The sequence below is a fragment of the Diceros bicornis genome, chromosome 3, assembly GCF_020826845.1.
Source record: "Diceros bicornis minor isolate mBicDic1 chromosome 3, mDicBic1.mat.cur, whole genome shotgun sequence".
NCBI lineage: Eukaryota > Metazoa > Chordata > Mammalia > Perissodactyla > Rhinocerotidae > Diceros > Diceros bicornis.
The window spans coordinates 77290427-77345539 of NC_080742.1; the positions used below are offsets into that span (position 1 = coordinate 77290427).

At 43.5% G+C, this 55113-nt stretch overlaps 1 protein-coding gene across 1 annotated transcript; it reads right to left on the minus strand.

The window, feature by feature from the left end:
* Nucleotides 1-24070: 24070 nt before the first annotated feature.
* RBM28 (RNA binding motif protein 28) lies at nucleotides 24071-51680 on the minus strand. The gene is made up of 19 exons (XM_058529399.1): nucleotides 51457-51680; nucleotides 50050-50208; nucleotides 49644-49738; nucleotides 49131-49206; nucleotides 48590-48682; nucleotides 47764-47835; nucleotides 46749-46956; nucleotides 46438-46580; nucleotides 44730-44802; nucleotides 42334-42443; nucleotides 37232-37305; nucleotides 36262-36397; nucleotides 34932-34996; nucleotides 32993-33151; nucleotides 30995-31144; nucleotides 30594-30668; nucleotides 27932-28188; nucleotides 27206-27305; nucleotides 24071-24628 (listed from the first exon to the last, which is right to left on the minus strand). Exons 1-19 carry the CDS (start codon nucleotides 51572-51574, stop codon nucleotides 24494-24496), a joined length of 2298 nt encoding a protein of 765 aa, XP_058385382.1. The 5' UTR covers nucleotides 51575-51680; the 3' UTR covers nucleotides 24071-24493.
* Between the last annotated feature and the right edge of the window lie 3433 nt (nucleotides 51681-55113).

A 55113-nucleotide genomic window follows, 5' to 3' on the forward strand; every position in this document is an offset into this window, starting at 1 on the left:
CTCTGGCCGACGGCCAGGAGCCCGGTCGCGGTCGCCCCTCCTCCAACCCGGTCCCGGAGGGGCTCGGGCCTCTCCCAGGAGGGTACCCGTCTTCCTCCCGGATTCCCGTCCCGGCCTCAGGAGGCGCGGGTGCGGCCGAGTTTACCACGCGCCCCCGACCTGGGAGCAAAACGCGCTGCCGCCCGGACCCGCTGGTTCCCAGTCGCGCGCTAACTTGCTGGGTCTGCGGAGAGAATTCCACCCGCTCAGCAAATTTCCCTTTATTGTTGGTTTTGTGTGTTGGCTTTTCCCCCCTTTCTCTTTTTCCTTTCTTCCCTTGAGTCAGCAATGCCGAGCCCAGCGAAGCAAATGGGGCGAAGGCGGCGAGACGCGCCCCGGGCGCCTGCAGGTCCCTTTGCCTCGCCCCTCGCCTGCCCTGCGCTACAGAGACCCGCGCTTCTGGCACTCTCTTCTGCCCAGGCAGCTGAATGTCCGCCCCTCGAGAGCCGGTCAAAGGGCACTGGCGGGGGAGGGCAGGCGCCAGTCACCTGTGGTCCCATGGGCACCCCCCTGCCTGCGGCTCCCTTGCCTGCAACGGCTCCTCCTTTCTCCCCAGCTCACTGAACCTCGGTGACTTCAGATCTTATAATAAGTGCTCTACATTCAACTCATTTCATTCTCACCATCACTCTGTGAGTAGGTCCGATTATTATCCCACATTGTTACTATCAGCAGCCAAACCAAGCAATATTAATCGTATAATAATCAGAGTGTAGCAAACTAGTAATTTTTCATCTGAGCATTAAGATTTGAAGGGATATTTGGAAGGTGCCTGACCACAAAAATATTCCCCTACACTCAGGTCTAAAAGTATACCAGTCTATGTACTTAGTATAAGTCTGTCCCATGCAGTTTGGGACATACACTTAAAATCTATCCTTTGTTTATCTGGGACATACTAAAAAATGATCCATTGTTTATCTGAAATACAAATTTAACTGGGCACCCTATATTTTTATTTGCTAAATCTGGCAATCCTAGCCCTGTGAGCCCTGTGCTGAGGCTACAGAGAGGCCTCACCTCCCTAGAAATGCCCTCTGCAGACACTACTACAGAACCCCCAGCTGTGGGGGAGCTCCAGTCACCCGTTTCTTCTCCATTCTACTGATTGCACTCACCAGGCTCTCTTCTTCCTCCTCCCCAGTGCTGCAGACTGTTCCTTAGTTCACAAGCCCCCACCCCACCCTTGCCCAGGTGAGCAACTTGCCCCGCAGGCGGCAATCTAGGATGTGCAAAGAGAGACCCCTTGGTATGGGGGCTGAGTGAGCCAAGCCCTTCAGCTAGGACTGATGCAGCTTGGGCTTCTTCCCAAGGTCCTCTTTCTTGCCCCACCAGGGAGACAAGGGGTCCTGCCTGAAATGTACACCACTGCCCCCATAACCAACATGGGGGGAGCTGGAGAGCAGTGAAAAGGACTTGATTCTGCCCCCAGCTGAACACTGCTCCAGTGTTCTCAGACAGCTCCAAACATTTGGAGCTTCCATTTCCTCATCTGCAAAATAGGGATAGTAATATTCAGCTCAGCCCAGTATAGTGAGAGTTAGAAGAGAGAAAGTAAATGCCTCCAGAATGAATAATGGGCAAAACATACAGATCCTCAACATTCCTGCTCCCTCACCCCCTCCCTCCAAGTCAGGGACTGCTTGGGCAGCATTTATACCTTGGTTAGAAAGATCCCCAGTGATCATTTGAGCCTTAAACGACAATCATCAAGGTCCAAATGGGCCAAACAACTAAACCTTCTGGAAACAAGGCCCCCCGCTTTGCTTTCTGATCCACTGCTGACTCAGAAGGCAGATGCCTCAGCCTGTAGGGGAGCCCTCGGGGTTGACTACATCCCACAAACCTCCCCAAGGTGGAGGCTGCCTTTTTGGCAGAGGACTTGGGGAGTCCTTAGCCCAGCCTCTAGGATTCCATCCTCTCCTCCTTGGGCCCAGCACAGCTCTCTCTTGGGGCACAGCTCCCTCCTAGGCACAGCCAGGCACCCCGTGGTGCCAGCATGTACAGGAAGGACAGAAATTGTGCAGTGTGCCAGGCCCTGGGTAGAACCTCGTCCTGGCACTGCAGAAGCACATTGGGAATCAGGGTGCTCTTAGCTGAAAATCCCAAAGCTGAGGCTTGTCTCCGTCAGTTCATTCACCAGACACACATGGGGCACTTCCTTCTCCCCCAGAACTGCAGATGGGGAGACAAGGACAAATGCAGCCTGGCCAGCACTCAGGAGCTTAGAGCCAGGTCCCTCATGCTTTGCCTCTCTCGAATGCCTCTCCACAAAATCCCCGCCACAGCTCTGGGCTGGCAGCTTCCCCTCCCACTGTCCCAGATTCTCTGAGATACAGGATTTTGTCCAAAGCCCTTCCCTACACACCCCTACTTCATCCTAATGTCAGAGAGGAGAAAGAACAAGAGGATGCACAGCAAGGCTTCGGGGTATCTATGCTGTGGACTCTGCCCAAGAGCCAATCAATCTGGACTTTTTTTTCAGGCAGCGCATGTCTGTTGACGGCCTTTATGTGCCAGGCCCCAGGGACACAGGAGCGAACAGGACAACGGGTCCTTGCCCTGATGGAGCTTACAGTCTAGCAGGAGAACAAATTAGATAAGTAATAACAACCCAATAACAAATTAGATAATAATAACAATATAAGTAATAACACTTAGATAAGTAATAATGTGAGGAGGGCTATGTTCAGAGAAGCGAAGCTGCTGTGGCATGAAACAGGGGTCCCAGCCAAGCCTAGGAGTCAGGAGTCTGGGTCAGAAAAGGGCTCCCCAGAGTCGAGGTGAGCCGAGACCTCAGGGCTGAGCAAGGGTTCTCCAGGGGGAGGGTTGTGGGGTGCTGGGGGATACAGTAACAGTGTTTTTGCAGTTCCCAGGGCAAGAGAGAGGCTCTGGAACCTTGGAAACATTATGCTAAGCGAAAAAAGCCAGACACCAAAGGCCACATATTGTATGATTCCATTTATGTGAAATGTTCAGAATCAGTCAATCCACAGAGGAAGAAAGTAGATTAGCGGTTGCCAGGAGTGGGAGGGGCAAGTGAGGAGTGATGGCTAATGGGTTTGGGTTTATTTTGGGGGTGATAAAAATGTTGCAGATTTAGATAGTGGTGATGGTTGCACAAAGTTGTGAATGTACTAAAAACCACTGAATTTTACACTTTAAAATGGTGACTTGTATGGTATGTGAATTATATCTCAATTTTTAAAAAAGAGAGAGAAGGGGGCCGGCCCGGTGGCGCAAGCGGTTAAGTGCGCGTGCTCCGCTGCGGCCCGGAGTTTACTTGTTCGGATCCCAGGCGCGCACCCACGCACCGATTGGCAAGCCATGCTGTGGTGGCGTCCCATATAAAGTGGAGGAAGATGGGCATGGATGTTAGCCCAGGGCCAGTCTTCTTCAGCAAAAAAAGAGGATTGGCAGATGTTAGCACAGGGCTGATCTTCCTCACACAAAAAAAAAGAGAGAGAGAGAGAGGAGAGCCCTGAGGCCCACTGAGCAACTGAATGAAGCTCCACTCACATGGGATGAAAGGGAAAGTTGGGCCGGGCCAGATCATGCAGGACCACCTTCAGATGGTCTGGATCTGAGGGCTATGGAAACCAGTGGAAGGTTTGAAGCTAGGGAGCCACATGGTCAGATTGGCACTTTTGGCTGCAGTGTGGAGGATGCATTGAATGGAGGACAGAAAGACCAGTTAGGAGGCTGCTGCCATAGTCCAGATGAGGGATGCTGGGGACCTGAACCAGGGCAGCAGGGAAGGAGAAAAGTAGGATTCAAGGGAGAAACAGGAGGCAGAATTGACAGAGCTGGAGATTGCTGGATGTGGAGGGAGGGGTGAGAAGAAGGAGAGGGCAGGGTGATGAGGCAAACGGCACTGAGGGTGCCAGGGCCAAATGAGACTGGGGTCACTTACTGAGATGAGGAAGCCTAGGGAAGGAGTGGAGGAGAGGAGCTGCATTCCACCCACCTGGGGCAGGTTGAGGTCCAGGTGCCTGCAAAATACTCAAGGGGACTTGTGGAGGAGGTGGTTGGCTCCAGGGGACAGCGCTCAGGAGACAGGCAGGGCAGGTGGAAAGATCTAGAAGGTACCAGCACGTTTAGTCACTGCGGCATTGGGAATGAGGGAGCTGCCCCAGAAGCGTGTGGGAGAGGGCCGGGCAGAGCCCCTGGGAACCCCAGTACATGAGGACAGGAAGAGGAACAGGGCCCTCATGGAACCTAAGAAGCAGAAAGCAGGAACCAACTAGAAAAGAGGGGCATGTGGGGACCCAAAGGAGGGGGTGTCTTAAGAAAAATGGCGTGGTTAGCCATGTGGAATACCACTGAGAGTCAAGCAGGTAGGGACACACATGTGTCCACTGGATTCAGGGACAGGTCAGTCACTGGTGACTCTGAGGGGCAGGGTCAGCACTGTGGCTGGACTGAAGGGAGACTGGAGTAGACTGAGGTGGGTGAATGGAGGAGAAAGAAGTGGAAACAAGTTTGTGAAGGGGAGAAGTGATACAGGGGGAGAGCTCGTGGGGTCACGTTGGTAGCTTGAAATTGGCCACAATGGGAGTTCTTATACCAAGACTTAGCAAACACTACAATCAAGGCTTTCCCCACCCCATTCAGAGCCCATTGTTAAGCATCTGCCAGCTCACCACTGGGCTGGCCTGCTTGTCAGAGGCTGAGGGAGTGGAGTAGTCTTTGCAGAGGACAGAAGCAAGAACTGACTAGAGACACAGGGGTAGTAGGACTGCTGGGCACTGTTGCAGGCCCAGTTGACGTTACAGTGACCCAGCCTGACTGGCATTATGGAAAGTCCACGGGCATGGACTGGAGTGGAGGAGAGGCCCTGAGGATAAGGAGCCCAGGATGTGAGAGGCCCAGAGTTGGACAGGTCATTTCCATGGAGGCTGCTGTCTCCTGGGATTGTGACAGGACTTGGAGTAGAGGAAACACTGGGAGAGGGAGACGGGGAAATAGGGGAGGGAGGGAGGGAGAGAGAAAAAAGATCCAAGAGGGAAAAAAAGGGAAGTATTCTTAGCGGAGGCAAGAAAGGAGACTAATGTGTAAAGCTGGAGGGTGTTTGGGAGCATCATTTAATGATGGTTTAATGGTGGTTTAAAATAGATGTTTCTATTTTAATCAAAAAGGCTAAAGGGCTTGACTGAGAATCTACATTACCCCAGGGACCAGGCTAATTCCTGCTTTTGCAATTCTTAAATTGTCATAAGAGTCTGGAATTATCAGATGCTTCAGAGTGCATCCCAAATCACAGGACAAAGGGTAAGCAAGAAAAAGAAGAGTGGCTGGGAACATGCTCTCAGTTCAGGGGACCAGCCCTGCTAGCAGCCGACCACAGCTCCCAGGCGAGCCGCTCCTCACTGGGCTCATATGAGGAGGCGGCTTCAAAGGCAAAGGGGGCACCACCCAGAAGGCAGGAGGCGGGACCAGACTTCAACTAGACAAGTCTGATTCCTCCAAAGACCCCGATGGGGACAAAGGAAAACCCCTGCTCACGCTCTGGGAGTGAAAGGATGGTGGGAAGTTCCCTCAAGTTGCAGAAACCACATCTTGTTACTCAGATATGGATTTGCAGTACCCAGCCCAGTGTCCTGCATATAGTAGGTTAGTAGGTGCTCAGTAAGTGTTTGTAGAATTAACTGGAATTTATTTAAAGAGAGAGAGACAATTTCAACCAATGGGTTAGGGACCTGATATGTTTCCCTTCCAGCCAGATCTTAAATTTAAGAAAGGAGAAGGAAGAAGATATTAGCACAATTAACTCTCCAATAGTGGATTTCCAGCTCTCAGTGGAAGGTTTTCTTCTTGGTGGAACAAAAAAGGTGTGAAGAGCCTTCCCTGTGCTTCTGAAATCGCCCTGAGGCACCGCTGCTCCACCAGTCAGTACAGTCAGCCATGCTTATCATCGTTGCTCTCAGTTAACTCTGTGGCTAGTAAGGGCTGCAGTGAGCTGAGCCCTTTCAAGTGGCTGACCCATCGCAGCCTCACCACAGCCCACGGAGGGAGGGACTGTTACATCCAGTGTATCAATCAGGACCTTCCTGTTCAGAGAGGCCCCTGGGCGACACCAGTGGCCAGGGGGTGGGTCTGGGCCACAAAACCTCCTTCTGCTCTCAGAACCTGACCGCCCCCAGACCCTGGGACTGAAGTCACAGCAAGTAGCCCTCTTCTCACCGGCTCGGAGCTCGCTCCCAGTGATCCCTTTGGACAAACACCTGCCCCGTCTGGTCCCAAAGCTTATGCCAAATCACATTCTTATTCTGTAGGTAGAGGCAGGGGATGGAAAAATCCACAGATTCCACTTTGAAAAGAACTTCAATTTGGGGGCAAGGGAGGAGTGGAAAGAGGAGAGAGGTATAGGAAATGATTCAGAAACAGCTGAACTTTGAAAAACAGCAGAAAAATCTCTCAGGCACTGCAGAGAAGTGCCTTTTTAAATGAAGCTGTGCCAAGGGACTGAAAAATTGCTTATGAGCAGAGGACAGCGGCCCAGGGAGCAGCTGAACTGACAGGGCAGATAGAATAACTGCTGGGAGGGCAGTTTGTTCAGAGCAGCAAAGGAAACTCAGAGCACATTCTTAATCACTGAATTCTAGGAGGTCACCCAATTCTATAGCCACTCGATAGTATGACCACTAAATATGACAGGTACCAACTATGACAGCCACTAAGTACTATGGCCACTAAATACTACAGACACTAACTACTACAAATACTAACTACTACAGTTGCTAATTACTGCAGACACTAAATGTTACAGGCACTAAATACTACAGGCACTAAATACTAAAGATGCTAAATACTACAGGCACTAAATACTACAAATACTAAATACTACAGGCACTAAGTACCATAGATGCTAAATACCAGAGGCACTAAATATTACAGGCACTAAATATTATAGATGCTAAATACTACAGGCACTAAATACTATAGATACTAAATACTATGGGCACTAAATACTATAGATGCTAAATACTATAGGTACTAAATATTACAGATACTAAATACTATGGGCACTAATTCTGTAGCCACTAATACTGCAGTGACTGAATGCTACACCTCAGACAGAAAATACCAGTATTACTCTCCAACAGACTGGGCCTACGGAAGATCAATAATGTTTGTTAAAAGAATCACGGTCTTGGGGCCCCTGAATTCACTCTTTGGCCCCATTGTCTGGGTGGCCAAGGTAGAATGACAATAGCCTGACGGCAGGTTGGGACTGGAGGGAGGGGAAAAGGAGAGAGGTATTAATTCACTTCCACGAAAGGCCAGAAGCCTCCCTCTCCAACCTGGGCAGGCCCAGCAATGCTTCCTCTGAATGTGAGTCCTCCTTCCAGGTGTGGAAGCCAGCTTACTCTCCCCTGTCCCAGGGCTGGAATTGGCCCAAGAGAGGATCTTGCCACAGCCCCCACCCCAACCTAGCTTGAGGGAAATGAAGTTTCTTTCCCATTTGGCTGCTCCTTTGGCTCACAAAACCATTTCTACTTTTACTCATTGATGAGAGTAGGAACCAGGTGACTCTAAAATTGCTCACACATTTTTTTCTGTCAAGGTGGATGTTTACGGCCAAGAGGCGTTTGGTTTTTAACTGTGTTTGGGGATTTGGAAAGGAGGGGGTATGGAGTTCTAATTCATTTAGATTTTATCTCTTGGCCTTTCTCCTGGGCAGCCAGGGGGTCCTGTCACCTATGGTTTTCCCTGCCAGTTCCCGTGGCTATCCAGAGAGACTCCAGGAGGTGGAAGAAGCCTGGATCTTAATGTGGTAGCCACAGGAACTCACCACAGGCAAGGGCCTCGCAGGGAAACAGCCTGCAAGGCCTCCCTGCGGAGTCAGCCTTTCTCTGTCCTCACACCTCCCTCTGCTCTCCTCCAGTCTCCCACAGGAGGACAGGACCAGGCTGTACCTCCTCGCTGTGTCCACAGGTGCTTTCACAGAGGGGACCTGGCAGCTCCAGGCACACGCCTCAGGCTGTGTGGAGAGGAAGGGCAGGGGGGAGGTGCTGCAGAGGGAGCCAAGGCCCCGATCTCATGGGCCTGACCTTTCCCCCACACCGCTCCTTTTTGTCTCACCCAGTGCTCTTGGGGTGGGTCACGGTCAGGGGGGAACTCTATGAGCTGAATTCCAGCCCTGCAGCAGCCTGATTCTCCCGTTTGAGGGGGCTGTTCCACACTGAGGAGGGGGATGTGGTTGCTTGCTCAGCTGAGGGTCTCCGGAAGCTCTGAAGCACCCCCTGAACAGACTCTTCTGGGAAACAAAGAGATTCCAGTACTGTCTAAGCCCTCAGGGTTTGCTTTTGTAAGTCTTTTCCTTATCATAATGATACATACTCATTATAGAAAATATGAAAAGTGCAGAAAAATATAAAGAAGTCGAAAAACAATGACTGATGGTCCATCATCCAGAGGCAACCACTAGTAAACTTTGGCATATTGTCTTCCAGTCTTCTCTGCTGTTTTCTTTTCCTTTACATAGTTGAGATCATACTGTACTCTTAATTTTGTGCTTGCTCCTCTTAACAGTAGATGACAAGCTATTCCCTATGATAGTAAACATTTCATAAATGTTGTTTTAAAGGCTGAATGTGATGGTTAATTTAATTTTATGTATCAACTTGACTGGCCCAGATTAAACATTATTTCTGGGTGTGTCTGTAAGGGTGTTTCTGGATGGGATTAGTATTTGAATCGTGGACTGGTAAAGTAGATTGCCCTCCCCAATATGGGTGGGCATCATCCAATCTGTTGAGGGTCTAAATAGAACGAAAGGCGAGGAAGGAGGAATCCTCCTCTTTTTTCTGCCTCACTGCATGAACTAGGACATCTCATCTCATCTTCTGCCCTCAGACTGGGATTTACACCATTGGCTCCCCTGGTTCTCAGGCCTTTGGACTTGGACTGAATTAAACCACTGGCTTTCCTGGGTCTCCAACTTGCAGACGGCAGATTATAGGACTTCTCAGCCTCCATAATAGCATGAGCCAATTCTTCTTAATAAATCTGGATAGATAGATAGATAGATAGATAGATAGACAGACAGACAGACAGACAGATATCTCCCCTGGAGAACCTTGACTAATACAAAAGTTATATCATATATCTACCCACATATTTTTCAAAATGATGTACTGAGTGCCCGCGGCATAGTGCTAAGTACCCAGACTCTGCAGCAGACTCTGGGCCCAAATCTTGGCTCTGTTACTTATCAACTGAAAGGCCATAGGTAGGTGACTTAACTTCTCTGTGCTTCCATTTCCTCATCTGTAAACCAAACATAGGAGATATTGATATAGTTTACCTCTTAGGGTGAGGATGCAATGAGTTAATGCACATAGAAGGATTTAGAAAGCGCCTGGCCCAGAATAAGCACTTAGAAAGTGTTAGCTGCTATTATTATTATTAATTTTATTATCACTATTATTTTTAAATTAGTACTCTGCTGGAGACAAAAGAGGATTTAGGGTAATACCTGCTCTCCAGGAGGTCACAGTCTAGTTGAGGAAATAGACCACAGATAACACATAATGATATGCGGTAAGTATAATGATAGCAGTGAACCCCAGGAAGGGCGCCCAGTCCAACGTATGTGGTGGCTGTTGGGGGTGGAAAGGAGAAAGGCTTCCGGAAAGAGGTGATTTCTGGGCTGAGAATCAGCTGGGAGGAGGAGGGAGAAAGTGGGCATTCTGGAGGGAAGGTGTGGTAGGAAGAAACAGCATGTGAGTGGCAAAACTACAAGAGTTCTATGTTGCTGAGTCTGAAGTTTAGTTTGAAGAGCAGGAAAATTTGGTCAAGCAACCATGGACCCAATTAGGAAGAGTCCTTAGTATTCAGGCTAAGTTGGTCGTTATCCTGCAGCTGATGGGGAGCTGTCACGAGGATTAAGCATGGGAGAGGGTGACGCGCATGTTAGGGAGATGATCCCAGCCAAGGATGGAGTTTGAGATGACCAGTCTGGAATCCATGGCACGCAGTGGGCTAAGAAATAGGCAGGACTCGGCTGGGTAGTTCTGCTTCACACACTTTCACTTGGGACCATTCCTTTGGCTACATTCAGCCATTGGCTGTGCTAGAAGGTCCATGGTTTCACTCATGTCTGGCACCTTGGTGCTCCTCCACACGACCTCTCTCTCTCCATGTGGCTAGCTTGGGCTTCCTCACAGCACAGTGGTCTTTGGATAGTTGGACTTCTTCATGGTGGCTGGCTTCTAAGGGTGTATTCTAAGAGTCAAAAGCAGGTGTTGTATACCTTCCAAGTCTCCGGCTCAGAAATTACACACTGCCACGTCTGCCACATTCTATTGGCTAAAAGAAGTCACTAAGCCATCTCATATTTAAAGAAGGAGAAACACATTCAACTTTTCAATGGAAGGAGTAGCAAAGAATTTGCAGCCATCAGTAATCCACCACAGCAGGTGTAGTGAAGGCTGTCGTGTGCTGCTGTATTAGTCTGTGTTCTCCAGAGAAACAGAACCAACAGGAGAGCTACAGATACAGATAATATAGATATAGATTTAGATATAGATACAGGTATAGATATCTACCTCTTTTATATTTACCATAAGGAATTGGCTCACACCATTATGGAGGCTGAGAAGTTCATGATCTGCAGTTAGCAAGCTGGAGACCCAGGAGACCCAGTGGGATAGTTCCAGTCTGAGTCCAAAGGCCTGAGAACCAGGAGAGCTGACGGTGTAAGTTCCAGTCCTAGTCTGACTCCGAAGGCAGGAGAAAACCTATGCCCCAGCTCAAAGACAGGCAGAGAGAAAGAAGTCTTTATCACTCAGCCTTTTATTCTATTCACACTTTCAACAGATCGGACGAGGCCCACCCACGCTAGGGAGGGAAATCTGCTTTACTCAGTCTTGAATTGAATCTACAGATTCAAATGTTAATCTCATCCAGAAACCCTCACAGGCACACTCAGAATGATATTTAACCAAATATCTGGGCACCCCGTGGCTGAGTCAAGTTGACACATAAAATGAAGCATCACAGCCATCCAGTTCCCCCTTCCAGGTGGAGGCATTTGCTTCCCTGCTGGGAATGTTGGCTGCTCACAGCTGGGTCTCTCTCCAGGAACTGTCCTCCTCCAAAGTAACACCCCCCTCAAAGCACTGCCCCCACCCAATGACTGGGGCATGTGGGGCATATCAGAGCCCAGCCACCTTACCTCTATTTGAGACAACTCTGAAGGGCCATCCCAGCTTGAGATCTCCCCATGGGATCAGCTTATGACTTTGTTGTAACTATACCACAGTTCGACTTCTCCTGCCCACTCCTCTTCCCTCATCCTTCACAGATGCAGCTCTCAAAGTCCTCCCACTCTGTCTCACAGTTTCCCAGGCGCCTAACCTAGTGAGAGGAAGAAGGGGCTGAGCTCTGACTGGGCCATGTAGCGGTGTAGACAGCCTCTGAAATGTAATCAGAGCCTTCCACAGGCAGCAGGATTTGTGAGGCTGCAGTTTGAGGGAGAGGCTGAGCTGTGATGGATTAGTAGAATGAGAGGATCAGAAGACTGACGTGAAAACAAAGTAAATATCGACCTAACCAATCCGTGAATGTTAATCATTAGGTTGTCTCCAATTTCCATTGTTATAAATAAAAAATATTGCAATACATGTTTTGATCCCTACATTCTTTTGTCCACAGTTCTGATCACTTTTTTTAGGAAAGATTTTGAGCAATGAAATTATGAATTAAAGAATATGAGCATTCTTGAGGCTACCAGAACTTTCCAAGGCCCCTATTCACACTGTATTTACACAGCGTTCTCCTTCAGCCAAACTCCTAAATATATGAGACCTGATTTAGGGAAGGTCATTGATTCAGCTGGAGAGTTAATTATTCACTTGAATTGGTTTGTGCAAAAGGCTCCAGAGAGCCTATAAGAATAAATTGAAAAGCTATTAGAACTAACAGGTGAATTTAATAAAGTGGCTACATGCGAAATTCAATAGCTTCCTCATCAACTAGCAATAACCAATTAGAAAATATAATGAGGGTGGGTGGCTAGGGGAGCAGAAAGCAAAATCACAATAGCAATAACAATAACAAAAACACCCAGAATTGACTTTAGCAACAAATGTGGGAAACGGGAAAACTATATCTCAAAAATTTGTATAGTTCTCTAAAACACATGAAATAATTAATGAGATGGAAAGGCATGCCATGTTCCTAAATGGGAAGACTGAGTTAACTTGTAGATTTAACACAGTCCAATTAAAAGTCCAAGGAGGTTTGTTTTGTTGTTGTTAAACATGCTACAGTTATTCTGAAGTTTACTCAGAAGAAATACATAGGCAAGAACAGCTAAGACAAAAATTTAAAGACGAATGAGGAGGAATTTTGCCCTGCCAGATATTAAAAATACAGTGAAGCTAAAACAATGAAAATCGTGTAACTCTGACGCAAGAATTGCAGATGCATCAGTGGGTCATACTTACAAGCAGAAGTTAGTGTGCAAGAATCTAGCATCCGATGAAGGAGGCATCACAATCCTCTCAGAAGAGGCAGCAATATTTGATAAATGGTATAGAGACAAATTGGTTACCTATTTGGGAAAAAATATTATACCTTCTCTCACACCACACATCCAAATAAATCAATTCCAGGTGATGAAAGAGTTAACTGTTGTTATGGGTCGAACTGTATCCTTTGCAACAAGGAAATGCTGAAGTCCTAATCCCTGGCATCTTATTTGGAAATTGGGTCATTGCATATGTGATTAATTAAGACAAGGTCTTACTAGAGTAGGGTAGGACCCTAATCCATATGACTGACGTCCTTATAAGAAGACGGCATGTGAAGACAGAGGCAGAGATGGGAGCTATATATTGCCACCAACCAAGGAACATCTGGGGCTACCAGAAGCTGGAAGAGGCAAGGAAGGATCCTCCCCTAGAGATTTCAGAGGGAGCATGGCCCTGCTATCACCAGACTTCTAGCCTCCAGAACTGTGAGATCATAAATTTCTGTTGTTCTAAACCACTCAGTCTGTGGTATTTTGTTACAGCAGCCCAAGGAAACTAATACAAATGGATAAATTAGAACCATTTAAAAATTCAAAGAAAATATAGGTGAAAAATGTATGTGCTTTCAAAAGCTGTAAGGACTTTATAAGCATAAAAGCGATGGAAAAAATCCAAAGGGAAAATCAATACTTTTTATATGTAAAAAAACTTAAACTTACATAAAAAAATAGCTTTACCAAAACTAAAAGGTAAATGGCAAACTAGGAGATATAATTGTCACAAAATGACAAGTGGGGGGCCAGCCCAGTGGCATAGCGGTTAAGTGTACACACTCCACTGCAGTGGCCAGGGGTTCAGATCCCGGGTGCGCACAGATGTACCGCTTGTCAAGCCATGCTGTGGCGGTGTCCCATATAAAGTAGAGGAAGATGGGCATGGATGTTAGCCCAGGGCCAGTCTTCTTCAGCTAAAAAAAAAAAAAAGAGGAGGATTGGCAACAGATGTTAGCTCAGGGCTAATCTTCCTCACACACACACACACACACACACAAAAACCACAAAATGACAAGTGGCCATTATTCTTGCTTGGATCTCTCAGGCGTCCTGCTGTGTTGTGTAGGGAATCCTCTGTTGGCTGATGGATGTCCGTTTAGTTGTAACTTAGAGGGGAGAGAAAAAGGGAACAACTCACTCTGCCATGATGCTGACGTCACTCCAAGTGGCCATTATTCTTAATATATAAGGAGAATTCTAAAACTCCAATAGAAAATTGGGTGAAGAACAGGAACAAACAATTCATAGGATGTACATGACTGTAAACATAAAAAAATGCTTAACCTCATTAGTAATCAAATCCATATAAATTAAAAGTTGATAATTTTCACCTTTCAAATTAACAATATTTTATATGATAGTGCTTAATATCAATAAGGGTGCAGTAAAAATTGTATCCCCCCCAATACTGTTGGAAGTATAAATTTCTATATTTTTTAGAATGCAATCTGGTGCTAGGTATAAAAAGACTTAAAAACCCCTAGATTTTGACTGAGTAATTCTCCTCGTAAAAATCTATCTTAAAGAAATAATTAAAATATAGGCAAACATTTATCTACAAAGATGTTCATTACTGTATTATTTATAATAATGACAAATTAGAAACAGACTCAATGTCCAACAATAGGGGAATCATTGCATAGCCATGTAATGTTAAATTATGCAACCCTTAAATGTGGTGATTTCAATCTATTTTAATGACATGGAAAATATTCACAATAAAAATGTAAAACTAAAAAGCTCACTATTGTATGTATATTATAAACTAAATTTTATAAAACACACACCTGCAGGAAAAAAAAAGGTTAAAATCAGCAAAAATATTTATCTTTTCTTCTGGATAGTGTTATTTATGGATGGTTTAAATTTTTTTGTATTGTGGTAAAACACATATAACATAAAATTTACCATTTTTAAGTGTACAATTCAGTGGCATTAAGTACATTCACAATGTTGTATAACCATCACCATTATCTATTTCCAGAACTTTTTCATCATCCCACATTGAAACTCAATACCCATTAAACAGTAACTCTTCATTCTCCCATCCCCCCAGCCCCTGGTAACCTCTATTCTGCTTTCTGTCTCGAGGAATTTGCCTATTCTAGGTAACTTATATAAGTGGAATCATATAATATTTTCCTTTTGTGGCTTATTAGTGCAATAGACTGAATGTTTATGTAACCCCAAAAGTCATAAGCTGAAATCCTAACCCCCAAGGGGATGTTATTAGGACGTGGGGCCTTTGGGAGGTGATTAGGTCATGAAAGTGGAGCCCTCATGAATGAGATTATTGTCCTCATAAAAGAGACCCCAGAGGATCCCTTGCCCCTTCAGCCATGTGAGGTTACAGTGAAAATATGGCCATCAGTGAGGAAGTGGGTCCTCACCAGACACAGAACGTGCCGGTACCTTGATCTTGGCCTTCCAGCCTCCAGAACTGTGAGAAATAAATGTCTGCTGTTTATAAGCCACCCAGTCAATGGCATTCGGTTATTGCAGCCCGAACGGGCTAAGACATTTAGCGCAATGTTTCAAGACTCATCCACATTGCAACGAGTATTCTGGTGCTTTTTGCCCTCCACAACCTGGACTCTCTTGGGAGGAGCCTTGGCCTTTCTCTCGCTCTCCCCTTTTGTCCCTTGCCCGCTGCTCAAATCGTTCACTGCCTCCTTGGGAAAGGACACCAGTCCCTTGTTAAGACTCTAAATTGCTTAAATCTCACCAAGGGGCTCAAAACCCAGAGGCCCTGCAGCAGGTCAGCCGTGTGGGCCCTGCACTGGCCCTGGCTGCAGCCCTCCACACCCGTGAACATTTATACTTCCTGGAGAGACTGGGCGCCCGGCTCACTGCTGGTGCCACCCCTGGATATGGCTCTCACTGCATTCACCCAAGGGCCTGCACTCTACCAAGTATGCCCTGGGGATGGGCAGACAGAAGGAAAAACACTCCACCCCAGCCCCACTCCTGCAGTTCGTACCCCAGCAGAGAAGACAGGCCCAGAAATAGAGACTTTCAGTGGCACCGCTGAGGGATCCATAGGCACTCTGGGTGTGCAGAAGACACTAGCTCAGTTAATTCCATCCAAGTCCCTGATGGAATGCATGTTCTGAGCTCTGAAAATGCATGGGGTGCTTGGGGCAGACGATCAGTTTCCTGTCCCAGAAGGTCTGCAAGCAGAGGAAACAGGGACCTCTTGCCTTCCTACACAGAGATTCCCCTTCTGTGGTCTTCATCTGGGCCTCTGGGTGTGGGGATAGGGATGGGATAAGCATTTTACTTAACAGATAACCCTTAGCACACGCCTGACACAAAGTAAGTGCTCGGCAATTGTTAGCTGCTATTATGAACTATTACTTGAGTTTAGAGTCCCCATCCTCTTGTGGAGAGTTAGAGATGAGAGGCAAACAGTTCTTCCAAGAACCTGTTCCCTTCACCAGCCATACCCACACACAGCTGGCCACAGGGCAGGAGAGCCTGGCTAGCAGCTGTCCCCACAGATGCAGATGGGGAACAAGGGTATGTGATTTCCTGAGTAGCCACTTCAATTCTAATGTCTCTTTCATAGTCCTCTTCAAATTGCCATGGCTCTCCCCAGAGGTTTTCGTTACTATGGAAAATAAATAGTCATTACCTGACCCCCAGGGCAATAAAGATATGTGCAGAATTCTGGGAAAGGCAGTTAGAAAACCGAGGACAGCCAGTCCACCCTTCAGATATCGGCAACCCCAATGCAAAGCCAAGGTATGGAGCCCTGACTACTGCCAAGGAAATCACAAAATAAATGAATTCACCACTCAAACTCTCTTTTTGCCTATTTTTAAATATATGAGTACATTTGGCTTCTGGTAGCACAGGAAAAAGAAAAAACGACAACTAGAAAAATATGTGATGATTGGTTTCTTTTGCTCTGGGGTAGAGGGTAAAGGAACTGGTCAAAGGACTTACTTAAGTTAATAATTTATCATAAAAACTTGACATTATTGTTTACATGAAGGAAGTTTTAAAAGGTTTTGACACCATCCAAAGAATGTGTAAGTACGAAAATGTCCTTTCCTTCCTTTTCTTACCATGTAATATGAAAAAGAGAAACCACTTTTCACCCTAAAAACCTTTGGTGTACCTAGCAAGAAGTGTTTTCAAATACAAGATAGTTCCTCAGACAACAGGCCCCAGAGACAGAGCTCTAGGCCAGGCTGGAGCCCCGCTCTGGTTCTAGATCAGGCAGCCAAGGGATCTTAGGAGAGTGTCGTCCTATTTTCCTCCGCTGAGACTGGGATGAAGGCTCTGAAAAAGCAGGCAGCCCTGCTCAGCCAGTCTTCACGTGGAGGGAGCAGCGCTCAAACCCAGCCCCCATCAAGGGGCATCATGATCACCACTCTGCAAAACTGTCACAGGCAGGCCACGTCTCCGCAGGCAAGCTGCGTCCAGTTCTCAAACAACCAGGCTGCCCTCACCCTGCCTGGGAAAGATCAGGAAGGGAAATGAGAAGGAAGATGTTTTTCTTTGTGCTCTCTTCCCATCCAGAGAAAAGCTTAAAGCCAGGAGAAGGATGGTGAGGCCCACCATCCCTGCTCCCACTCACCTCCTGGGTCTTTCCTGCCCTCTCCAAGCTAGATGGCCCCAGGAAGGCCTGGGGTCACAGGCTGAGGTTGATTGGCAGCCCCCTAGCCCTGCCTTTGCCCACACTCTGATATTGATCCAGAGCCCGTGGCTGTGGCCCTGCCCTTCTCAACAGCCATGGGCTCTTCTGGGCCATATCATCAAGGAGTTGGGGACAGGCAGGGCAAGAGAAGCCCATGCTCCTTTAGGAAACTCTCCTTTGTGCAAATGGAGAAACTGAAGCCCAAAGGGCAGGCAGGCAATGCACAGCAGAGATCAGATGAGGACAGAGCACTGGCCTGGGAGTCAGAAGACCTGGGCTTGTACCCCTGCCCCATCCGTGCTGCCTTCTCTGCCTGGGCCTCAGTTTGCCCTGTCTCTGAAATGGAGATCATAGCTTCCTATCTGTCTCACACATGAAATGGGTCTGGGGTCTGATTTGACAAGGGAGGCTGCTTTCAGACTGGACACCACTGGCTTGGAAGGAGCCAAAGCACTCTGCCTCTAAATTGTTCTTCATCTTATTTCTGGCATTACCCACCTCTGAAGTAACGCAGGCCTGCTTTGCTCCCCAGAACTCTGCTGCAGGGCTTGTGGTGTTGAGGGCTGGGCAGCTTCACATACTCTGGCAACTGATGGTCATTGTGCTACTGGAGGAGGGTTTTCGTTGGGGTGCTGTTAAAAATATATTACCTATAATTCTGACACCAGCTACAATTCTGCACCCAGTTCTGATCTGTGGGTTTTCTCCCCACACCAAGCAATTCTCTAACACCAACTGGGTGGTGTCCTACAGTTCAGCTCAGTTCTGACACTATTCCTGGAGAAGCGTCACATCCCATAGGTTAAGGGCTCAGTCCTACAAGACTGCCCACCGCCTCAGATGCCAATAGCACGTCCAGGTTGTCACCTGTATTCTGACGAACGGGCTACAGGTTGGAGGTTCCAACGTCCCCCTCCTTGGGTTCAATTAATTTGCTAAAGCAACTCACAGTACGCAGAGAAACATGTTCTCTCCAGGAGCACCACTCTCCCAGCACCTCTGTGTGTTCACCAACCCCAAAACTCTCTGGACCCAGTCCTTTTGGGTTTTCATGGAGGCTTCATCACATAGGCAAGATTGATTAAATCATTGGCCATTGGTGACTGAACTCAATCTCCAGCCTCTCTCCACTCCCCGGAGGTTGAGGGGAGGACAGTGTGGGGTGGACTAAAAGTTCCAACCCTCTAATCACAAGGCTGGCTCCACTGGCAACCAGCTGCCATCCTTAGGTGCTTTCCCAGTCTTCTCATTAACAAAAGATGCCTTCATCGCTCTCATAGCAGTAAATTCCAAGGGTTTTAGGAGCTCTGTGTCAGGAATGGGATGAAGATCAAATATATATTTCTCATTATAAATCACAGCATCACACTATCTTATTAGAGGGGTGCACCTGAATCCCATCCTCTTGTTGCAAATAGTATAGGAACAATGTTCCAGACCTCTCCCTCAAACTGAGGTGCCAAATGCCATGGTAGGGTCTTTCCCAGTGTAAGCTAGCATACAAAGATAGCATCTTCTTTGCAGTAGCATCCAAAGGGAAAACCACATCAAAAGCACAGCATTTGAGTATCTTTTGATTGAAAAGGGCATGCAGACAATGGAGAGTGTCAGACCCAGGAGAGAGAAAAAGGAGAAATGGAGACAGGTTGAGAGTGAGAAGAATAGGGGACATGTGAGAATGAGTTTCTTACAACTAGGTTTTTTGCACATACAGCCTTCACTGTTCAGCCCCGTGCATAGGGCTGGGAGTCCCTCAGCAGAGGTGGACAGGAATGGGCTCTGGCCACAAGGCAGATTAGGCAACCTCAGAGGGCAGTTGCTGGTGGACTGAGGCTAGACAATAGTGCAGGGAAGAGGAGGAAAAGGAGAGAGTGAAAGGAACTGACATTTATTGAGCACCTACTATACGGATGAGGCTGAGCAAGAAAGAGGATAAAATACCATAAAATGATAGGTTGGGGAGAGACCACTGCAGATGACAGTCTGCTATATCCCTCATCTTCTTCATCTTCAATAACCACACACAGGACAGCCATGTGCCAGGCCCTGGGGCTGGGATAGCAAGGACTAGTTCTTGCCATCGAGGGGTCAGTCTACTTAGAGAGGCGAGACCCAAAGAAACGACAAGGAAGCCACAATAGCACATGCTCTGTTGAGTGAGTGGATGCCAACTAGTGGATGTCAGGGACCGAGGGAGGGATGGCAATGCCCTGGGTTGGCTGAGGTCCCCAGGGAGAAATTGGGCCTTGATCCCCAACTTGAATACCGGATGGCACTTGAGTGGAGAGGAGGGACAGACAAATCGGTATGGACAAGGCTCAGCAAAAAGAACACAGGTGGTATATTCAAGGGACCGTGATCAGTAGCTTATTCTCCTTCTTCTATCACTTTGTATTTTGGGGCCCCTTCACATACATCACCTCAGAAAATGACTCTGTTGTCCTTCACAAGCCCAGCTAAGCCTGGAACAGATGACCTTCAGTGAGTTCAACAGAATTAGAAGAACTCCTACTATGTGTAAATCATTAAGTATTGCAGAGCATGTGGAAAAGTGTAAAATATAGACCCTGCCCTCAAGGACAGAAAGGATTTTCCTTCTGTCAAATGGCCAGTGAAGGAGATTTGGGGATGACTCTGCAGCAGGGAAGTTCTATGTCTGAAAAAAGGCAGCGGGCTCTGGGCAGCATGGACAAGTCTAAGGAAAACTGGATGTGCCACTTTTCAAGATGCTCCATTTGAGGGTGGTCCAAAAGGTATTCCAGTGACTGCAGTTTTCTTCTCAGAATTGGTTACCAGACTCCGTCAGTCTCATGTCATTCACATTCTTCCCAGTATGTTCCTTCACAAGCACAGAAGCTTGTCTGCAGTCAAATACCAGTTCAGAATCAGAAGCCAAAAGAACCTGCAGATGTACCTATAACTCATCCATTGTCGGGCCACTGAATGACACCCCAATCAATGTGCGGTCTCAGACTCTGCAATTAATCCTGGAAAGCAAGAGGCACCAGGACAAGAACAAAAGAACCAAAATAAGGTAATGCACGTGGGTAACTTCTAAATTGGTCAACCCTGGGCAAAGGGAAGTCTGGAAATCTTTACTTGGCCTGAGAGAAACAAAGCAACCTCATCTTGGCCCCTAAGCGCCAGTCAGGGCTGAGTGGGAGAAAGCATAGCTGAGCATCACTCAAAACAAATTGAAATACAAACTTACCTTGGGCATCCTTAGTCTGATGATGTGGCTGCTGCCATCATGGAGAGCAGTCTATGGAGAAATTCAGGAACCTTCCAAGTTGCATGGCGGAGTTGCTACTTACATGACAAAATTGGCAGATGCCTGTCAGTCACTTCACAGACAGCGAGTTGAAGGAATATTGAAGCAGAGAACTAGCTACCTGGGTCAGCCAGAGGGCATAAGACTGAAGATTCCGGGTAGTCAGCACTGATTGTGGCATATTTGACCTCCTGCCTCCTCAGATGACTGAAGGCCAAATACATGGCGAATAGGAAATCTCTGGAGCCTTGAGATTCTAGGCTCTGAATTTTTAGTTGGAAAATCTCTTTTCAAGGCAAAAACTACCACAGGATGTTCGGAAGTATTTTGAAGAATGAATTCGCATGGCCTAACGCTGTAACAGAGGAAGCTGCAGATCTCCTTTCAAGACAGTTGAAGTAAAATCCCTGCTGCAGACTAACTCTAGAGGAAGGGACCACACATCCTGGATCAGAGCAGTTTCTTCAAAACTACCAAGTAACCCAAAAGAAAGAAAGCAAAGAAACAGCCAGCACACAAACTTGAGACTCTATTTAAAGAAATATCTCTGAGCCCGGCTACTGTGTAACCAAGCAGGAAAATGCTACTGAAACTTGACAGTTTTGACTGATGGCCTTCAGTCTAGGATGTTAACAAAAATGGTTGTCATTGTTTTTGTTTTTCAACCCAGCAGTCTGCACCTCCATCTTCGTGTTTAATTCAGAAAACTCCATTTTATGAAACATCAGGCTCTGAAGCGAAGAAGTAAGCACAACTCTCATTGCATTAATACTCCCAAGGCAAGGGTAGGAGCTGCCCAGGTAAACAGAGAAAAGTGTCCCAAAAAAAGACACTATATAAGGAATCTGGTTGTTGAGAAAATGGATGATTTGTTTTTTAAAGAACCGCAGAATAACCTTCCAACCAGTTGAATGATGTTTTAAACATATGGGTTGCTAAAGCTGTCAGAAGAAATATTTGGATCTAAGAGAATCTGGCAAAGCTATCTGAAGGAACACCAATTTTTATCTATTCTAAATGTTAAGATATATTTTGGAATGTTAATTTATAGATATCTGTATATAAGGGAAAAGGTGTCTGGTGAGCAAACAGTTGGCCAAGGGAAAACAGATCAGCTGACAGGCAGGTTGTAGGTATTCTGTGTATACCCATAATAAAATATCTTACTCCCTCCGCAGCACACAGACCTTCCTAGGACAGATGTGTTGCCAAGTTACTACAAGAACGTTTCAAACTCCCCAAGTCACACTGTCTCAAGGTAACTCTGGAGATACAGCCCTTGTCCTTTAGTTCTTCCCTAAAGAAGGTTTAAATATTTTCAGGGTCTCTCCTTTATCTATTTTTAACCCAGTTAAGGGTATTTTTGAGCATTCACTGGTTTCCCAAGACAGTGCAATGAAATAGCCATATCCCTAGGTCAGCAACGGTTCTGAAGAAAGCATCACTTATTACAGCACCAGACTGGATGAGTGAATCAAGAACTTTGGGCTATATTTCCAACTCTTTCTCTGGCCTAGTGAGTACTGTTTCTTTCTTTGCCTCATTATCTTTTCTTCATTCAAAAAATATTTACTCGGTACCTACTATGTGCCAGACTCAATTCTAGGTGCTGTGTCTACAGGACGAAACAAGAGAGATCAAGTTTCTCTCACAAGCCATACATTCTAACTAGGAGGAAAAAACAAATAACTTCAGATAGAGATGAGTGCTCTATCTGAAAGAAAATAAACAGGGTAATAGAATTCAGTGATGGGGGCAGGATAGAGGGGAAGGGAAGAAAAGCCCTGCTTTAGACAGGGGAGGGCTCCAGGAGGCGGTGACAGCTCAGTGGAGATCTGAATGATAATCCAAAGATCTGAGGGAAAGGCTCTCCAGGCAAAGGGAACAAATACAAGGCTCTGAGGTAGTAAAGAGACAAACGAACTGAAGGAAGGCCTATGTGGCCAAAAATGAAAGAAAGGAAGAGAATGGATAAAGACAGGCAGGAGAGGTGACAGGGGCTGGAGAACCTAGGGCACTGCATGGTATGGGAAAGAGTTGAAATTTCAATTAAAGTGAGATGAGAAACCATTGAGGGTTTTGAGCAGGAGCTAAGCCATCTCGACCATGGGGCAGACTTAATGAGGACCAAATGTATGAAGGATACCACACAGAGAATGTTGATCAGGTTTTCTCTAGAAAGGGGCCTCAGGGACTAGGGTGAGACATGAGGCACATCTTCAGGTCATCTTGAGGCCAAACATTAATGAGCTGACTGATCCTTACCACCTCCTCTAGCCCAATCCCCTAGTACTGGAATCCCCTGCACAGTATCATGGACTTACTACATCTACACTTGCACAGTTCCAGAGATGGAACTCACGCCCCTCTGACAGCTACATTCAAGTTCTTCCTTATACTGAGCCAAAATCTGATTCCCTGTGACTTTTACTCATCTGCCTCCATATGGCCTTCCGGGCTTTACCAACAGCTGTTACACCCCAAGAACTCCCTCTCAGGCAGGTCAGTACCAGCTTTCTTCAGTTACTCATCTAACTTTTTATTACAGAAAATTTCAAAAGTTCACAAAAGCAGAGAGAATAGTATAACAACAAATCTCCATTTACCCATGACTAGCTTCAACAACAATAATCTCATGACCACTTTTGTTTCCATCTGACATTTTGATTTCCTTCACCAACTTGGTCATTACATTTGTCTTATAGGTGTGGTCTGGCCAGCTCAGAGTACTAGCAGCTCACTCATTTGAGACATCCCATTGCTACTAATATAGCCTAACAGTCCTACTACATTTGTGGTAGCCATAATGTTGCTTCATAATTGACTCAAACTCTCCCACCAGAACTTGTGCAACAGGGTTTTTGGATGCAAGTGAGGGAATTTATGCTTCTTCCCAATGATTTTCATTTTATCAGATTCAGCCCATTCCTTCAGGCTATCATGATCTTTTTGGATCTTGATTCTTCAATATTTATTTACCACGCCTCTCAGCTTTTGTGACACCTCTAAAATTTTGAAAAGTAATGAAAGCCATCTCTACCCTGAGTTTAAAAATAGAAAGAATATGGATGGGAATGCATTAGAAAAAGAGTTTAGAGCTAGGAAGGATCAGAGAAAGCCTTTAATTAAACTTCTTAGTCTACAAATGAGGGAACTAAGGCCCAGAGAGTCTGTGTCTGGTTCAAAGCCACCCATTAGGTAAAAGGCAGGTCAGGCTAGCCGAGGCCTCATGCTCACTGCTCTCTCCACCACCTCCTACCTCTCTAAGTCCTTAGGAGGAGGTATTTGATGAGAGAAAATGCAGGTTATCACCAGCCAGCCTAGTGTCTGTGTGCTACTGCAAACTGATTTCTAGTCAACTACTAACAATTACCCACCCATTTGGTAAAGAATTATCAGGTATTGCTCTCTGCCAGGCCCCACTGCCCTCAATTACTTTCCAAGTTTCTCTCACCCTCAGAGATTAGGTTGGAAATAATTTTTCTCTGCTCTTACTTAATCCCTGAAGTATACAGGACTACATAACTGAATTAGAGTTCGGAACGTCAAAAACATTCATAAATAATAAATGATTCACATATATTAGAAATGAGAGATAGTTTGTTATTCAAAAAGCCACAAAATATCTCATTTAGAGGAGACACTTAACAAAATATACATCTTAAAAATTCAGCCCTCAAGAATGCTTTTTACAATTGTTTTTATCTGAGAAACAAAGAACTAAAATGGGTAATAATTACAGACACAACTTCAACAATAATCTGGATAATATGCAAGAAGCATCACAACATTCTTCTGAGATTTCTCTTTGTGGTTAACTAACCACCCACCCAGGGAGGGACCAAAGTTCAGATGTGCACAGCCCAGGGGGCCTCCCAACAAAGTGGCAATGCACTCAAGGGGTTTCTCACCCTCAGTAAATGTCATTAGGTGGTGAGGGGGGAGCCTGGGAGCTTTACCAAGAAGTATACAACCCAGCTTCTTATCCAGTCTGTTGCCATCATCAACTGTCAAACCATTTGCTCCTCTTTGCAAGAGGTGCTCCTTTAGAAGGTCCCAATAATTTCTGCTTATATTGTTCAACAAGCTGGTTGAAGCGGATTTCTGTCTTATTTCCTTTAGCTTTTTTCCTAGGTACCTACAAATGAAATGTAAGGAAATACAAGAGAATCAATTTCAAGCGTTAAATATCACCTTACCCTCAGGCCACCCAAGAGAGAAAATAAGTAGGTACAGAGATCTTGTCCACCACAAGAGGTAGACTTCCAGTGACCCTTAGAGAGAAAAACCCAAAAAGAATCATCCACTGGTAAGAAATCACACCAGAAATGCCTAAAAGAACACTAACACACTGTTCAGGTGTTTCAGAGGCCTCTCCCACTCTAGCTCTCAAATGCTCACGTGAATCTCCTCACAAATGAGTCAGCCCAGAGTTTGGATGTTCTTGCTTGCCCTTTCCTGCACCAAGAATACTTATGGGATTGCAGAGATAGAGCTCCATAAGATAGTATGGTATGCGTCAGACTTCCCAGAGACACAGATTTCTTGAGTAGGATGGGAAACTAATGCTTCTTTTACCCTTTAAAGAAAGGGACTAGGAAAGGGGAAAAGAAAACTTGACCTCAACTGTTCAAGACCATAGGACCACCATTTCCTGCTAAAAAGAAATAGGGCTCCTTGGAAAAATGGCTAATGCCAGGACCAGGGAAAAAACATATAAGATGAGCTGGGACATCTGGTTGTTCTAGAAAGCAAGGACACTACCAAAGACAGGATAATGTCAGAAGGACTCAGGAGCCAACCTGGAGGGGCTTCTGCTGGCCTCAGATGGGATAAGAATAATAACTGCATTTGAATGAAACACATCAAGTATATAAAAACTCAGGAATTCATAATACTAAAAAAATCATACTAGTCACCATAGGAGGTTGGCAGGGTATCAACTCATTACTCTGGAAACTGATAGAAAAAAAATCAAGCATTAACCTGCCTTTCCTATACAAATGGTATTTCATTTCCTATACAAATAGTCGACAAGGGAAGATTCTTTTTTCTAGAATTCAACTAAAAAATGCAAAAGGACTGATAAAATTAGAAAATCACCATTCTGCAACCCATATTGAAATAATGGATCTAGATAGCAATCTTCACTGGGTGCTAAAACCATTACGTGAGAGATTGATGGCGGACTTCACAAATGGAAGATAAGGTAAACAATCCCTAAACCTACTGATCAATCTGAGCATCACTGAAAACGGGGCAACCAGACAGTATGTGCCTTATGATGTGATGCAACAGAAAGCACACAGAACTACCTATGAAATACTCTCGCCAAGAAAACGGAGAGAATCTAATCAAGCCTCTACATCTAACTACCAGTTTACAGGCAATATGGAGTGTTACAGAACAAGTTAAATGACACCACAAGGAAGCAAGCAGCTAAACTCAAAATGCAATACATTCTAAAGGGCAAATGACCTGCTTTCTCCAACAAATTATCAGCATGGAAAAAAGTGAGGTGACGAGGAAGAGTGAATATTACAGGAGAATTAAAGACAAAAGATATAAAAACCAAATGTAATGTGTGGACTTTGTTTGGATCCTGATTTATACTAACCAACTACAAAAACACATTTTTGAGGCAAGGTGGACGTTTTCATAGAGACTGCGTATTAGATGATATTAATGACATCTTATTAATTTCTCAGATATGATAATGGCATAATATATATGTATGTATGTGTAAGTGTATTTAAGGCCTGGTTAAGTGTACTTTTTTTGTGTGTGTGTGGAAGATCAGCCCTGAGCTAACATGCATGCCAATCCTCCTCCTTTTGCTGAGGGAGACTGGCCCTGGGCTAATATCCGTGCCCATCTTCCTCCACTTTACGTGGGACGCTGCCACAGCATGGCCTGACAAGCGGTGTGTCGGTGCGCACCGGGGATCCGAACCTGGGCCGCCAGCAGTGGAGCGCGGGCACTTAGCCGCTGCACCACAGGGCCGGCCCCCAAGGCCTGGTCAATTAGATGCATTCCAAGGTATTTTTCTGAGCAATATACTTCATTTTCATCTGAGGTGTATTTATACGTGAAGCAGAGTTTGCTTTAATGTACGCTGGGGGAGGGCCAGCCCCGTGGCTCAGCGGTTAAGTGCATGTGCTCCACTACTGGCGGCCCGGGTTCACATCCTGGGCGCGCACCGATGCACCGCTTGTCCAGCCATGCTGAGGCGGCGACCCACATACAGCAACTAGAAGGATGTGCAACTATGACATACAACTATCTACTGGGGTTTTGGGGAGGAAAAAGGGAAAAAAAAGGAGGATTAGCAATAGATGTTAGCTCAGGGCTGGTCTTCCTCAGCAAAAAGAGGAGGACTGGCATGGATGTTAGCTCAGGGGCTGATCTTCCTCACAAAAAAAAAAGAAAAAAAGTGAAAAAAAAAAAATGTACTCTGGGCTGGGCCAGGGGGAAGCACGTACAAAGAACAGGTAAAATAATTCTTGAAGCAGAGTAACTGATATATGGGCGTTCATTTTACTATTCTCTCTACTTTAAAGACTGTGTACCTCAACATCCTCTAAAAAGCTGCAGTCCTGCATGTGGCTGCAATCCAGAAGCCCTTTCTTTCTGCTCAACTAATCAAGGCACAAAAGTGGCTGCCAGCCCCGGCAGAGCCATGCCATACTGAAGTGTTATGCTCTATAAAACTTACCTGCTTGGAAGATAATTTCTGCTTCTCTTGTTTCCACTGGTTTATCTGGGGCTTTGGCTTTTTGGCAGGGACAGATTTCACTTTGCCTTTGTCCCGCAACCTGAAATAAGACGGTAAAGTAAGGGTCACCCTGAGTTCTTCCTCTAATTGGCACCCCTGAGGTTCTCTCAGCCTGGAAGATAAAGTTCCTTTTCTTACACTGGCTCTTTCTAAGCCCTTGATAAGTCATTCTATAAAGGGATAGTGCAACAGAATATCCTAAGGCTCAACATTTGTATACTTGTTTTTTTGTTTTGGCTTCAAACCTCAAGAGAATCTCAAAAACCTTCATTTAACAAATATTTTGTAAAGATCAACTTTTGTTTACAGCACTAATTTGCTGCACCAACAGAAACTATAAGGAAACATCAAGTAAATGGGCCTCAGCTGATAGGGACGGCCATCTGGACAGGAGGAAGCTCTTCAGAAGAGGAGAAAAATGGCATGAAAGCCTGCCCTGGAAGGCTCCTCCGAGGTCCCGTCTGCCAGTCCTGTTCTGGCTTCTATTTGGTCCAAGACTGACATCTCTGCTAGTGTGGAGATACTTGTGCATTCCCCTTCATGTAGGACTGGCCCAGTACTAAGCATCCCATTCATCCAAACAAAAGCCACAAAGAAGAAAAGGGCTAAATGAGAACAAACTCTGAGGAGCCACCCACTGTTCAATGCCGCCGCCCTGCATCTCACCTAATTTTGGGGCCTCGGTGTGAGGGGAGCACCAGGACCTTTCTTCTCTTCTTTCCATCAGGCAGCTCCACCTGCTCCACTTCAGCCTTGGTCTGGAACCCTGTCCACGAGATAGAGCCTGCCTTCCCTTTCTGCTCCAGGGGAGCCTTGCTTGGTTCCTGGCTGTGGTTTTGAGCTGCTTTCCATTGCTGGTCTTTTCCAAGCTCTGGTTGGTCCTGCTGGGGCTGACCAGTTGTGGACTTGGACTTCACTTTTTGCTGCATAAAACAAGAGACTGCCATCTGCTTTCTGGATGAGGTCTATTTGCTGAAAAGACTCAGTAGAAGAGGAGCTTTATGTGAGCTTGGTGAAAGAAGGGGAATTCTTCCCCCAAATAGTTAGAGACTATAGGAAAGGGAATACAAGTAATTCACAGGCCCTGACATCATAACAAAAGGATATTGAGTGGGGGACGCAAAACAATCATTTACCTTTCCATATGCAGAAATAGGGTGAAAATACACGTGTGCCCAAGACTCGAAAGCCAGTAGAGAAAAGAAAAAAAAAAGGCCAGTAGCATGGAACAATTACTAAAGGTGTAACAAATGTGTAATGGGAATACCAGGAGAAGAAAGGAAGGAACCAAAGAAATATTTGATAATACGGGCTGAGATTTTTCCAAACTTAATGACAGACACTAAACCACAGATTCAGGAAGCTCAGCCAAATACCAAATAGAATAAACACCAAAAAATCTACACCTTGGCATATCATATCTAACTGCAAAAAATCAAAGATAAAGAGATAATCTTGAAAGAAGCCAGAGGAGAAAAAAAAATATCTTACCTACAGAGGAGCAAAGATAAGATTATATTGGATTTCTCTTTAGAAACCATGTAAGTAAGACGAGAACAGAGTGAAATATTTAAAGTTTTGGGGGAAAAAATCACCAACCTAGAATTCTGTATCCAGTGCAATTATCCTCCAAAATAGAAGGACAAATAAAGACTTTCTCAGACAAACAAAAATTAAAGAAATTGGTCACCAGTAGACCTGCCTTGCAAGAAATGCTAAACGAATTTCTTCAGAGAAGGAAAATGACCTAGGTCAGAAACTTGAATCTATGTAAAGAAAGGAAGAGCATTAGAGAAGGAATAAATGAAATGAAGAAGAGAAGGAAAAGATGCTGTGAGAAGGAAGGCATAAAGTATGTTACAGAGTTATGTTGCATTGAAGTGGAAGATTCATGTGAAATTAAAGTAATAATAATGTGTTATTTTGTCCTTTTCCCCTTAAAAATCTAGATAGGCACATTGATAGAACAAAGATTTATTATATGCCTGTTTTGTGTCAGTCTCTGTTTCTAAGCGGTAAGGGTACAAATGGAAAGAATAAAGTACCTACCTTTCAGGACTCACAGCCTATTGGAGATAAGAGATGCAAACACAAATAAAGCAAAGAAAAAAACTAACAAAGGGCTTAAGGAAGTTCATGAAAGTACAAGTAACGAGGTCTTATCTCTTTTGAGAGAGGTGAGAAAATGCTACTTGAAGAAGTACATTTGATTTGAATATGGAACTACATAGAAGTATCCTTGAGTCAGGGGAAAGGGGCACTTTTACATAGACAGAGCAGTATGTACATAAGTGTAGGCAACAAATAAAGCCATCTGAACTTTTTTTTTTAAGCCTGCAGCTTCAGAATCACCTCTGAAGCAACAGCTTAAGGCAGTAAATAATTCTATACCTAGGATAACAAAGCTGCCTTGAATAACCAGATCCCAGGTTTTCCAATCCAGGACCATTGTATTAACCCCTGAAACTGTTCCTCTATTGGTCATGCTCATGGTACACACCACAAAAGACAGCAAATGTTTGGTATAGATGCAAGTTAAGGTATCATTTGATGAGAGCTGTAAGTTACAGTATCAAGAATAATCTGGTCCTGTATGCCCTGAGGGAAGATGGGTAAGAGAATGAGATTTGACTGTGTGCTGACCACACAGTATGTAAGACAATTTACATGTATTATCTCATTTAATCCTTATCAATCATGTGAGGTAGATGCTGTTAATCCCATTTTACTAACTAGAAACTGAAGCTGAGAGATGTAATAACTTGCAAGGATCTCAAAAAGGGGCAGAACCAGAGTTTGAACATGAGTCTTCCTGTCCCCAAAGTCCCTGTTCTTTCCTGCATACCACACTAGATTAAAAACAGTACTAAAACTACCCGACATCACAATTCTGGAGCCATCTAAGAAGAAAAAAGAATTATGGAAGCGATAGTTGAAATCTATAGGTAATCTAAAACTTTAATCTTGGCCATTAATTTTGACAGGTACCATCACCAAACACTGTATAAGAACTGCTGCTTGGTAATAACATCAGCCTGATTCTCTCTCCTTCCTCTCCCTTCTTGGGAGCTATTACAAGACAGGCCAGCAGAGGAGAAGGTGGCCTGGACAGTTCTAGGGAAAAACAGCAAAGGGTAACAAAGAACTTAATGAGACAGAGACCTATTTTAAGGGAGCAGAACCACAAACTGAACAATACAGGAGTTTAAATATGGCCTTAAAAAATGGTTTTAAGTGTGCTGTATACATAAAAACAGTAAATTTTATGTTATCTGTATTTTACCACAACTAAAAAAACAAAAACAGAAAAACCATTTCGGTTCTGTACCAGGCTGCGCTGGATCCTCAGTTCTTTTATTTTGAGTTTCCTTCGATCTTCCAAAGAGAACTCCACTATTGGTCGCTGCGTCAGGAGACAGAAAGGCATTCATTAGATTTCTTAATCTCTGAGTGCACTGACCTGAGCTGTCCCCCACCACTGTTCTCTTTTTTGCAAGTCAGAGGCTGCTACTCACTTACTCTACTTAAAGGGGCCAGTTCTGCAAGCAGTCTATCCAATTTAGAGTTCCTTTTAATTATCTTATCACCTGAATCACTGCTCATTCCCTCCACTGACTTTCTACTCTTTCCCACCACTCAAATGTCAGAGGACACTGGACATGAAGGAGAGGAATGGTTTTCTGCAAATGGCTCTCAGGGGAATAGCTCTCCCCACAAGATAAGGCTCACCTTCTGAGGCCCAAAGATTTCTGGATTGTTGTTTATGTGGCGTAGGGCCGTCAGGGCGTGCTCGTGCTCCTGGAACTCTGCAAAGGCGTAGCCCAGGGACTGACCCTTAATTTTCCCGTGAACTCCTTTAAGGTCTCGCATCACCCTACACTATGAGTAGAAAAACAAAAAGCAGCAATAATTACAGGATGATGAGAAGCCTCAACAGATTCAATAAGAAATCAGATTATTGGAACAGAACCTGCATCTACATCACCATCACAAAGAGGTGTACTGGAATAACACTTATGAATATATGTCTTATTAGAATACACCGAGAGCACAAAACAAATTAAACAGACATTTTCTTGCTTTCTAAGAGTTTATAGACATCAACACAGACCTACAAATAAACATGTAAATAAAATAAACTTCCCAAGGAAAAATTATAGTAGCTAACTGTTGACAATATATACAACTTGAGAGGTACATGGTATTTATGATAAGTATTTATTATATAATAAGTTATCACCAAGGATGATGTGTTGTCCACAGATCTCATCACTGAAGAAACCACTCAGAAAGGAACTTATTGAAAAAAGGAAGGAAGCAGGCCTTAGATGGCTTTAGATGAGAAAGACATTTCAGGCATGAGGAAGAGCCTGCCCAGCATACAGCCTCAGAAATACAGGAAGAAGCTTTAGCTGTCTTTGCTCGGAGCTTAGATCCTCTTCAGCGTGATTTTTCCCTAAATCCTTAAGCTGGATGTAATAGGCATCCTAGGGCACCAAGGTAGAGTAGGATATTTTGGGAAAATGGATCATTCACATGCTATTACTCCTGGAAGCTGCAGATCTCATGTAATGAAGAAGTCTAGATACTGGGGACACTTGGATGTTGCATTTGGTATATGCCTAGCATCTACTCTGTGCCTAGAACTGTAGAGGAATCAAGAAAAGTATTAAATGAGGTTCCTGTCCTCAAGAAGCTTACTATCTTACTGAGACACTATATTTATGCATATGAAAGAATTAAGAGAAAATTCAATATAATGCAAATATTGTAAAACACACATAACTTGTTCTAAATGACAGGTTTTAAATTTGCAGACCTTAAGTATTGTGCATGCTGATATGAGAAATTACACAACTGACCCCTATGCCAGTAACACTTTGAACAGTTTTACTAAGAGTAGTGTCAGACATATGCTGATATGTTCACATTCTCTCATGTAATTACCCAAATCCTAATATCATACATTTTGAAGAGGCTTTCAGGGATTAGGAAAACCATTTATGGTGATGAAACAAAGCAAAGCAAATTAATAATATGGGCTATGTTATTTTTTCAATAAATACTGATTGAGAGATTACTATGTGCCAGGTACTATGCCAAGGATTCGAAACAATGGGATAACACTTGCCCCCAAAGGGCTCAATCCAGTCAGGAGAAATGACTGACAGACAGTTACATGACAGTGTAACAGTCAGTGCTACGATGGAGGTATGCTGTGGGGGCAGAGGAGAGGTTTCTGTACTCACACCGTGTCTAACCAAGTCTTGGTATGAATCCAGTGTTTGTCTGATACAACTGCCAAAGATACAACTCCCTGTGCTCACTACGGGGCACTGAGGACTCTTACCATAGGGTAAGAGCCTAAATGGTAGTAAAATGCTCTTCTAAAGAGCAAAACACACAGATGATTTTCTCTGGAAGAAAATTAACATTACAGCACCTGGTATAATGCTGAGCACCTAGCAGGCACTCAATAAATGCTTGCTAAAGTAATTCACCAGGGCAGAGACTTCCTCATATTTCTGCTGCAATTTGGTCAGATGTGAAAGGCAGTTCTCAGAAGAGAGAAAAAAAAAAGAGAGAAAAGAAAACTGCAAAACTCAGCCTTGTTTGCTGACAACGTGTCCAAAAGAAAATCTGTTAATCTGCTAGCACCACAACTTGAAATATATGCTCGATCTGACCCAGGTACCAAAGTTCTGAGAGGGCAGGGCCAACTCTCACCTCCTTGATGTGCACCCCTCTCTCCCCTCTAGTGGCATTCAGCAGCAGCTTTCTGAGCTGTTTGTCATCCACAGCCTTTGGGAGATTGTGCAGGCAGAGCCTGGTCTGGGAGACAAAGATATTCTGGTCCTTCAGTTTCTGATGTTTCAGTAGCTCAAACTGAAAGAACAACAAACTGTTAATACAATCCACCCTTTAAAAATGCAGGCTCATAGCTCTCTGAAAGGAAAGAACCATGACCCCCATCTAATAACCACATCTACCGACAAAAGGAGGGAAATCACCCACACTGCAGCCTTACAATGCCCAGCATCATAGGGAAAGGTTCAAGGAGGTAGGATGGTGGATAGACAGTACATACAATCATGGGCTCTGGAGTCAAACCGAATTAGAAATCCATCCCTAACTGGAGAAGTAATGTGAAATTTTTTACATCTCAATTTTTTCACCTACAAAGTGCAACTGTAGATCAAAATACCAATCTCTCAGCACTGATGTGTGGCTGAAATGAGGTAATATACATAAAATCCCAAGCTCAAAACGTGGCCCAGAGCAAATAATAAATGACACTGTGGTTAACATCTATGCCCAGTCCTTATTTACCCACCAACTCAAACTAATTATCTAGTCCTTCCAAAAGGAAGCAGAATTTATCTAAAGAATACTCGAGAGAATGTTGTCTTGTCTCAACTCTGCCACCTGGAGGCAAAAGGACACCCAGGACCACAGAAAGGCATTCTGCTTCGAGAGCTACAGCCTCAACTACGCTGCACAAAACATGAGTCCCAGGACTACCTGTCTCTGAAGTGAAAGGATGACATTCTTCTCCTGATTAGTTTTTTTAAAATTAGGATAGAGAAAAGTTTTAAATTAAAATGTTCTTTACCAAGTCTTCTCATTCCTGCTGCTCTTTGTTGGGTAAAGGTACTAACAACAAAATAAACAGATACTCTGGAAATGAATATTAAAGGGATATTTGAAGAGGCTATCATGTCGAAGTTCAACAGTCTGATTTTTCTGCCAGGAAAAACTGTGCCTGCTGTGAATTATAATGCATATAATCTAGTGAGCTTTTTACTAGAAAAATTCATTCTAAGAGAAAACTAAATGTGTCACTATTGCATTGTGATCAGAAAAGGGCATACAATGCCCCCTGAATACCATGATTTCCAGATGCTCACTACCAAAGACAGTTGAGAACACTAGTCTAGAAACTGTACACAGAAAAGACACACTGCCTCTTGCTGTCATTATATTCTCATCTCTGTCCACCATTTTCTGCACTGTCAGGTTCCATAGCTAATTCTGTTAATGGTTACGCATCTTTACCATTCTAGGCTGGCTTAGCTTTTTGAAAGTAAGCTATATGGGCAAAAGTAAAAATTACTAGGAACTAACATTACCAAGCAGCAAAGGAACTTCACCGTATCAGTTATCAGAGGAAACTCCCATAACATGGAATTTTCCTAAAAGGATTTTATAATCTAGAGGTATCACCCTCCTCCCCAGAACAGATATCTTAACTATCCCTTCCAAGACCCACATCTACCTCTTTGTCTACTAACTCCAGCCCACTCTGATCTTCCTTTATGTTATTCGCATTTATACTGATACCTAATTATACACAGCCCTAGCCTCTAAGTGTCTACTGCATAATCTACAAGCACACTATTCAGCAAACATTTACTGTTGAGCGTTAGGAAAATGAAAAATAAGACCCAGTTCATATAATGGCATATATTGCTGATATAATAGTATGTATAATGTTGGGTTATTTGCTGTTTCACCTGTGTGCTGCTTTTCTCTCTAACAAGAGTGTAAGTAGGGTCTGTGATCTATACTTGGCTCTTTCATGAGTACCTCTAGCATTCATTAATTATTATTTATTGATTTATAATAAGTCATGCAGAACCTGAAGGGTGGTGCCTAATCTACTCACTCGTTCTCTTTTAGCCATATCAGCAGTGCTCACACCCTCTGCAGCCTTCGTCCCAGCACGAATCACTGAGGAAAGAGGGAAAAAGGCCAAGACATCAGCAAGGGAATTTTCACTGAGCAACAAGAAGAATGTGATTTGAATGATGCAAGCTCTTTGTACAGGGCCCAGAGGACTACCCTGGCCAGGACATAGTGGCATTTGGGTAGGTCCAGAAATAGGCTACAGGGCTAAGTTCTCGGCTCAGAGCTGCTCTCAAGGACTAAAACTCTGAACACTTTGTGATTTTTGTTCCTTTTCTCCTTCCTTCCCCTCAAAGAAGCTTCATGTACACGCCCAAAGTCAGATGGAAAGGCCTAGACGAAGTTCTGAAAGTAAGTACATTTTAGGCATTTGGAATGCAAAAATGCTCCACCTGCAACCTGCCCTTGGAATTTCGCTGCTCTTCATGTACTCAGGGGCCACTACTAAGCAATGAGATAAGCCAGCCTAGAAAACAGCCACATTGCCATATAAAGGCCTAGTATCAAAGGCTAATGGCCTTACATTACTAGTCCACACTGTGCAGAAGGTAGGCCAATAAATACTCTATGACCTAGAGGACAAGATTCTTATGACCTAGAGGACAAGATTCTTTCTTTTTTTTAATTAAAGCTAATTTTTGATTGTCTTTCTGATTAAGGGAAAGATACTGAGTGTACATTTTAAATCCGTGAATAATCCAAAAGAGTAATTTTAGTCACAATTTTCAACTCCTTCAGAAACCCTATTAGAAATGATGACAAGGGGCCGGCCCCGTGGCGTAGCAGTTAAGTGCACGCGCTCCACTGCTGGCGGCCTGGGTTCGGATCCCGGGCGCACACCAATGAACCGCCTGTCAGGCCATGTTGTGGTGGCATCCCATATAAAGTGGAGGAAGATGGGCACGGATGATAGCCCAGCGCCAGTCTTCCTCAGCAAAAAGAGGAGGATTGGCATGGATCTTAGCTCAGGGCTGATCTTCCTCACACACAAAAAAAAGAAAAAAGAAATGATGACAAGAAGCAAAGATAATTTGAGTTTTTCCTCCCTCTTGCCCTGCCAAATCTCTGATGAAAAGATCTAAAGGTATGCAGGCAGAAAAGCAAATGGACTGGTTAATCCACAAATTGGGTGGAGGTTTGCTAACAGAAAGCGACATCTGCTAAAGTGGAATCCTAATATAACACTGTTAAAAGAGATATTTGGGTTTTTAATTTGAAACATGCCCCCAAACATACTATTGCTAGGTCACTGTCACGGCACAAGGCCAGCTACTCAGAAGCCTGGTCCATGTCTCCCTTCCACTACTCACAGCCTTCCCGGGCCAGGTAGAGGTTCCGGGTTCCAGTCGGCTTCTTCACTTTCTTTGTCTGGAGCTTTGCAGCCTCATCACGGGTCACTGCCAAGTCAACCTTGAGCTGCCGGCCATCCAGTTTAAGTCCACCACCCTATAAGAGATTGTAACTCTCTCTCTTAAAATACATAATGAGTAGAAACTAAGCACCTGACAAGGAACACCAAGAAAAGGGAAACAGCAAGCCCCAATAATGCTATAGAGTCCAACCCCCAGGATGTTTTAGCCCAGCTGGCTGCAAGTGGATCACCGAGCCTAAGAGTATTTAGTAGAGGTGTGCAAAAGGCCACATGTGTACTTAGGGCAGTCAGCAGTAAATCATTTATTTTATAGGAGTTGGTTAGTCCCAAAGTAGACACAAATTGAGGAAAATGATCTGTAAACAGGCAAATTTTTAGTATTCTAAAGAAAGTTAATGAAATGGTATTGTTAACTCAAGGGAATGAAGAGACAATGGCATCAGGATAGCTTATCTCAAAACAATGTATACTTGGTTATGCAATACACAGAAAAATTCTCCATCACCCACACACTTTCTCTCTCTAACAGTTACTCTACTTCATAGATGGCCTTAATCCATTCTTGTCCCAGTCTTTCATGTCATCAGCCTAGGATAGAGGCTGACATACAGACAGGGATCAATAAATATTAGATACATTATTATACTTGTTTCCTCACCTATAAAATAGAGATAATAATTATACTTACCTTATAAACCCCTATCAGGCTGATGTAAAGATTAAAGTAAGGTAATACATGTGAAGCTCAGTGCCTAACACACAAAGTGCTCAATAAGTGTTAACTTTATTATTATCATATTATTGACAATAATAATAATAACAATAATATAGCTTTGTGTAAACATCAGATGTTGCCACTGGAAGCCACTATCACCTAAGTTTCAGGGTAAAGGAAATGTCTGCCTTACCTCAGTCTCTGCAGAAGCAGCTTCAAGGCATTTCTGAGCTGCTTCTTGAGTCATGAACTGAGCAAATGCACAACCTGCAGGAGAGACAAAATTAAGTGAGATCCCAAACTCCCATGGCCCACCAGAAAGCCAAAGACAACACTACAAATGGTGGCAGCCTGACACAAAGTGGAAGGGGTATTAGCATCCTTATGCTAAGTACCATGAGACAGGCGCTGTGTCAGGCACTGAAGGTTCAAAGACATAAGACAGCACACCTGCTCACAATGAAATTTTATTATTACTTCCTTCATCTTTTCCAATGCTTCTTAGAACTTTAGTCTCACCATCTCGCTCCTTAATAAGAAATATGCACAAGAAATGATAGAGTAATCACTTACTGTGTGCCTATTAGAGGACTAAAAATGGGCAGGAACTACTTAACCCTGAAGTTAATTATAGATCTCATAGGGAGGCATCAGATAAGGGCAGATCTGCCTCTTGGAGTAAAAGTCTCTGGCCTCTATCACATGAATATAGTAGTGAACCAGAAAGCCATGAGCTCAATTCTTGACTCATGCTTTAGAATTTCCACAGGCATACCTTTTACTGGCTAGACATTAAGGCCAATCAACCCATCCCAATTTCTGCTATTGATAAAACACAGCTTTCACAAGCAAATAAAAAAAAGTACACTTTACAGTAAACTCCAAAAAAAAAATACAAAGTTACATAATATTTTGTTAGTATTCCTTTAAACTTTAAATATTCTCTCATATGTGAAAACAATGCCATATTTCCCAGAGCTACTGGAGCATTGATCTTTTGTCACTATTTGCAGATGACATGATTTTATATATAGAAAACCCTAAAGAACGCACCAAAAAACTATTAGAAATAATAAGTGAATACAGTAAAGTTGCAGGATACAAAATCAACAAACAAAAATCAGTTGCATTTCTATACACTAACAATTTACTACCAGAAAGAGAAATTAAGAATACAATCCCATTTACAATCGCAACAAAAAGAATAAAATACCTCGGAATAAATTTAACCAAACAGGTGAAAGACCTGTACACTGAAAACTATAAAACATTGTTGAAAGAAACAGAAGCCACAAAGAAATGGAAAGATATTCCGCGCTCATGGATTGGAAGAACTAACATAGTTAACACGTCCATATTTCCTAAAGCAAGCTACAGATTCAGTGCAATCCCTATCACTTCCCAACAATAAAATCCCCAACAACATTTTTCAAAGAAAGAGAACAAAGAATCTTAAAATGGAACAAATCTTGATATGGAACAACAAAAGACCCTGAATAGCCAGAGGAATCCTGAGAAAAAAGAACAAAGCTAGAGGTATCACACTCCCTGATTTCAAAATATACTACAAAGCTACAGTAATCAAAATAGCACAGTACTGGCACAAAAAGAGATCAATGGAACAGAACTAAGAGCCCAGAAATAAACCCACACATCTATGGACAGCTACTTTTCAACAAGGGAGCCAAGAACATACAATGGAGAAAGGAAAGTCTCTTCAATAAATGGTGTTGGGAAAACTGGACAACCACATGCCAAAGAATGAAAGCAGACCATTATCTTACACCATACACAAAAATTAACTCAAAATGGATTCAAGACTTGAATGTAAGATTTGAAACCATAAAAGTTCTAGAAGAAAATATAGGCAGTACGCTCTCTGACATCCATCTCAGCAGCATATTGTTGAATACCATGTCTACTCAGACAAGGGAAACAAAAGAAAAAATAAACAAATGGGACTACATCAAACTAAAATGCTTCTGCACAGCAAAGGAAACCACCAACAAAATGAAAAGACGACCTAACAGTTGGGAGAAGATAATTCACAAACCATATATCTGGTAAGCAGTTAATATCCAAAATACACAAAGAACTTGTACATCTCAACAATAAAGAAACAAACAACCCAATTAGAAAATGGGCAAAAGATCTGAACATTTTTCCAAAACAGATATACAGATGGCCAAAAGGCACATGAAAAGATGTTCAACATCACTAATTATTACGGAAATGCAAATCAAAACTACAATGAGATATCACTGCATTCCTGTCAGAATGGATAATTAACAAGAAATAACAAGTGTTGGAGAGGATGTGGAGAAATGGGAACTCTCATACACTGCTGGTGGGAATGTAAACTGGTGCAGCTGCTATGGAAAAACAGTATGGAGATTCCTCAAAAAACTAAGTATAGAAAGCCAGCCCCCTGATGGCCTAGTGGTTAAAGTTTGGTGCGCTCTGCATCAGCAGCCAGGATTCAGTTCCCAGGCGCAGAACCACACCATTCGTCCAGCAATAGCTATGCTGTGGCGGCAGCTCACATAGAAGAACTAGAAGGCCTTACAACTATGTACTGGGGCTTTGTGCGGGAAGGAAAAAAAAGAGGAAGACTAGCAACAGATGATAGCTCAAAGCAAATCTTTCCCAGGCCAAAAAAAAAAAGAAAAAATTAAGAATAGAACTACCATATGATCCAGCTATTCCACTTCTGGGTGTTTATCCAAAGAACACAAAAACATGAATGTGCAAAGATATATGCATCCCTATGTTCATTGCAGCACTATTCACAATAGCCAAGACTTGGAAACAACCTAAATGCCCATCAATGGATGAAAGGATAAAGAAGATGTGGTATATATAACACAATGCAATCCTACTCAGCTATAAAAAAAGATGAAGTCTTGCCATTTGCGACAACATGGATGGACCTTGAGGGTATTATGCTAAGCAAAATAAGTCAAATGGAGCAAGTCAAATACTGTGTGATTTCACTCATAAGTAGAAAATAAAAACAACAATAACAAACAAAAACATAGATACAGAGATTAGATTGGTGGTTACCAGAGGAAAGGGGGGAGGGAGGAGGGCGAAAGGGGTGATAGGGCACATGTGTACAGTGATGGATGATAGTCTTTGGGTGTTGAACTTGATGTAGACTACACAGAAATCAAAATATAATGAAATTTATATAAGATTATAAACCAATGTTACCTCAATAAAGAAAAAAAAAGAATGAATGCCAGAGACTAACTGAAAAGACACATGTGGCAGGCCAACAGAAGGGTCACCACCTAGTAGGTCTTCCCTGCTTCCTTCAGGCAGAGCCAAGTACCCCATCCACAGGTGCTCCACTCACATCTCTATTATAGTACTGGTCAGGTGACATGTTCCCAAACAGACTGAATGCCTCAGGAATAAGGGTCATGTTTCTTGGCTATTTCTATATCCCTAGCACCTACCATAATGTCCAGCATTAATAGAAAGAAACAAATAACAAACAAATATGGGGAAAATAATGTTTCTAATAGGCAGATTAGTCTATTCATCCAAAATGAAGAAAGTGGGTAATTCTCTCTGAATAGGTAAGAATTTTATCATTGGAATTTCCAGGATCAGTACTGGGCTCAGTCTTAACACTTCCCAAAAAGTCTTCAGATAACATTTAGCTCTTCCAGGCAGTGAAATGGCATGCTGACAGGGATAAACTGTAGGAGGAGGCCAAAGCTGTTGTGAGTAGGGAGAAACAGTGCCAGAAAAATTTACTATGAGCTAGGGAAAGATAATGTATTAAGAAAAAATAATGAGGGGCTGGCCTCACAGCCTAGTGGTTAAGTTCAGTGTGCTCCACTTTGGCAGCCCAAGTTTGCGGGTTCGGATCCTGGGTGCGGACCTACACCACTCATCAGCCATGCTGTGGCAACAACTCACGTACAAAATAGAGGAAGACTGGCACAGATCTTATCTCAGAGCTAATCTTCCTCAAGCAACAAAAAAAAAAAAAGGAAGATTGGCAACAGATGTTAGCTCAGGGCAAATCGTCCTCAGCTAAAAAAGAAAAAGAAAAAAGAATGAAAACTATGCTTATTAAGATCATTAACTCTCTGCTAACATCAATAAACCAAGAAAGAGATTGAGCAAGTCAACTGTAGACTACCTTCCGAAAATATCAACTCAATATACTACTGCACTCAAAAAGGAACAAAGGATATCATCAAAGTAAAGCAATATCCTACAGTACTTGGAACATTCTATGTAATTTTAGTTGTCCATTTTTAGAAAAACATACTAGAAATGGAGAAGGTCCGAGAAGTATTACTGAATATCAGAGCTGAAGTCACTGTAAGTGATTACTCTAGTTGAAACTACTCATTTTACAGACAAGAAACTGAAGGCCAGGGTGCCTAAATGATTTGCCAAAAATCACCCAGCTGTTCTGTGGCTTAGCTGGGATTAGATCCCTAATCTCCAGGAAGCAGTTTAGTTTTCTTTCCATCATATTGCCTTATTTACATCTTTTTTAGCTAAGTAAAAACCAAAAATGATCAGGTCTCATCCATTTGGAAAATGAGAAGGTTTAGAATGGAGATTATTAATCCATGCCTAGGCTCCAGAGAGCCCACAAACCCTCAGAAGTGGCATTTTTCTGAGACGGTTCACTGTTTTTGCTAGATCTCAAAGGAATCAAGAATCAGAATGAATTAAAAATTCACTGCTTTGGGAGAATGACTGCAGTTGATAAAATCAAAGATTATGAATGGGTTGAAAAGATGCTTCCCTAATAACAGTAAACTAGAATAAGGAGTAGTCAACCCTTGAGGCTCAAAAGAAATAGCTTTAGGAAAAAAAAAAAATCCAAGGCAGCACTCCTGCTACATAGTTTTCCTTCCGACTGTTGCCACTGCAACAAAGCTTCTCTGTCAACTTTCATCTCTAACAAAAGCAACTAAAAAAGATCCCAGTAATTTCAAGCAATGTGGAATGATTAATACCCATGAGCTGTTATCACATTTGAAATTCAAAGGAGAACAGCCAATGGAATTCATTACCCTAAAGTAAACAAGCAAGGGCTTAAAAAGCTTAGACAAAATTATGGCTGGCAGCACCATTAAAGGTGCTGAGTTTGACATCATGGAAAACAACCTCAGAATGTCCTTGGTGCTTCTATAGACCACAGAAACTTGGATGGACTGTGAACCCCCTAGAAAGGCACACATTATGCTCTCAAGTAACCTAGCCAGTGTCCGTGGCAGTGGTCTCAACCCTTTTAGGGCCTGACCAGCTGACAGCAAATACCTTTAGAATGCTCTGTGTCTGGATGCAAGACAATGCGGACATATTTAAGATCTCCAAATTGCTGGAGGAGCTCCCCAAGTTCTTCTTCGTCTGAGTCAAAGGACAGGTTTCTATGGACAACAATCAGGTCACAAGAAAGGTCAATTACAAAAGTGAGATTCTGTGTTTCAGTACAAGGTGAGTGAGTTACACATCAACTGTTCCCTTGTTCATGACCACCCTCCACCCTTCCTTGTTCAAGAATAGCACTGAGAGGGGTGGCTCCCAGTAGCCAGGTCTGTGATGTATGACTCCACCACTCGGCCATAACAGACCGACCTTCCTATGTCAATCAGATTCTCTCTCCCAGGAATTTAAAACTTGAACAGACATATACAAAGACCAGAAGTTGCAGATGCAGATTCACTTCAAAACAGCAGTGCCCCACCTGAGGGAAACTTCTGGGGAGCTGAAAATGTTCTATCTTGATCTGGGTGGTGGTTACATGGATATATACACACACACATACATCCATATATATTTGTGTGTGTGTATATATATATATGCGTATATGTATATATATATGGTTATATATATATGAAAAATATCACTGAGTTGTAGACTTAGATTAATGCACTTTACAGAATACATGTTACACCTTAAGAAGGCAAAGAAGAGGAGGGAATCCTCAGAGAAAAGACCTACAGCCTGCTAGGGTCTCAGAACTGCCCAGATTTTCATCCCCTTCTTGAGGTTTGCTCTTTGACAACTTCGGATTCTGTGAGCCACCCTAATCTTCATCCAACAAACCTGCTTTTTCACGTAAATTGGCCAAAATTAGTTTCCCTTACTACAACCAAAAGACTCACAGCAGGCTAATGAGAAAAGTCAAATGTCTCTCTCTCTCTTTCCATTAGCCGTTTTCTCGTCTGTGCTGCTATGAAATCAGGTTTCAGTTAAAATTTTATGGAAGTCATAAAATCCTTCAAAATAATAACTCAGAAGCAAACATGGTAAAGTTTACTAGCTAAGGGCAAAAAAAGGAAACTACTTATTTCTCTCAATGGGATTAAAAAATGTTGGAAGGAGATTTTGTTCTACTAAATTTCAACAGAGTGTAAAGATTCCTCATTTCCCCAGCTATGCACAGCCTTCCAGGGCTAAGAAAAACAGTCCCAAATAAATATCTACTATTTTATTTCTCTTATACTCAGTTAACAACCCCATAAATGATTCTACCTAATGGAGTAAGCAAGACAAAAAAGATGTTCTGCAATAAGACATATACTAGCTACATTATTTCTTATTTGCCTCATCATGTACATAGTTTTTTCTCTTCTATCCCATTACTTTCCTAAGTTCTTTATTAACTAAAAGACGTGTAAGGAGTGGTACCCTTAGTATTGAGGTCACAGGCTTCTAAATGTGACATTTCTTCCTTCCTTTTAGACAGAATGCTCTGCAAACACAAAATCATTTATATAGCAATTCTAAATAACACAGTAAAAAAAATTATGGAGAGATGTTATAGAGGAAGAAAATGGGCTACAGCACAGCATATATAGGCTAAACTCATCCTTGTGAATATTTACGATATGGGCATGTGTGTGGGTGTTCTCTGAGTAGTGATTAAGGTTAATTATCTTGGTGGGTTTTTTTGCTCATTTATTTCCTAAATTTCCCACAATAAACATAAATTAATTGTATAACAAAAATAATCTTACGAGATTGTACAAGAGGATAAAATATACATTTCCAAAATAAGACCCAATGGCCCTAGCACACTGGTACTTAAGCAAGGATGAGAAGGCACACTTGAGGCGTACCGAAGATATCCCGACCTTCTGAAAACGCCAATCTACTGCAGCCAATAGGACTAAAACAGCAATGGAAACAAAAAATAAAACCTATCTCCACCCCAACTCCCTCCCTCAGTTTTCCTGGAAACAGACAAGATGCTTTACTTTATTCTGGACACTACTTTAGAATGTAAGTTAGGCATGAAGAGAGAAATCATTTGGGAGTAGTGGTGTTACCGCCTTCCCAGCCCTCCCCCTAAAACAAAGGCCAGAAGCAAGATGTTTCTAATAGTTGAAGAACTGATTTGTTCCAAATGATGCCACCCCAATTACAAAGAATGAAATCTAAATGAGGACAAGATAGAAAGACCCCTGCTGTTTATCTTCTGTGTATACTTCTGATTTTCCTACATTTCTCATTGTTTGGTATGTTCCAAGGGCCAGATGTGCCAATGGTCTTAGAGGAGTCTAACTCCCCAGCCTAGCTAACAGAACTAGTGCCAAAAAAAAACAAAAAAGAAGAAGAAGAAGAAGAAGGGAGGGAACAAGGGAGGAGAAGAGAAAAGAGAAAACTCTGAAGGCAACACAATCAGCAGTTGTCAAGGTAGAAAGGCATACCTGATAAAAACAGTTTTCCCTTCATTCACGTCAGAGGGTAGTTTCCTCTTCTTTTTCTTTGAGACTTTTACATCTAAAGTAAAAAAAAAAAAAAAAAAAAAAAACCTGAAAAAAGAGTAGTGCAAGCCATACAACCAAGGGGTAACTTCTTAAATATATAAAGATCTTGTGTAAATCAATAAGAAAAAAAACCCAATTAAAAATGAACAAAGTATATGCAACTAAATATATGAAAAGACGCTCAAACTCACTCATAATTAAATAAAAACACAGCACAAGAAACAAGACAACTATCTTTCACCAACAGATTAGCAAAAACCAAAAGATAGATGAAATCCACTGTGGTAAGAGTGTGGGAAAAAAGAGAGTCCCATATACTGTTGTGACAGTGTAAACTTTTTGGAAATATAAAACATGTAGAACATTTGAGGAGAAAAAAAATACACACACATTCACACAAACAACATACACTACATTGTATATGTGTGCGTATACGTGATATAGATACACAAGAAACTTAGTTGTCTCTGGGGAGGGGCCCTAAGTGGTTGAGGATCGGGGTATAAGGGAGACTCACTGTTTTTAAAAATAGACATATAATGCTTATACATACATAGAACATTTCTGGAAGGATACAAAAGAAACAACAGTAGTTACTTTGGGGGACTGTTGGGGCAACTGGTGAGGAAATTTTACTTTTTATATTATACTCATCGGCACTGTGTTTTTTCATTAATTTTCTCTCATTATTATCTATTAGTCTTATAATTTTTTCAAGTGAAAGAATGGTAAGAGACAGCTGAATCTGGCTATAGAATGCAAGGTTTCATAGGCCCTTTGGTATAAAAGCTTCTTTGATTTTAAGCTGTCTACCATTCTCTCCTCACGGAAAACGCTGATTTCCTCAGATTTCTTATATGGTCAAACCAGCATGTCAGACTTACAGAAAAGGAAACAGAAGGGAGTGACCCGATAAGTGAATAAAAACCTCCATCCAGACAAAGTAAAGGACCAGTTATTGGCCACTCCTCGTTTTGTAATGACCTGCCTCCCTCAATAAACGAGTTAGGCTTACCCCCAACATTCTTAATAAAGGTAGCAACAGGATTTGGTTACAGTTTTACAAAATGCCCCAAGAGGTCCTTTATCCCCATCTCAACTCAAAAGACTTGTTTAAAATCCACCTTGGTGTTAGGATGCAATATCCTGTTTATCCAGTTATTCATTCAACTTGGATATCAAGAGAGAGATGTAGTACCTTAGCATTAAGCTAGGTTTTAAATTCCCTAACAAAGAATCTTAACCCTCAAACACCACTTCAAATTCATTTAAAAAACAAAACATAGGGGCCGGCCCCATGGCCTAGTGGTTAAGTTCAGCACGCTCCACTTCAGTGGCTCAGGTTCAGTTCCCAGGCCAGGACCTACACCACTTGGTGGCCATGCTGTAGTGGCGGCTCACATACCAAATAGAGGAAGACTGGCACAGATGTTAGCTCAGGGCCAATCTTCCTCAGCAACAAAGAAAAAAAAAACACCTTTTTAGAACACCTTTTAGAAGACAGAAATATAAAGCTTTCATTTTTAGCATCTAAACATAAATTTGACAGAACACCTTAGGGTCCTATTTAAAAAGAGGCCTGAGCTGAACTGATGCACATTTCTCAGTAACTTAAATTTAAAGGCATCTACAAAGATCCCAGGCAAACCTTCATCCTCTTGCTCTTCAGTGTTGGTATCACTCTGTGCCAGTTCCTCTCCACCATCAATACTATCTGTTTCCTCCAGGTCGCTGTCATCATAGGAATGCTCCTCTTCACTGCTTTCTGCAGGTGCTGCCCTCTTGACTGCTCTGCAATGGCACAGTTCAGAACTAAGGATCTGGGCTGAGACAGGGGCCTATCCAACTTCATTACACATGTCAATTCTGCAATGATGGGGGCAGGAAAAGACATCATTTCTCCTCTCAGAGACAATCCTAAACTCCCTCTGTTGTCTCAGAATAAGCTGAGCTGCTTACCTCTTCTGAATCTGCACAGTCTTCATCACCTTTGATTCTTTATTCTCTTCCTCCTCTTCTTCATCATCATCGTCATCATCATCCTCTTCCTCTTCCATATCATCATCCTCCTCCCCCTCCTCCTCCTCCTCTTCTCCCATATTCTCTTCTTCCCTGCCATTCTCTTTACCTAATTTCTGATGTTTAGGTTTAGGCCTCTTCCCCTCACCTACACAGGGAAGTAAAGAAAGTTAGGAACTCATTTAGTATCCAAAACAAGGTTATTTTAACAAGAGTAACTAATACCCCAAGTTCCTAGTTCCTTTGGTTTTACGTTATCTCATATATTTTTCTTACTCTACTTAACAGGAGAAAGTATGAGGAAAAAAAGCAAAAAACAAACAAAAACTCCTCATCACCGAGATTCCCTTGGAGTCTGTCTCATCCATCAGAAACCTGAAAGTTAACCTGGCTGGGGATGAGAGACGTAGCAACTGAGCCTCCACAGCCTACCACTGTGCACCATGGCCAGCACAAGGCTTGCTCTGGAGCCCAACTATGATCTTTAATCTCACTGAGTTCTGTTCTCTGAGATCCTGGTGACTTAAAAGCCAATTGTTTTCTAAATAAAACTCAAATTTTAAGTTTCCCTATTCTTAATGTTCTATGACTCCCTATTATGAAAAGCTGTGAAAGGACAGCAAGTAGAGGGGACAATGAGTTCAGGCCCTACCCCTCGCTTGCACCCACATCCAGGAGTGGGCTTAGACCCAAAAGATCCTGTTTTGGGACCAGATCACCAGATGGTACAATATAAATTGACAAAGAGCTCTGGGCTCATTACTTAGCCAGCAGGAATTCAGAGTTTTTCTTACTCCTCAGTCTCATTCTTTTGGTTAATCTTCTGCTTTTGGTATCTCCAGCTCAATATTCTTGCTGACAAGCAGGTTCCCTGATACTTTTATCATACACAGAGTTGTTTCCACACTCACCCCAGGACAGACAACCCCTCCTATGCAACACCACCACATCTTACCTGGGGCAGAGGCAGATTGTGTATTTTTATATTTATCCTTTGCCACGGCCCAATCCACAGCCACTGTCCGCCCTGTGAGACAGAAAAGTAGCATCAGAAAGGCCTTCTTCTTTTTAACAGTCCTATCTGCTGTAAACAACTTCTTATTCATCAAAGACAGTTACAGAACCAAAGGAGACAAAGAAACTGTCAATTCAGACAATGCTGGTCCTAAAATACAACTCCTTAACCTTTCTATCAATGAACAGAAATTTTACCCTTCTACACGCCTGGGATAAGAAAGAGTAAAAAAAAATAAAGAATTAAAATGGTGCTTCCAGTTAGACTTAAGTTTCCAGTTAGACCAGCAAGAGGCAAAACAGGCATTCTGGAATAATCTGTACCCTACTCAGAAGTTAGGAAGTCTCTAAGCCAATCCCTTCTTTAGGCAGAGTACCTGGTAAATCAACATCCGAGTAGCCTCACGGTCAGTTTAATAGCCCACAGATGGTGAATAGTGATCATAACCAAGAAGGAGGAACCTGCAAATCCCACATCCCCTAGACAGCAACCTGCATCCATCAGTGATTATTTTAGGGACATCTTTCATTAGGGATTTAAAAGGACATCCATCACCAAATAAAGAAAAGAGAATAATGACATGGGTTCTTTCAAGTTTAACCCTAAGATCAAGTACTAGGAATATTTCACCAAAACAGCTTCTATATTAGCAGTGAGACTCTCAACAATGCAAACACCTTTTGAAAATGTAGAAAGTGGGTTACTGTGCTAATTCACCCCAACACCAGGAAGATCTGGGTCAATGGTATATGTATAGAAAACTTACCTTTTATCTCTTTCATGTTCATGCTTTTCAGAGCTTTTCCTGCTTCTAGGAGGTTTTTGAACTGAACAAAAGCAAAACCACGCATCTTTCCATCTGTGTGCAAACATACAAAGCAGTCAGAGGCAGCAGGTAGGGAGCCAACAGGCACTAAGAAAGATATTATAGCAAACCAAGCTGGCAAGATGGCCCAAATCCTGCCAACCAGCCAGCCCCTTGCCCAACCAATAGCTTATGTCCTGCTGAGTATACCCTGACTCAGGCTTGGGAAAAGCAATGCATTTTCTCAAACCGTAACTCGTCTTCTAAAACTAGTTCTGATCTAACTAAAAATACCATCAGGAGAATAAGTGCTATTATTTGAGTTTTATTACTTGTCAAGCACTGTGCCTGATACTTTATATATATCATATCATATGGGGCTCACAGAGAGTGACATGAACCTTGTATTTCTATTTCAAATGGTGCTTAGTTCAAGGGTGATATGGAAAAAGACCATTACATAAAATAATCTAATCCACATCAAATGAAGGCCTGCTAGTACCTGGTTTCCTAGGGATGTTTACTTCCAGGACAGCTCCAAACTGAGCAAATACTGTCTTCAAGTCATCTTCTGAACACTGAGGCCAAAAGTGAAGAAAGAAAAAGAGATATTATCACAACCAATAAACACAAAACATCAACCACTAAATTAGCTCATTAGGAAGAGCTTGAATATTTGTACTTCGTTTTTACTTTTGAGACTAGGACATCAAACATTTCAGAAAAGAAGACATCTGGCTTTGTATCTAAAAGGCAAAAAGGACAGACATCAGAAAGCTTTTCTCCCCTCCCCTTCTCAGTAGTAGTTTCCCCAAAAGGAAGGCATCTTCACATTTACTGTCCTTACTAAGTTCTTATTTATACAGGTCCATTTTCTGACTTCAAGAAGGTTAAGATTCATTCCCAGAAGGAATTAAGCCCAATTATACCGTCTTGGTGAGGAGTTCCACCAATGAGCATGCCTTGGCTCCACCAGCCTTCAGAACACACAGTGTTAGTCTTCTCTGTTGCTTACCTTAAAGCTCAGGTTCCGAATAATTAACCTGGCTTTCTTATCTGCCACTTTGGCTTTTTTAGGCTTCAGCTCCTTCTTTAGGGACTCTGAATTTTCTAAAAAGTAAGAGGCAATGCAATAAGTCTGTGCTCCAAAACCACCCACCTCTAGGCCCAGACCACCACAGGAAAGAAGCTACTAGCAACAAATGACATTTACCACAGGGTTAAGTATGGCAACTCCCAAGAACACCAGATGTTCCAGACTTAGAAGTAAACAAAAGACTAGAACGAGTAACAAAATACATTTGATGATTTAGGACATCAAAAGGAAATTCAGGAAGCTTTCAGTCTAGAAGCTACCCCGAGGGCCACTCTGCCTCCTCTTCACTCCGGGGGAAAACTCTCTTCAGTTACTAGAAACTGACCATTTTTCTCCTTGTCCTTGGACTTGTTCCTCAGCTTTTTCTTAGCAACAGTCACATTGATCTTGCAGCCTTCAAAGGTAGTAATCTCCTTGAGGGCCCGCTGAACATCTTCCAGCATAGAAAACGTGACATAGCCAAAGCCTCGACATGCCTTACTCCCTGGAACAGTATTGGGGTGGGAGGGAGAAAATCATAAACCAAGAGCCCTAAATCAGTAAATTCTCAAAGCCTTAAACCAGCAGATATACGGCCAGGACATCCTGTTATCAGTTTGCCAAGATTCTCAGGAGGGAAAGAAAGAAGGTTGTCATCAGTGGCCCCTTCTCCACTTTGCTCAGAAATTGTTAGGCTTTCTCTTCTAATTTGGTGTCTTCGCTGTTAGCTCCCCTTCTTCCTGCTTTCCCGATAATCTCAAGGATATGGAGGATCCATGATATACACTACACCTTCAAAGAAGAACTCAACATCAAATAGAACAGAATATCACCAGAGAAGTTAGAAACAGTAAGTATGACAGCTCCAAAAATTACAATGTAATAATACTGCCCCTCCTCAGAAGAGATCAGCAATGAATGCCTGTGGTCCTGACAAAAGAACCGCAAACCACAAACATTGTTTCTGGAGCCTGCAAATACTATTACCATTATTACCAAGCCTTAGTGATCATTATCAAATTAAACCTTTCCAAAGTGGCTCTAAATCTCTTATCTCACTTTATCTTCAGAACACACCAACGTAGGTAAGGCAAATATTATCATCCCTTTTTTCCAAATGAATACAGTCACAAGCCGCATAACATAGTTTTGGTCAATAACTGACTTTATATAAGATGGTGGTCCCATAAGATTAGTACCATACAGCCTAGGTGTGTAGTAGGCTATACCTTCCAGGTTTGTGGAAATACACTCTATGATGTCCGAACAACACAAAATCGCCTAACGACGTATTTCTCAGAACGTATCCCTGTCGTTAAGCGACCACTTAGAGTAGCCAGGGAAGCCCTGACTAGGTGACATAGCGGCATTCAAGATCATTGAGAAAATTAAATGAGATAACACGTGTGAAACCCAGAATCGGATCTGGCAATCAGTTGACTCTCAATAAGCCTCACTGATGTTTTATTACAAGTTAGCTATTTTCATTATTACTAAATCAGATCTTATCTGTGAGTGCGCATAAAAAACGGAAAGCGCTCTATAGAGTTAAGGGAACGCTCTGACTTTCAAAAACAGACTCCTATGGACTCGTTTAAAGCAGCATCAGTTTAGAAAAGAAACTCAATTCCCAGTCCCTTCTCTGAGGGGCGGGGAAAAAAATTATACGGCTCTCTGAAGCCTGGGAGGGTGTCCTCGCCCCCATCCCGCTCCCAGGAAACCCCAACCCATCCTCGACCGCCCCGCCCCCTACCTTTCTCAGTCACCACGAAGCACTGCTTCACCGGCCCCACCTGACTGAACAGCTCCTCCAGCTGCTCGCTGCGGGCGGAGGGCGGGAGGCGGCCCACAAACAGGGTCAGCCCGGCCATGAGGCCGAGAAACCGATGCGCTTCAGGCCTCGAGCGTACCAAGCGGGCGCACGCGAGTCAAAGAGCTGGCTTTGGCAGTGGAACACGCCGAGTTGCCGGAAGGTTCCGGAAGTGCTCGTTACCCAAAAGAGTCCGGAGGAAAACGTGGTGCGAAGGGGGAAAACCATTCCGGAATGAAAAAATGGTGACGCCTGGGGGCTGAGCTTCTTGAGTGGGGCTCCACCCCTAGTACAAGTACCGCCCCCAGCCTTTGGCTCCGCTAGTTCCTGCTCTGCTTAAAATTGCACCTCAGGGGATGGATCCCAAATTCACCACGGAAGGCAAGAGAAGTGGTTTTTTCTCCGGGCCTAACCCAGGAGCGGACATATAACGGATGTTTAATAAATACTTTCCGAGGTCGCACCACAGACTCCCAGATTACGTGCATAAAACGCAGCCAGAATGCACACAGACACAAGTACGTCACACACATCGTTCGGACATTTCTCACGTTCTCAGAAAATATGAGACATCTGTCACACTATAACATAACTATAACTGTGCCTATAACACTTCGCAAATTACAGCTACTAAAGTACACGTAGACACAGATTGTACACAATTTCATTCTTTCGATAAATGTTTCCTGAGGTCCTACTATGTGCCAGGTACTAGGAATAAAATTGGAGAGCTAAAAAAGACAGGGGTCCTTGCCCTCATGGAGAATATCGTCTAGTGGGAGTAGACAGACATTAACCCAAAAAATCCTACACATATATCACAGCACACACACTGCAAGATACACCCAAAACAAACATAACATCCAGCTTATACACACAGACCTAGAACCCAGGTGCCCCCAGAGACAGGGGAAGATCTTCTCTGGGGTCAGTTTATCAGACAGACCCAAGGCTGAGGGACCTCACTGGCAGGGAGGAGATCTGGGTGCTCCTGGATCCTGGAACACAGGATTGAGCTCTGGCACTCATCTATGTGCAAGACTGCAGCACCCTGCAGAATGTCCAGCTGAAAAAAAATACCCGGTGCATTTTTTAAATAATAACAATAATTTTTTTTTTTTGTGAGGAAGATTGGCCCTGAGCTAACATCCGGGCCCAGCCTCCTCTATATGGGACTCGGCCAGCATGGCTTGATGATCAGTGCCTAGGTCCGCACATGGGATCCAGACCTGCGAACCCTGGGCAGCCAAAGCAGAGTGCATAAACCTAAGCACTATGCCACCAGGCTGGCCCCTTAAATAATTATTTTCAAATGGTGTAACCTGAACATTTGGTAAGTAAAAAACTCAAAAAGTACAAAAGGTACAGTGAAAAGTAAGTTTCCCTTTCTCCTCAAACCCCAGCCACTTTCAGTACATTTTGGATGGATGGATGACTGGTTGATAGTGATGGGGGCAGGGAGGGAGAATGGTAAACATCAGATTTATGAAGCTGTAGCTCCAAGTAAGTAATATATGCTTAAAAGAAAATGCCACAGTTATTTTTAAACACATAACTCAGGAGAGGAAGTATTGAAATACAAAACAGATTTTTTAAGGCTGTGGTGAATCCTATCCAAGATAAAGAGAGATAAATATACAAAGGAAAAGGGATGGGTCATCTGAATAAAGTTCATTTGGGATTCCACATTTCTCTCTCTTTTTTCTCCTTCTCTCCTCCCCCCTCACCATCTTAGAAATCAAAATTAATTCTATCCCCAAAGACTAAATTGCAAGCTTCAGGGCCCTAGCTATGGGAAGGCCTTCCCAGTCCTGGCTGCAGGGTGCACAGGAAAAGGAACCCTGAGAAGGTTATTCCAACATCCCTTTGGGACACCCCCTACAGTGCTAAATTTTAAATACTTCGGACACAAATGTTCTTTAAAGAACAAAATGAAACCGTGTCCTTGTGCCCATCAGGGGGCAGCAGCCACCCACAGTATGGAGGAGTTCTGTGCCCCTAGGGGAGGATAGTAGCTGACTCTTTCTACATTTCCCAAGTTTCAGACCTGGCTCCCCATCTCAGTCTCCCAGCCTCAGTGTCAGCCCCAGCGCCTCCTATCTATTCATGTCAGGGAAGTCACGTGGTTCTTCAATCAGGAATATCTGCTCATCCAGCTACCCAGGACACACACAGCGTTCTTTATTAAATAGCAGGAGTTGTGGTACACTGCGCCACACCAGCAACGTGGCTTCCAGGGGAAATAAACTGCTGCCTCTCCCTCATCCATCACTGTGCAGGAGCCTGGAAAGGAAGTAAGAGAGGCCTGGGCTGTGCTCAGCCGGTCTCTCCCAGGCCCCATCCCCCTGGCTCCACTCCCCCTTGCAAGCCAAACCTTCTTATAATACTGCATACATCTTGTTCTTAGCACTCTTCACAACTGTAATTAGTTCCCTATGCTATTGTAATTATTTATGTGATTAGTTGTTTAATGTCTGCCTTCCCCCAAAAGACTTGCAACTTCATAAGTTCAGGACCAGTATCTGCCTCATTCACCCTTCTATCGCCAGCACCTAACATATTGTAAGCCTTCAAGAAAATGTTTTAAAGAGATTGAATTAATGAAGGTGAATTTGTCTCTCAGTTGCCTGCACTACTAAGAATTGGAACTGAAGGGTGTGTGCATCAGGATCTACCTGGACTCCTCTGGGAAACCTGCTTTGGGTAACAGCTGAGGCATGAGACAAAAGGGTAGGATTGTCTCACCCAATCTCGGCCTCTTTGTTAAGTCAAAGGGCCAAGGTAATTCTTGATGAGGAAAATCAAAGAAGTGTTGGAGCTGGTGACCCCTGAGCTGTATTCCCCCACCCCCCTCGCCATCTCACCAGCCCCATTCAGACCTTCCAGGCAGAAAGGGAGTGTGTGTGGCGGGCGGCGGGTGGGGCATGACTGGGGTCATGTGGGGCTTGGACTACCTTGTCAGGAGGTGTGTGCGTGAATCCAAGGACTCTTGATGGAGAGAATGAATCAGCCAGAGCAGCTGGCAAGGATTAGGGTGAGGAAGAGACGGCAGAGAGGAGTTGAGTGTGAGCAGAGGCAGATGGCAGAGTAAGTGGGGAAGAAAGGGAGCAATTTCTCTGAGCCGCAAGCACTCCGTCCATGACACAAAGCAGCTCTGATGCTGGACCGCTACAGCCACTACGACACCGGTGAGAAATGCCTGTAATTAGGAGGCTGGCAGTTCTCTGGGCCTCAGCCCAGAGTGACGATGCAGAAAGAATTTCTGAGCTAAGCTGAGCCAGGTGATGGAGGAGACACGATCAGAACCACTCCAGTCCCATCCCTCAGCTGTGCCTGTACCACCCTCTTCTCATTCCTCTTCCTCACCATGACCCTCACTCTCCCCCAAACCTCACTGACTACCCTTCTCCTTCTGAGGTCCCAGGCTCTGGACTCTCCACTCAGCCAAGACAAATCGTCACGCACAAGAAGAGCAGTGCTATAATTCTCCCACTAGTGCATTGGACCTGGTCTAGCCAAAGGCCCCACCCCCTCCCAACCTAGCTGCCTGCCTCCCCCTTGGCTCCCTCGCCTCCCTTCTCAAATCCCCTTGAGCTGATA

What these genes read in the sequence shown, in the direction of transcription:
- RBM28 (XM_058529399.1), bottom strand. Translation starts at nt 51,574, where the DNA reads ATGGCCGGGCTGACCCTGTTTGTGGGCCGCCTCCCGCCCTCCGCCCGC. An exon ending in TGAAGAGCAAGAGGATGAAG is followed by an intron (nt 44,803 to 46,437) that starts GTTTGCCTGGGA and finishes TTTTTACTTTAG; the next exon opens with ATGTAAAAGTCTCAAAGAAA. An exon ending in AGACACAGAGCATTCTAAAG is followed by an intron (nt 37,306 to 42,333) that starts GTATTTGCTGTC and finishes TCTCTCCTGCAG; the next exon opens with GTTGTGCATTTGCTCAGTTC.